The sequence below is a fragment of the Scardinius erythrophthalmus genome (assembly GCF_964197995.2).
Source record: "Scardinius erythrophthalmus genome assembly, chromosome: 19".
Classification (NCBI taxonomy): domain Eukaryota; kingdom Metazoa; phylum Chordata; class Actinopteri; order Cypriniformes; family Leuciscidae; genus Scardinius; species Scardinius erythrophthalmus.
Genome location: NC_138239.1, coordinates 6746200 through 6818288, shown reverse-complemented (window position 1 = coordinate 6818288; position 72089 = coordinate 6746200). Strand labels below are relative to the sequence as shown.

The 72089-nt window shown below is 38.9% G+C and overlaps 1 protein-coding gene across 2 annotated transcripts; it reads left to right on the top strand.

Moving 5' to 3' along the window:
* Positions 1 to 32819: 32819 nt before the first annotated feature.
* On the top strand, positions 32820 to 70370 carry slc35f4 (solute carrier family 35 member F4). 2 transcript variants are annotated; one of them, XM_081347368.1, is made up of 7 exons: positions 32820 to 33197; positions 58789 to 59089; positions 60711 to 60930; positions 64605 to 64730; positions 64851 to 65043; positions 66499 to 66588; positions 69549 to 70370. In XM_081347368.1, exons 1-7 carry the CDS (start codon positions 32927 to 32929, stop codon positions 69788 to 69790), a joined length of 1443 nt encoding a protein of 480 aa, XP_081203494.1. In that variant the 5' UTR covers positions 32820 to 32926; the 3' UTR covers positions 69791 to 70370. The 2 variants fall into 2 exon arrangements, with proteins under 2 accessions (XP_081203494.1, XP_081203493.1); XM_081347367.1 differs by having other exon boundaries at positions 32858 to 33197; positions 64605 to 65043.
* Positions 70371 to 72089: the final 1719 nt, after the last annotated feature.

The following is a 72089-nucleotide window of genomic DNA, read 5'->3' as shown; positions in this document are numbered from 1 at the left end:
AGATTTCTGTGTTTAACCCTAGCCAATTATTTTTCTGTAACTATTGTTGTGTTTGGAGGTGAACTGTGACATTCTTAAAAGGGGGGTTTGAAAATTTATGTTGGGGGATCTGGTATGTACTGTAGCGTGTGGGCTATCCCATCTAATGGCCTCTCCAGTTCTCCAAGTATCACCACTTCAGCAAGTACATTCCTCCACTACCTCAAATTATGTGTGGACTCTTATGGACAGTAGCTCTGTGGTTCTGTTTGTTAAGGTCTTTGGGCTAATACTCTTGCCAATGTCCTTAGCATAAACTCTTCTTTTTTTTCTGTGGGTTCGCTCTTTCAGAGTGGTCACAGGGCTGCTGGACAAGATGTCTGTAAACAAGGGTTTGGTAGAGGGAACAGGAACTCCCTATGGAGTACTATAACAAAGATGGAGGGAAGTTTTCAGTTTGTGTATGTTTGTGTATAAAGGGATGAGATATCGGTCACAACAGAGAAGCATTATATGGGTGTTTTGTGCTACTTATGTAGCACTTTTTGCTGTCAAAAAAAATCTCTTGATAAGAGAAACACATATTTATGATTGGGGAAAGAAATGTAACACTGTAAATTAGGAATATACTATTAAAAAACCCATGGTGGTTAACCTCTAATCTGATAAATGGGGAAGTAACATGTCCAACATGATTTGGTCTCATATTTTGTTATCCATACAATAAAGTTCATTTTTATATGTATGCCTTTGTGTTTGGGAAAAATAATCAGATTTATAAAGCTTTCAGCTAATAATAGAGATGTACATTAGGATGACTTGAACAAACAAACTGTTAAGCTTAGATTCTGTTTGCAGTTCGAATCCCATGAGTTCACACAGTGGCAAAGATTGGTTGATACAGGGCAAACCAAAGGATATTTCAGTTGGACCTTGAAACCACATCAGTCCCTTGCAATGAGCTGAGGGACTGGGATTCTAAAGTAATACTTGGATGCATTGGGAAACTTCTTGGCAAAACATCTGGCTCACATCTGCGTCAGAAAAAGCAAGAGAGCATGGACTTGTTCCATGGTAAAACTGCAGTCAGGACAGGTTCACCTACTTTTTAGATAACAATTACTCACTGGAAATTGTAGTTTTAGGTAAGGTCATTCAGAAGGTTTCCTACATGCAATATTTGATGTGGTTATCTTAAGTAGAACAACACCAGATCTTACTGAGATTACTAATAAGGGCTTTAGCTTAACTGCTTTTTAATGAAGCAGGATGCATTGGCAAAGATAAATAGTAAATTTGTAGTGTTCCGTCATTACATAAATCTAAACCCTGTCAGCCGTTTTCTCACTGGCTCAGATGAAGGCACTGAAAAAGCTGTCCAAAGCAAACACTCAGTGCTACACTTCTGAACCAGTATTACTGGTACCCTTTAAATGGCACAGTTCCTCTCCTAATAGCATGGTTGTCAGATATGGGAAGGAGAGGCTGCATAAAGTGAATGGCACATCAGAGGCGACTGATCTGGAAAGAGCGACACTTCCAAGGATGAGGGAAGCTCTTTGAAATGAAGTGAACTTCAGTGGCTGCCTGCAGATTATTAAAAAGAAAACCATATACAGTATCATGTTACTGCTACTTTGTAGACTTTGCTTTGTAGCAATTTTTTTAGGCATTTCCAGCTCTGCAAGGAAAATAAATGAGTTTTTTTTTTATCACAAATGTTTTCCGAGAAATTTCAGAATCTGATGTTGTAGAAAAAGTTATAAAGTGAATAACTTCCGATCAAAAGAAAAGATAATTTTCTTGGTAGCAAAACAACAAAGCTTTGTGTAGCAAACATCACCACATATCTTTACCATCAGAGGTTAAGCCTGCCATAAAATATTGCAAACAGTTAATCATTTCACAATTTTAGATAAGTTGGCTCAGTTACGTATGTTTTGTAGCAACAAGACATGCACAATTTGGCACTTAAATGTGTGTGTGAATGTAAAGTGAGGAAGAGAAATAATGAACAAGCGATACAAATCTAAGAATGATAACAGTGTGCGTCAAACACGAAACAGGCATCTGTAAGCTGCTAACAATCTTTACTAGCATTCAACAAACAAGGGCTGCATTTGTTTTGGGAATGGGATATTATAGATTATTTTACTGCGCAATCACAATCGTTATTAATTATACTTCTCAAAACCCCTGACTAAAGTATAACTTGGGCATGTAACTCCTCAGTGAATGATCTTGCAATGTGATTGTAAAGTTTTCATTCAGGTGTATTAAAATAGATGAAAAAAAAAAGTTTTCAAACACTTGCGCAGAGACCTGGAGGGTAAAACATTCATAGAACTGCAGCAGTAAATTTTCTGTTTTATGCCAAAAAATATTTAATCACCTTTCAAAAGAAGAAACACAAAGTAAACTAGTTGCAAGTCCATTCTAACACTCTAAAATGCTTAAAATGCCTTAATGTACTAAGACAGTGATCAGTGATATTAAAATATCAAATTCAGTATAAACCTTATTGATGATGCATACTATATACAGGCAAGCAGATGAGCCCAGAATATGAACGCAGTGTGCTAAATTGCACATTAAGCATTTTCTTTAAGATGGTTTTCGAAAGGGTAAAAGCTTATCATAAAACTTCATGCATTGCGTTCATATTCTGTGCGGCTCTGCGTGCCTGTATATATTGCCTGTATATGCATCATCAGCAGGGCTTGACATTAACATCCACCAAATGCGGGTTGATTTCAGCAGTGGCACCACTTTGGAGGGTTGTAGTCTTTTAGACGGCATCTGAAATATTAAACTACATGCAATGCAGTGTTGTTAAAAATATTACTTTTGATACATATCGATACTGAAGTATCTAAACTGGGAACTATATTCTCAGAAGGCGAAGCACTGCTACTTCTGCGGAGTGATTTACTCCAACTCTGAACGAACTCTCTGCTCCTCACCACAGGGTTTCTCAAGTGCTGCGAGCAAATCACTCCACAGAAGTAGCAGTGCTTCGCCTTCTGAGAATATAGTCCAGTATGTATACGGTTAGAAGATGGTTGTGTCTCAAGTGCACCTTGTTATTTGTACACGCTGTGACTATACAAATCACAAAATGTTGGCGTTATTTTGTCACTTATTGGGAGCAGTATGCTAGCTGGAGCCGTTTACCTCCAGTCTTTGTGCTAAGCTAGGCTAGCGGTGGGTGCGTCAGACAGAGTTACGGCACGCACGGAGATGAAAAGGGTATGTATGGACTTATCTAACTCTGGGGGATACGGTGAATAAGCTAAAGTCCCAAAAAGTCGGCGTGTTCCTTTAAGAAACGTAACACTCACATTTCCTTAAGAAACTGCATCTAGTCTAATACACTGTACCACACTGTCAAGAATGTGGTTGCCATCAATATCATTGGCACTTTGCCTTATCATGTCCCTTGCAGTCATATCACCCTCTATTTTACTTCCACACCTGCAACCTTAATTACTCAAGGTATTGTTACTCAGCTGTAGTTTTAACCTGGGCCTGGAGTAATAGGCAACAGCACTTCACACCTGGAAAGCACAGAGAAGCTTTACATCTCTGGAAGCAATGAACATTGTTGATGTGGGTGAGATAATGATGTATGAACTGAGGAGATGAGCTGGTCACAACACCACAACTACAAAGATGTCTCATGTCTGCTCCTCTTGTCATGCACATTTACAGCCACGGCTGCTCTTCCCACACTAGCAGCCTGGTGCTAGGATCTGGTGTCGTGACTGCCTGCATTTCCAGTTCAGAGATAACCCAATAGGTCCCAACAGGCTCACAATCCCCCTTCATGGCCCTCAAATCCAACTAAGCCATCTTAAGACATTAGTAGTGACAAATGGGACTTCAGTTGGAGTGCTGGCTGCACGCTGGTGGAACTTTGCTCTTCCTTTGCTGTTATCTTTGTGGGATAAACAGTTGGGAGCCGAAGAGTGTGCAGGCACTCAAGGAAATGCCTCCTTAACAAGAACACCGATGTTTGTACATTGTCGCTCTCCTTTTACTCTCTCCCCCACTGATCCAGCTGCTTTTGCTATCCTCTATCTCTTCATTTCCATTACTCTTCCAGTGCACTCAGTAGTTTACACACTGTTCAATTCCACATTAAATTCTCTCTCTCGTTCTCTCACTCTTTCTCCTCACAAAGGATAAAAGGGATACGGGTGGCAATTACATTCTTGCAATCATTAGCTTGATTCTCCCAGCCTGAGGCTAAATTGTGCCTGTGTAGCGGACGTCAGCTGATCGTCACAGGAAATCGACTGCATGAGAGTAATAAAGCAGTTGCAGAAGCACAGGAGCTGTTCGCTTACTGTCTAACATGCAAACTCATGAGAAACATGTGGACAGATTGGCCTGTTGAACGGACAGATCAGCAGATGTACAATGAACAGCTGGAAAATGTCTTGAACTGTTGCCATGGGAAATTCAGTTATATACAATGAGAAATGTCAAAAGCGTTGCTCAAGGGAGTTTAGCACTGCATATGACATTAATAAGTATTAGTCAGAACAAGCAGGTTCTTACCACATAAAACATTTGTTCTGCTTTTAAATGTTGCCTATTCCATGAAATGCCAAAATCAACCAACAGCAGTGGATATCTTGAAAAAATACAAGATATTGAAAAATATTCACCTAGTGCAGTACTGTAGTTCTCAACTAAAGGACCTCGGCAAACTTCCTAGGGGACTCAATACATTTTAAAATCAATTACATTTAGTTATAATAACAAAAATATGTATATCGTGGCCACGAATGAACACTTCATTCCCACGACTAACTAATACGTCAGTTGTTTTAAGTAAATTGTGTGCACAATATAAATCGTTCCCTCGTTTTACCAAATCATGGCCACGTTGTAATAATTTGTTTCGTTGTTTTAGTTAAATCAATAGGAGGGAACAAATTAGTTAAACGTGGCCCTAAATATGGTTTAAGTCCCTCAATTCAAGTGTGTAGGATGTTTATCCGTCTTTAATATTATCCACTAGGTTAATTCTCAACCTTTTTGACTCCAAAGTTCCCCTTTTTTTCAAGACTATATTCAAAGGCCTTCCTGTCTAAGCTAATAGTAAGTACCTCTGATAAACTCTTAAGCATATGATGTCAGATTAATGTTGTTCATTTTTTTTTTGTGTGTTTTTGTTTAGTATTGTACAAAACCCCACACATGACATGTGGACAAAAATATGAATATTGTGGCCACAAATTAAGAATTCGTTCCCTAGTTTTAATCAATCGTGGAGGCTTGGGTCTGGGCTCATTTGACTTGGGCCAGTAAGCAACAACCTAGTAGCAACCACCCAAAATACCCTAGCAATCACCAATCACCGCATATTAATGTGGAAGAACACCCAGAACACTTTAGCAACTTAGCAAAATTATGGTCCACTTTACTGGGTAATGAGCAGCAGGTCTTTTGGTTGAATTGTTACCTAATCCAAATGATAACCCAATAACTGAGATGATGTCTGAGCATGTGAAATGAGACTATTTTTCAAAGAAAAACATTCACTTGTTTTGACTGCCGGAGTTTTGTTTGCATGCAAACTTGTTTCTGGCAAAGCAAAGCAGAAAATCAATCCAGACTGTTTATGGAAACTTCAAACAGATCTTTTCATCTATCAGAGGTCAAGAACCGGAGGATCCAGAAGATGTTGACACTTCTCACTCTTATGAATATTTTAGATCTATTTGGACCATAAAGCCATGTTTAACTTTACAGTCATCAATGACTTCCTATCTGGGTTTGGGTCTACTACACTTATGCAAGTTAGTCAGATTGTGAACTATACTGGAGTCCAGAAGAACTGCACCTTAAATCACATTCAAGTGGACTCAAGTGGATGAGTTCAGATAAGAGCCAAACAATCCCAACTCTGACGTCAAACTCAAGTCTGTACCAAAAGGTCCAATTTGAAAGCACCCTTAAAGAGGCATCCACCAGAACTCAAACAGCTTGCTAACAAGTCCACCACATTGTTAGTGACAGCTGAATTGGTCACGTTTGTCTTAGAAGGCCACTTTCCTCTGTATAATTTTACAGCTTTACCTTTTCATTATTAGGAATAGAGGAAGTAAAGGCGTGCTTGGAAATGTCAGCACAGATGCGACTATTCACAAGACACATTATTTCAAAGCACTCATCCAAACCAGATGTTTGCTCATCATAAACAGGACATGGGCAGAGAAGAATATCCAATATTGTCTAATACCGGTTGAATTCTTCTCAGAACTGCGGTCAAATTTGCACTGTCTTTGTTTACAATGAATGATCCTCTGCCCAGCTCAGTGCTTGGCCCTTTGTAACACATGACTATCGGTTCATTCATTTGAAAGGTTTACCAGACATTACAGCTTTCATTCTTCCTGCAAGGAAACCATGCGACCATCTTGTACTTGCTTAAAAGGTATGCATTTGTGACCAGCCTATGATAGTGACAAATGGGCCCATGCTTACTAAAGCAAATCAATGTTGATGAAATGGCAGCATTGTCTCATTTTGTGAAGAGTGGTTGTCCAAGCTTCAAAATGACAAAATATTTCAAATATAGAGCTTCAGAAAATTTGAAAAGTTGAATGATCTACTTTTATTATATGTTTATAGTGCCTTACGCACCTATTAAAACTTGACAAATCTTGTCCTTATACTGAAAAAAAAAGGTAAATTATGAGAAAAATATAAAGATTAAGAACAACTTAGGGCAAATTTTCACATTTTTGTATCAACTATTCAATTCAAATCTTAAATTTACTTGAGAAGCAAGTATCTTATCTTGTTTCAAGGCCTGGTTTCACATACAGCGTTTAGATTAAGCCAGGTCTTAGTTAAATTAGGACATTTAAGTAGTTTTTTTTTTTTAAACATGTCTTTTTTTAAAACATTACTGGTGAGCATCTTGAAACAAACAATGGCACAAAATGTATTTTTTAAAGGAACTGTCGTCAAAATGCAACCTAGGGTCTTTTTGTTAATCTACCTGAGGCAAACTTTTAAGTTTGACCATATTTTCATTTTCGGTCAAATAGCCTTTTGAATGGGAGTGCTTGGGGCACTTCTATGATAGCATAAAAAATCGCTATTTTTAAAACACTAAGAAGGCTTGACACAACATGAAACTTTGCTCGAAGTATCACCAGAGGCTCTACACATGAACTTGAGCATTGAGAACATTGTGTACACAGAGTTTAATAAAAAGAAAGATTTTGAATAACTCACTGTAGCTGTGTCCGCTGGCATTTTGAGTCAAAAATAGTCGATTTACTTACGATGGGGAATTGTTTAATTTGGACGATGGGGAATTGTTTAATTTGGACTCTGTGCATGCTCTTTGAAACAGTGACCATAGACCTGCATTAAATGACTGACAGACAAGAACGGTTTGACCTAAAAATATCAAAATTGAAACTACTGCGGAAAAAAAGACACCTACATATTGGATGCCCTTGAGGTAAGCTAAAACATAGCAAAATTTAATTTCAAAGTGAACTATCCCTTTAAAAGTGGCGTTTCCATTCTAATTAATTTTTTAAATGAAAGTTTGCCTCGGGTAGATAAACAAAAAGACCCTAGGTTGCATTTTGGCAACAGTTATCCTTTAAATATGTCAGTGCAAGTTACTTTTTTAAGACAGCTCAAACATGCACTTTAGTCTGAGACTAGACTTAAGCCTTGTCTGTGAAACTAGGCATATATGTTTTAAATATCCTTTATAGCAAAAAAATTATGAGAATTTTTTTTTTCAGCGCTTTTTCCAGATGCACATCTTTTCAATCAAGCTGCATTCCTCACACTTTTCTCACACTCAAGATTAAATTATGGTATTCAAAGTTTGAGAACTGATTTACACACAGAAAATCAAGACATTAAATCAAGGCATGGCTGTTGGGGAGTTTTAGGTTCATCTGTAGTGTATGTCTGAACTTGAGCTGGGAAAATGTATAATAATAAAAACTGAGGCTTTAAAGAGCTGACAGATTGCCAACTCATGTAACTGAGAAACAAATCAACTCATTCCCCAATAACATTGTTCTGGCAACCTGCTGCACATCCTTGGATTTAAATGCACATATTGGCACAGGCATACAATCTGTTAAGATCAAACATAATACTAGTGTTCCTCTCAGAGGAACTAAGTTTAGCAGCGTATTTTAGTCAAAATTCCACATTCAAATATAATTGCATATATTCTTTTTCCCTAAATAACTAGGTGACCATTACAGCAGGAAATTGATGGTCAAAAATGATGGTTTATTGTGCAAACAATTAATTTTGAATAAGCTTGTGATGACAGTAGATTCAAGGTGCATTTAAGTCTGAGATTTTCAACTGAGGGCCATGGACAGATGGGTTGATTAAACTGCCTTCACCCACAAAAACGATGAACTAAGTTACTCAAATTAAAGAAAATACGACCCAGATCAAATGTGGGTCCAATTGCAAAAAGGAAAAACATTGTTTGTGTCAACCACATGTTGAATTATGCCTGCAGAGAGCATCAAATAGTTTTATGCCTGCATGCAGAGAGCATAAAACTATTGAAATTCAAGACACATTTGGAAAACAAGCATAATTTTTAATATAGTTGGGCATGTGCAGTTCATAATGATATTATTACAATTCAACATCTGAAGGACATTTTTTGTTGACTTTTGTAGCATGAACCATTTTGGTGTTCGCCACTTTTCTAAAATTTCAAGTACAAACTGGGTCTTGAAGAAAAACAAGTTGAGAACCATTGGTTAAGGCGAGTTAACACTCAACTAACCTCATTTTCCTGTATCCATGTGTTCGTACAGTATGAAGGCGGTGAGCGTCAGTGATGTGAGCTCCCTGGTGCTCCCGTTTCCTCAGACAGCTGAAGAGAAACTCTGGTGAAGGACTTTCCTAACCTTACGGCTGGTTTTATGGAGCCCCAGGGTTTAAGCTTTGGCTGATGACTTTAACAGGCAACCAGGTGGGGACGAGCAGTGAAGATGGGTAATGATGAAGTTACATAACTCATCTGTCCTGTGGGATCGGAGAAGTGGTGAAAAAGACATCTGTGTCTGTCTACAGTACATGCAATGAAAGTGATATTATATCGCAGTGTAATAGTAGCTTGATTATATTACAGTCAAAGCAATATCCCAGTCACAACATCATACTGTTTAACATGTATAATACTTTAAATGTGAAATGGGGGTTTCCACATCATTATTTTTTTTTTAAATCATGTGACCTTGTAATCTTAAAATCAAAATAGCTTCCCTCTCTCTTGCAGCAACAACTCTTTGATGCGTTTACTGGCGTGAGGGCGGGACAAACCTGTCAATCACATGAGATCCACCAATAGCAAACCACATCCATCCAAACAATTCCCGATGAGTAAAATCAAGTTTTTGATTTGTTCAAGAAGTTTTATAGTTTTATGTTCTTTAAATACAGTCAAAGGTCTGTTTTGTGTATTATAGCTTTTACTAATATATATTATAATATATATTATTAACAGTCACTTTCATCATATAGGTCCATATATAATCAATCCCTCTTGTGAGGAAATGCCTCATTTCATATCTTAGTTCAGTATGAGTAGAATCATTTTAAACTCAGTTAATGTTTTCAACAGAATATGTAGTGCATTCTATACAATGTATTTACAATTTTAAGTTGGGAATGGGATAAGATAATTTCTTGCTGTACTGTACAGACTCCAAAGCTCTCCAAAAAAGCTTTCAACTGAGCCTCAGCTAAAAGAGACAAATGTTATGTGGCTTCCTTCCACCATCAATCTGGGTTAAATATCGGGGAACCTACAATCTAAACAACCTTGAATATACCGGAATGATGTCAGAGAAATTAAAAGTCTAATCAGAATGGATGTGTCTGTAGCATAATTGCTTTGTACATTAGAATGACTGTTAAACATTGAAGCTCTTTATAAAAGGAAACCAATACCAAAGAGACAAGTACTAATTATGGAAATCTAATTAGGAAATTCAACATTTGTTGCTTTATTTATGATCTTCTATCAGCATCAGGCTGAAGTTTAATTTACATTTCAGTGGGTTTATACTGTACTTTGATAAATATCACTCCAGGCTTAGAGTGGGAAATCAATGTTGTTTCAGGACCACCACAAATACCACTGATACCCACTGGAGGGCAGCAGAGTAATGCTTATGGCACAAAATTACTTTTTGGCATGGGCATATCATACTAAGTTCTCAGGCAATATATTATGCGGCACCAGATGTGTTTCTAGCTGATGTTTCTACAGTGAGAAAACAATGAGCTCAAGAGACAGTTTAACTCTCTGAAACTCCCTCATCTGCTGGGGACACTTGAGTAAATAGCCGCTGTCTTCAAAACTAGTCTGACCATCTAGAAATTAGTTGGGGCTTATCAGTCTTATGCTACTTTTTGGATTCAAATTAGACCACTCTACCTTTTTACCTCAACGTTATTTATAGACAACATAATGTGTTGAAGGGACCATCAAAATAAAGTGAATTCAACGTGTCTTGCCTCGTTGCATTCAGTTACGAATTAGGCTTACATGAATCATACAAATATAATAGTATTTTCAATTCAAAACGGTGAAATTTCCTTCAAAAGTTGAGTAGTTTGCATCACTGGATAACACTGTTGGTCGCTGAACATTTCTTTGCTGAAAAAGTTTTCAAATATTAGCCTACTTACATCTTTCCACGCGCTCTTTCAACGACGAAAAGCAGTAGGGCCGCCTTCTTTGATTTGATTGGCCATCTCAATCATTTTGACAGTTTTGACGAGCGCTGTTAAGAGTGCTTAAACAAGCTTAAAAATGTAACTTTTAAAATATTTTGTCACCCTAAATAAAGCAAAGTTTTATGGGTGGTTGTGCCCTGATTTAGCTTCACATTATTTGATCAAATTTCTTAAAGTTTGTTTAGCTTTTTTCCTACTATTGATTAACCACTGAATCTGCCCCAATAAAGAGTCTAGACACCCATATTCTGCACTCAAAGCAAAATTTTATGATCTTATGATTTAGTACAAAATAATATTTATCAGGTTTTATCACAAGGTGTTTTTTCCTAAATCATTGAGGAGACCATGCTGGTTCATGCTCAGCAGAATGATCAGGGACAATTATTACGCAATTATATGAACTTTCATTTCAAAGAAGCACAAGCTATCTTACGAACTAGCATGCGATGACTATTCAAAAAACACACGCCTCACATAACCTGTCACGATCCCTGAACTGTCGGCCCCGCCCTGTCCTGCCCTGTCCTGCCCTGTCCTGCCCCAGTCTCCAGGCCCTCTTCTGTCTTGTGTTTTGTAGGACTTTTATGTTAAAGTGAATTCTTAGTTCCCCATTGTTTCAGGGTTCACTTCCTGTGTTTGGTTCCTGTTTTGCCTTGTACCTTGTTTGTCACCATAGTTACCCTTATTAGTTCCCATGACATCAGTCACCAACACCTGTCCCTCATTAGCCCCAATTGTTAGCCTGTCTATTTAAACCTCTGTGCTTCAGTTGTTGTTTGTCGATTGTTACTGCTGTTTATGTACTCCAGTTGTTGTTCTCCTGCCTTCTCTTTGTGGATTTTACCTTTGTTCCTGGATTATTTTGTATTTATGTTTAAATGTATTAAAACTTGTGCTTGCATCTGGATTCCCTCTCTGCCTCGTCCCTGCTTACATGTTACGTAACCAAAATCTCAAAAATATAAATAGAAAATTACAGAAGTAATTAAAGGTACACTAAAAATTATTTTTAGAAATGCTTTATACATAAATAGTGCTAAAATTAATAGTATACATATGAATATTTTAAAAAAAGAAATAATTTTTTTTTTCAAATCATGCAAACTCTCAGAGGAAGACTCCAGACTCCAGGCGTATTGTAGTTTTCTTTAATCACACATCTTCATGCACAGTTCCTCGATTTTACCACATGTAGGCTAGGCACTCTCGCACATAATGAATGCATTGGACATGTTTAAATTTTTGATTTAACTAATCTTTAAGTGTGTAAATTAATATAATTTCGTTTATTTTTCAGTTCAGTCAAAATTTTTTGGGAAATTTGGCTAAAACAATGCTCAGAGACCCTGAAAACATTCACGTTGGTCATACTTCTCAGGTCAGAAAATACGGATATCCGTAAAATTACATGGAAAATCACATCGCCGTTAACTAAATGTCCATCGGGGAAACAGAAATAGGCTATGACTGTTTCTCAATACTCTGATTGATGAGTTTTCATTTCTTTGCTCCTCTGTTCTCAATTCTGGAATCTGGAAATCGACTGAAGTCCAATAACATGAAGGACACATCAATTCTCGAAATGCACTGTAAAGATGTGAGGAACGAGGAGAGAGAAGGCTGTCAGAGGAAAAACATGATGTGACTGTGTACTACAAAGTTAAGTTTACACACTACTATTCATTAGTTTGGAATAATTAAGTTTTTTAAATGTTTCTGAAATAAGAAATAAATAAAAAAGTAGTAAAAACAGTAATATTGGGAAATATTATTACAAGTTAAAATAACTGTTCTAATTTAATTTTATAAAGTGTAATTTATTCCTGTGATGGCAAAGGTGAATTTTCAGCATCATTACTCCAGTGTTCAGTGTCACATGATCCTTCAGAAATAATTCTGATATGCTGATTTGGAGCTGAGCAATTATTAGATATTATTGGTGCACAATTATTAATAATGGTTCTTATTTTTATCAGTATTGGAGAACTTTTTTACTGCTAAATATTTGTGCAGATTGTGATACAACATTTGAAATAGAAATATTTTATAGCATTATGTATTTACTTTCCCTTTTGATCAATTTAATGTGTTCATGCTGAATAAAAGTAATAATTATTAATCTTACCCCAAACGTTTGATGTTTGATGATGGTGTATCACAGTTTCCACAAAAATATTAAGCAGCAAAAACTGTTTTCAACATGATATGATAATAAGAATTTTTCCTCGAGGACCAGATCAGCATATTAGAATGATTTCTGAAGGATCATGTGACACTGCAGACTGGAGTAATGATCCCGAAAATTCAGCTTTGCATCACAGGAATAAAGTAGAATGGCAGAACCACATCATAAATCTTAAATAGCAATTCCAGTGAGGCATGGCAGGAATCAATCATCGACAGGTCATCAATCATCATCCATTACAGCATGAACTTTCTGTGAAGGACACGAGCAAAGGTCAATAAGTGTCAATTTCATAACAGGCCACATTTTTGGGACAGATTATTCTGCACATCCGTTCCTCACTATTCCCAGCATGTCTGCTTTGGCAAGCAGCGAGAGAAGGAGGCCGGCCAATGACAAACGAGTTAAATTATCCCCAATGTGAATTGGAGAGATGCTGTGTCTTGCGCTGAGACATGCATTGCTTGTGGGAAGAAGCGATCAATAAGAGAGGCAGCGAGATGGGGTTGTGAATAGTGTGTAGGGGTCCACTGAAATCAGGGTCTTCATTCAAGTCACACTGTGAAGAATGGCGTCGTTTCACTTCATACATGAACATGAGCTCCATGTTAAGAAAAATATATAAGAAATTTACAGTATTTATTTGATTTTAAAAAAGCTGTAGAAGGGTGAGAGAAAAAACAATTAGTGACACTAGGAGATAAGCGAATGAGATGGGAAGATAAAAATCTATTGATATATTTGTTAAGAATAAAGCCAAGAGAATACAGGGTTCAATATTAGATTAACCAGTCTGTCATCAAGCCAAGAAGGTGCATTGATTAGCAAGGGAATTTATAAACCCTGAAGACATTAACAGCAAGTATAGATCAGCTGGAATCTCAGGACTGGTGAAAATGAAATGCAGGAAAAGCAATGAATATAAAACCTCCTGTGCATTCTATGGGTTCCCTGTAAGCTTTTCATTATCCTTTAGATATTAGTGCCAGCGCCGGCTGGATTTATTATATAATATATAATATAGTGGGTAAAGATTGGACAGATGTCACAATAGAAGACGGAGGTTGTTTTGAGAATGCATACAAGCAATCTTGTTCATCTTTCCATAGCAAGGGCAGTTAATGTCTTTCTTCTGCAATTACATTTTGGAAAAACAGACTACCGGGAAGCAGACAGTTGATATGATGGGTTTTGCCCAATGAACATGCATCATTTTGTGAGCATCAAGTCAGATTGCTGCTCGCATGAAACAGGGACGAAGTACAAGGCATATTAGTTGCTGACTCAGGCAGTGGTTTTATGCCCCATATAGTAGAATATTAATTTCACATTTTTAGAAAAAGAAAGTTCAATGGGGTTCTATATAGAATCCTATAGGGTCCTTTATGCCTGGTTCTATAAAAGGAGAAATATATGAAGCACTTGACAGAACCCTTTAAAGTGTTATTCCATCGATTTTCAACCTGCTTTGTATTGTTACAATGTTGTCGGCAGTATATTTATCTATCACCAAAAGAATTTTGACAGCTCCAGGGCTTTCGTGAAAACTATGGATTATAATTCCACATTTTTGTCACCCTGCCCACGGACAGTCGACAGATTGCATCATACATACCTCAGTGGCCATGGCTCCGTGCGTTCGCCGGCTTCTTTGAAAACAAATGCACATGACCAGAGGGAGAAAGGGGGGAGCGTGAGAACGGGGAGCGGGGGAACGGGTGAGCGGGGGAACGGGTGAGCGGGGGAACGGGTGAGCGGGGAACGGGGGAGCGGGAAACGGGGAACGGGGGAGCGGGAAACGGGGAGCGAGGAGCGGAGAACGGGGGAGCGGGGAACGGGGAACGGGGAACGATCTACATTCATCCAATGACATCCAATGACATCCAATGAACGGGGGAGCGGGGGAGCGGGGAACGGGGAACGGGGAACGGGGAACGATCTACATTCATCCAATGACATCCAATGACATCAATTGAACGGGGGAATGGGGGAATGGGGGAACGGGGGAGCGGGGAGTGGGGGAGCGGGGGAACGGGGGAACGGGGGAACGATCTACATTCATCCAATGACATCCAATGAACGGGGGAATGGGGGAGCGGGGGAATGGGGGAGCGGGGGAACGGGGGAGCGGGGGAACGGGGGAGCGGGGGAACGGGGGAGCCGGGGAGCGGGGGAACGGGGGAACGGGAGAGCGGGGGAACGGGGGAGCCGGGGAGCTGGAGAACGTTCGGGGGAGCGGGGGAACGGGGGAACGGGGGAACGGGGGAGCGGGGGAGCCGGGGAACAGGGGAACGGGGGAACGGGGGAGCCGGGGAACGGGGGAACGGGGAACGGGGGAACGGGGAACGGGGGAGCGGGGGAACGAACGGGGAGCCGGGGAACGGGGGAGCGGGGGAACGGGGAGCGGGTGAGCGGGTGAGCGGGGGAACAGGTGAGCGGGGAATGGGGGAGCGGGAAACGGGGAACGGGGGAGCGGGAAACGGGGAGCGAGGAGTGGAGAACGGGGGAGCGGGGAACGGGGAACGGGGAACGATCTACATTCATCCAATGACATCCAATGAACGGGGGAGCGGGGGAGCGGGGAACGGGGAACGATCTACATTCATCCAATGACATCCAATGAACGGGGGAATGGGGGAGCGGGGGAATGGGGGAGCGGGGGAACGGGGGAGCGGGGGAACGGGGGAGCCGGGGAGCGGGGGAACGGGGGAACGGGGGAGCGGGGGAACGGGGGAGCCGGGGAGCTGGAGAACGTTCGGGGGAGCGGGGGAACGGGGGAGCGGGGGAGCCGGGGAACGGGGGAACGGGGGAGCCGGGGAACGGGGAGCCGGGGAACGGGGGAGCGGGGGAACGGGGAGCGGGGAACGGGGAACGGGGGAGCGGGGGAACGAACGGGGAGCGGGGGAACGGGGAGTGGGGGAACGGGGAACGGGGGAACGGGGAGCGGGGGAACGGGGGAACGGGGAACGGGGAGCGGGGGAACGGGGAGCGGGGGAACGGGGGAACGGGGGAACGGGGAGCGGGGGAACGGGGAGCGGGGGAACGGGGGAACGGGGAACGGGGGAGCGGGGAACGAACGGGGAACGGGGGAACGGGGGAACGGGGAACAGGGGAACGGGGAGCGGGGGAACGGGGGAACGGGGAACGGGGAGCGGGGGAGCGGGGGAACGGGGGAACGGGGAGCGGGGGAACGGGGGAACGGGGAACGGGGAACGGGGGAGCGGGGGAACGAACGGGGAACGGGGGAACGGGGGAGCGGGGGAGCGGGGGAACGGGGGAGCGGGGGGGCGGGGGAACGAACGGGGAGCGGGGGAGCGGGGGAACGGGGAGCGGGGGAACGGGGAGCGGGGGAACGGGGGAACGGGGAGCGGGGGAACGGGGGAACGGGGAGCGGGGGAGTGGGGGAATGGGGGAGCGGGGGAGCGGGGGGGCGGGGAGCCGGGGAACGGGGAGCCGGGGAACGGGGGAGCGGGGGAGCCAGGGAACGGGGGAACGGGGGAGCCGGGGAACGCGGAGCCGGGGAACGGGGGAGCGGAGGAGCCGGGGAACGGGGGAGCGGGGGAACGGGGAGCCGGGGAACGGGGGAACGGGGAATGGGGGAGCGGGGGAACAAACGGGGAACGGGGGAACGGGGGAGCGGGGGAACGGGGAACGATCTACATTCATCCAATACTGTATACACACACACACACACGAGGGAAAACAAGCTAACAAGACACACTTGGGAACAATCAGGCTAATCAACAAGGAAAACTACAAAGAACTACAAATATGGCACCAGGAACAGGAAACAGGAACATAGACTTATAGACGTATAGACGACAACATTGTCAAAATGATACCCAGTCACACGGATCCGTGAAAACGATTAAAAACACTGTATTATTCATGCCAGGCCAGTTGTTGGCAATGTCACTTTGTAAAGAAACACTACGCGCCTATAGACTATAAACACTAAAGCCTATAGACTGAACATGTAACTCTCATGCACGATGTCACTGTTTTCACAAATTCGTGTTGAAAACGGAGTTGTGTAAATGACTCCAGAAATGTCTCCCTAATCAAACACATCTTATTCAACTCAACAGCTCATTAGTAAAAACTCAGATGAGTGTGTCAGATAAGAGAGACATTAAAATGTGCAGGACCAGGGTTAGGAACTACAGATTTGGAGGCCTGAGAAATTCACGCATCAAATATGATACAGTAGTCTTTAAAGTGTTCAAAGTCTCATGCAGTGACCCCAACAAAATCGCACTCCACTTGCATCTTTTCACACCAGGCTATGTGAGGACAGTCTCTTTCTCTCTCCCTCTTTTCAATCCTTCTCTTCTGCTTGATGGAACAGACACAAAAGCAGTGCTGAGCAAATGGCGATTACTCTACAAGTGAATCTGACGCTGATCAAAATAGGCACAACAGTCTCAACAGGGCATTCAAGTCCAGACATATTTGACCAAGGGCATGAAGAGAGTCCACCAAGGGTGCAGTGTGTGCTCTACTGATGCAGAAAAAAGCGAGCCCTGCTGACTGTGTGAATATTGCATCAGAGAACATTACGCAAGTATAAATGAAATTAAGAACCACAAAGACACATTTGTTTGCATCAACTGCAAAATAGTCAACACAACTGTAAATGTAAAGATGGTAATAAATGGTTAAAGTCCCCCTAGTTAATAATTGTATCCCTTAAAACTCATCTTTGATCTCTAAAATGTGATCTCCTTTCACGCATTGACTTGATTGGTTACATGGTAGTTTGTGACGACAGAAACACCTGCGATTTCAAATCGCGTTTTTGAGACTGTCTTTGGTTCACTGCATTTTTAAGGAGAAATTACTCAGCAACGGTGTCGACTTATGAATTTGTACATGGTTTGTCTTAAACCATATTAAAAACACCACATAGGCATATAAACAACATTAAAAGCTTGATTTTCACCAAGGGGGGGGGGGGGACTTTAAATATATGTTAAGAAAGACAAAACAATATCAGGATATTCGATAATATCAGGATATATATAAAATCAGGATTTCATGTCGACTCTGAACCCCAACAAATCCAAATAATCAGTATCACTCTCATTATGCAGTCTGACAATAAACTTTACAAAAACAAATTTCTTATTTTTTGTGATTGCAAGATAGTTACAATGGAATAATCAATAATAGATGAATGGTTGTCATGTTTACAACCCCTAATTATATGAGCCTTTGGGCAAAAAGCAAAGTGCAAAACACATATTTTTTGCAGATGCTCTGTTTATGTTGAAAATAACTCTCTTTATGACCTCAGCTCCATTATGTGTTATTGGAAGAAGAGCATTTCATGTAAATGTGATGACATTTAAGCGTGAGGTCTGTGATTAACTCATTATTTCTCATAATGTAATCCTATGAGTGCTGGAGGTGGACATTACTGAAAGAAGCACTCTCACTCATATTATTTGCACCCATTTAGAGCCCACAGTAACAACAGGCTGATAAGATGGTAAATCTCCCAGGAGAGCTGTCATAAAGTATGATTGGAAGGGGAACAGAATGAATTGCCCAACTCCCTGCATCTGGGGTCTGTCTGCCTTTCTGGCACTGAGATAATAAGAGAATTGCCTGACGAATGTCCCTTCTGGCTATGCTGGAGGAAGTGTATACTTGAAAAAGTGGTGTGGTCTAAATCGATGGTCTTGCCTGCATGTTCAATTAGATAATTGACTAATTGTGGAGGTTTTACAGTGATAGTGAGATTTACAGCAAGTGTACACGTCTCAGATTCAAACGGCACGGTGGAACTGTCACTCAGACACAAAGAGGATTTGTTTATGATCCACCACTAAGATTTTGGTAACACTTTATTTTGAAGTTAGGCTACTAAATATAAACCACTAAATATAAGTAACTTTGCAACTATATGCCAAATATTAAGCCTCGTTAGATGATTTTTGTGCATAGCCGATTGGAATCCGATCATATTTAGCAAGTGTGAACAGCAAAAAAGCCATTTACGAAGCCATTTTGAGCTACATTCATATTTCTAGAAATGTGTTTCAGTCTGACTGCTCTAATCAGATGTCAGTTTCTCATGCTATGTAAAATGTAAACAAGTCAGACATTGTTGCAAAAAAAGAGGCTAAAAGTCGATGCTAAACAAGGTTGTGTTGTTGCATCTCGAGCATTGTTTGGGATGTTCGTTAAGTTCTGTTGCAAAATATATATCATTAAAGGAATTTTTTTTTTTTTTTATATCTTCAGGTTTTATGGTTAAAAAAAGTGTAGAAGCAGTGTGAATGTTAAGCGAACCAGGACTAAATGTATAATTTTCTTTATACATCCAGACCAAAAGAACCGAACAACAATTGTGAACACATCCTTAATTTCTTGCTTTCTGATTTCTTTCTTCTTCATGTTGGTTGCGCCGCATGACTGGGAAAGCTCCCAAACTTTGGTGTGTAACTGGCATCTCACTGTTTATGCTACAGATATGAATGATATCTCAAATGATGCGGCTTGTTTAGGAGTGGTGCGCTTTTACTTTTATAAGCGTCATCTACTACATGTGTAATTCAATTTAATACTTTCTGGCTGCCTTTGTGATGCACCATGCATCTACAGGTGCACATGGGCGGAGAGCTGGCAGAGAGAGATTGTGTTGGAGAAGTAATGTGCCTTAACTTACAATCATTCTAAGAAAGGACAGAAGTTCCAGAGCTATAAAAATACCATAGCTGACAGGACTCAAGACAGTATAATGGCCTCATAAGCAGTTATCTTGAAATATGCACACACTTTTCCATTTCCTAACATTTAAAGATGACTAAAAATAGATTTTTCCTCCAAGAAGATGGTAGATTTCAAGGTCATACAAGTTGGGGAAAGAAAATGCTTAAAATGCTTATGAGTAAAACAAGTTTAATTTGAAACTCACAAGAACCTATGTTGAGGCCTGTTCGTAACTACAGGTGAAACTCAAAAAATTTGAATATTGTGCAAAAGTTATAGTACAATTTTGATGATTATGGCTTACAGCTTATGAAAACCCCATATTCAAAATCTCAGAAAATTAGAATATTACATGAAATCAATAAAAAAAAGATTTTAAATACAGAAATGTAAAGTATAATCATGCATATGTATATAGTTATATATGCTAAATATATTAGTTTCACCTTTTAATTTGAATTACTGAAATACACAAACTTTTGCACGATATTCGAATTTTTCGAGTTTCACCTGTACATACAATTGACTGCAGTTTCCAGTTTAAATACACAGAAGTAGCAGTGAAACACCAACTTTTATCCCTTTTCAGACAAATTATGTTTACAGGGGAAGATTATTGATTACCCTAAAGACTTATTTTGCATGGTTCCTTGCACAATACTATGACCTCAAAACACTTTCATCATAGATTGCATTTTGACGTTTGCATTACATAATCATGGCTTTTCTGTTTTCAGATAAAGTACACTTGCTCATAGCTCACCTGGTATATCATTTGCAATTGCGATGCGGAGCAGTTGGTTACCAATCCTGTGAAACACAGTCACGATAACTGAGCTCAAAGACTTAAAAGCAAGCTGAAATGCATGGGCGTAGAATACACTGCACTTTTTGGGGGCAAAATGTGTTCACGTAGAGGTTTTCAAGGGCCAGTATGAATAAATCTAGATTTCAATTCTAAGAGACAAGATTGTTTATGTCTATAGTCTGTTTTATTCTTATCCAAAACGAGGCAAAGTCAACATTATGTAATGGATCGCTAAACAATCTCATGTATGTTTCACTCATACTGGATAATATGTCGGCCCAGGAAATCCCTTATATGGACAAAGCAATTACTTTTTATCTCATGTCTGCTTTTGTTAACACAGTTGGTTAGGTTTAGGGTTTAGTGCAGGTGTTATTTACAAGACAAAGCATTATACATTTAGCGAGACTCACTGGATATTTTATGTCCGGACTGTCACAATACATACAACATAAAACTGAACTCACTTTACCTCCACTCACTGCACAATTCACTTTGAAAGTGTGCAAGAAGCCTTCTCAATATGCCTGGTTGGCTGTTTCACTTATGAATACACATTATGGAAGTAAAATGGCTTGCAAATGCCATTTCATGTTCACTGCAACTCACCATTCCACAGACAATAGCAATTTAGTGGTTACCATTCATCATTACAGACATTAAAATATGAAACTAATTTGAGTTTGCCAACACATTGGCATCGTCTCATCAGATCCAAATCCATCCTTTCTCAAGAGCCCTTACCATCCAAGATGCTCATTTGCTGTTACTAACTGGATTGTCTTTCTCCACCTCCATTACCTTTTCTTCTAGTGCCCCCTCATCCATCATTCCAGTAGTGGGAGAGGCAGGGGGTGTTCGGTTTGACCTTAGAGACTTCTAAATATGTTACCTTGTGTTATAACACCTCATACCTTCCAGCTAAAGGTGTGTTTAACTCAGAAGACAGCAGCCAACAAAAGCATCATGTAACCCTCTTTGTACACAGTCGGATACATGAGATTAAACTTCAGTCTTCCGATCCAGTTCAATGCATGATGTTTGCAGAACACCAACTCTGCATGGTGTCTGTCCTGTTACCTTTCAACAACGTGCATCTATCAACATTTGTGAAGTGAGGCTCATTTTTTGGTCTTAACATGATTGTAATGTATCTTGCAGTATGACCATTGGGCTGTAAAATAAAGAAAAAATAAAGAAACTGCATACAAATTTGTTATCATAAAAAGTAGTCCTACAACGATGCCTACTTTGACCCACTTCTTTTGTCAACTTGTCAAAAAGACACTGTTTCTGAGCTGCGAAAGCAAATTCCCTTTGTATACACTTCCAAAGGATGAGGACGTGAAGAGTCAGTGTTACAACGATACCAGAGCAGCATAACGCTAACCTTTCGTTTTGTTTGACTACTACTCAAATCGTGGCGAGATCAACGTGGGATTTGCGAAACGCTTATCCATTAAACACTGGGCAGTACCCACTTTATTTGGATCCAACTTGCTTTTCTCAATCACAACCTGTAAGTTTGATTAATTAGTGATGTATATATTTTCTACCAAGTGTAGTTTTGTGTAAATACACTTAGTGCACAGCTGTACGTATCTGCTAACCGGCTAACTCTCATTACTGTCTTGAAATAGTTCTGCTAATCATCTGTGTGCCCACTATTACCTACAATTGTGTTGGTTAACGCAGATTGTTCTTACTACCTCGAGTAATGATAAAGAATGAAGCAAGATTTTGGTTTACAAACTGTAATGTTTCATCAGTCATTCGTGTAAGTACTCGGCTAACGTATATACTGTTATTGTTTTGGTAAGTGTTTACTATTTAGCTGTGGGCATGTTCTATTGTACTATTGTACAAGGACTATCTGTACAATAATAGGATGAAAAGATGGAAACACTGTCCACTTTTGTCCTTGCTAACTAGCTCAAGTACTCTCTCTGTAAACACCACCAGAATGTCCAACTTACCATTGATAAACGTCCTGCTCAAGTCGTGCTTGCGATGGAGGTTCGGGTTGATTCAGTAGTTTTTCCAATGTTTCATCATTGGACTCCACTGATATGGTAAAATCATCATCATTACTGTCCTTGAGGCCCTGATACTTCAAGGGAAATCAAAGAACAAACTGATGTGATGATATTTCAAACAAAATCAGGCCGAAACACGAGAACCAATGAGGGTGAGTAACTGTTTGTGTTTAGAAGATGAACAATAGTCTTAAGGGTTTGGAAGGATATGAGGGTGTGTAATTGATGATGGCATTTTCACTTTTGGGTGAACTATCCCTTTAATGTCTATCTAAATATAGAGAGAAATGAACATTTAAGAGAGATGACCCACATCTAACACAATGTCTAAATAAAGTTGCTGTACAAGCCATTTCCTACATTTGCAAGATTTATATTGCTCTTGGAAGAGCTGCGGACACTAAGAAGCAGCGTGCGGTAAAGTGCCTGTAGTTTTGAGGAAAGGAAAGAGCCATTCAGGTCTTTCATTCAAATCCACAGAGGAATTCTTAAAAGGGTTAGAATCACAGCTGTTTCTGCTCTCTATCCTTGTTGTGTCCACCAGATTGCTGACCTGTACACAACAGTAAAAGAAAACCCATCTGAACAACACAATGTCAGTTTAAGAAGTTGGCCAAACATAGCACTTGCATATTGTTGTCCTACTGTTAGTTTAACTGCTTCTATTGTTCTCATTTGTAAGTCGCTTTGGATAAAAGCGTCTGCTAAATGAATAAATGTAAATGTAATGGCCATTTTAGATGTTAGGCCAAAGCTCACTGACACCTACATGCTGATCAGCTAGTTAAAGGCTTAAAGATAAGATACATGTGGTCGCTAACGAGAACATGAAATTAAAATTATACACACCGTGCCTTATTGTGCACGATTCATCAAAATGTAACATCTTGCTCTGCCTCTGAAACAACTTCATCTAAGCCGCACAGGTTATTGGCTAATATTACCTCGTGCCAACAGCTTTAGGCATGCTGGGGTCCCTAGTAATTGTAACAAGCTAAACCAGCAAGACGTTCATGGTCAACCAGCTTTGTTAGTATGTCTATGTAGCAGAGAGATGATCTATGGGTTAATTCCTCAGTCAGGTATTGTCAGATCATTCATGCAGACCTTCACTGAAGAAATGCATCAGTTTTTGATGTCTAGGATGAAGATGATTGGCTAAGCATGTGAATAATGTTTGATTCTGAGACGTGTTTTGCAACGTTCCTTGCAACGTTATTTAAGTGGAGGACCGCATTGGGGCTCTGCATATATATATGGAAGGCAGAGCACTTGTCTTTATGTGCATAATTTAAAGAATCTCGCCCACTATTTGAAAGCTTGTTCAAACATGCATCAAAGCACACTAAAGGGCATGAGAGGGAACTTTGATGCATTAAACAGCATAAAATCAGAATAACTGATGTAAACCAACACCAGCCAGGGATACTGAGGAAGTCTCTCCAATTATTAGAAGTCAATATTTTAATAAATCATTGAACATAATCCTCTGATTGGCCTAAAGTCTGCAGCAATTCATTTTGTAATCGACTTTCACACAGAAATCATTGCGCTATGTATTGTTTACACTGATAGTACGTGTCTTATTTTCTTTTTACACATTTATTTGTGGGTCAGGGAACATGATTCAATTTGTAAAAAATTTAACATTATTTTTATATTGTTATATTTAAATAACAAGGACAACCCTTGTATTAAGAAATGATGACGTTAAATAAAGCAATCAGCCATTATTCCTCTCGTTTCACTGCCCTTTATCAGCAATGCATAACTCTTGTCTGAGTGGATCATTACACCCCAAAATAACACCGTCTGTCTTCTGGAACACCTAAGGCATTATCCCAATGGCTCCTTACAATCACACCACAATGTATTTAATTAAAACCATACATTGCTATTTGTGTGTGCAAGTAGCCACACATATTAAATATTTACCAGCTCAACCATATGTGCAGAAATACTGATGCTGCCTGGAAACCTTCCTGTTCTCTCTATAACAGCTAAGTGTTATCTTTATAGCACACATGGAATATTTATTCCAGCTGGAGGTGGCTGTGAAGACACTGATAGTGAAGGTGACCCATCAGGTCTGGGAAAGAGAAAAGAGACTTCAGGTTACCGCTCTCCTTCAAGTGTCCCTGCACATGAAATGTGTGATAGCCATACTGTATGACAGATATTAAAACCTCATAGTCGATACACATGACGTCAAAGGCATTCTATGTAATGCATACATATGTTTGGGAATTGAATATTTGAATATAATGAAGAGCACAGCACCGCATTCATGAATTGTTTGAATATGTATGTATATTTTCTACATAAATCATGTGAGGTCTGACTGATTAGAAAAGGTCTGCCTGATTAATTTGCCTTAAAAGATTGCTTATCCAATACCATGGCCCTGACAGGTCTAAATATAGAGGCTGAACAGCCATCTGCCTCATTAGCCATGATAGCTCTGACCGAGGAACATGCCATTGGCTCCTGGAATCAATGGAAGTTGAATTTTAATCTCCTCACATTAGCGTTTTGGTCAAGTGCAAAAGAAGGGCGTATAGAGCTGATACTTTGAGAAGAGTCGAGAAATAATGCCAGTACTACCAATCACCGACTCACAGAACAGAAGGGTCAGCAATATTTTGAAAAGAATCACTGTGCCTTTCAAGTACTTTATGCCTTTTTTCTCTTGAAAATGGAGGAAAATGACTTGTGATGCAGTGGACTCATTGGAAAAATGTGCCTGTGGTGACATTTCTACAAAATTATATAACGGCGGCGATAAAAGCGTGTTCGGTTGAACGTGAATCCGGCAATGTTTTATTACATTGGCTGTTGTACGTATCGCAGCAGTTCAGGAATAAATTGATTGTTGAGTGCCGCTTAAAGGTTAATTCTCTGTCTAGTTTGAAAAGAACCAGCTACACTAAACCATACCCTAAACCTTACTGATAGTGTTAACGAAAGCAAACATGAGTTAAAAACACATTTGCTGAAGCAACCATGGCATTTTATCTTCTTTGTGAGTCTTTGTCTTCAAGCTTTTTTATAGTGACTCATGTTTCACGGGACTCGTACCCAAGCGCTCCGCATCGCAAGTGCAATGCTGTCCAAGGTAAGCTACTGTTTAAGATTACCAAGTCAAAAAAGTCATACATATGGAGCTGATTATGTGATGCCAAACTTTATTAGTTTACAAATCATGCACTATGGTAAATTAGTAAATTAGAATTCATAACATAGTATTGTGCAAGAAACCACACAAAATAAGAATTTATTAATCAATAATCTGCTTTGTAATAATAAATTGTGTTAAAAGGAATAAATGTTGTTGGTGTTTTACTGCCACTAGTGTTCATTTCAACTGGAAATGGCAGTGAATTGTATAAATAGATACATTTTTAGAGTTTTGCAAAAATATTGGTAGGCATGCTGCAAAAAGCCTTATGTTAAAGGATGCCAACTAAAGTCCTCTATGGTCCTGGGGGCCCACAGGACTGTACACAGACAATATTAATTAACTAAACTTTATTATTGTAAGACATTAGCTAATTTAGCATTTAATTTCCCTGCCTGACAAACCAAGCATACACTATCTTCCTTTCAAAGATGGCCTATTGACTAGTTTGTCATTTGAAAATTGGTTTCTAGTGTTGCTACTTGCTATGCAGTTGCTGTAGTAGCCCGTATCATCTGTCAGGCAAAAATCATACGTTTGTTTAAAAAAGTAATAACATACCTCTCCTCAATAAGATGTTTAATTTGAGGTATAAGTTATGTCCGTATAACACAAATGGTGCAGGATATTGTGTCAATACTTACAAATCCCTAACTACGATCAACAGTAATGTGCATGCATCAAGGGCAAGGCTATTTACTCAAGATCTGATGGACAAAAAAGCAAAGAGGCTAAATCAAATTGAAAATGTAAGCATAATCTCAGACATTCGTAATTAGTCTCTCTCTTACTAATTTAGTTGGAATCAATGTAGGCCTAATGTCACTTCCGTATCTCATTACAATAGTCTCTCTCTCTCTCTCTCTCTCTCTCTCTCTCTCTCTCTCTCTCTCTCTCTCTCTCTCTCTCTCTCTCTCTCTCTCTCTCTCTCTCTCTCTCTCTCTCTCTCTCTCTCTCTCTCTCTCTCTCTTTTTACAGAAATTCCTTCCTGCGGCAGCTGGACAGACATCTCAGGCTCCAGTCACGCACTGAATGTCTGTCTGGGGTGCATTTCCCGAAAGCATCGTTAGTCCGTTAGTTCCGTCATTATCAGCATAGTTCAACGAGTCTGTTTTTCCCCCGAAACCATATTCCAACCAACAGTTGTGTGGTTGGACGAACTACAGCTCTTGACCTGTGGTTTTGTTTGCATGACATGTGGACTTCCCCCTGTGGTGAAAATCAAGTTTTTAATGTTGTTTATGCCTATGTGGTGTTTTTAATATTGTTTAAGATGAACCATGTGTCACGGTTCATGAATCGGCTGTCTCATTTCTGATGTGTGTGTGTGTGTGTGTGTGTGTGTGTGTGTGTGTGTGTGTCTGTATATGGGTGTAGTGATTAGTGTCGCCAGCTGTGATCAATCCCCGTTCCCTTTATATGTGCAGTAATTCCCATCTCGTGTTGTCAGATCGTTGTGGTTTCCCGGTGTCGTGTCCTGTTCCCGTGTGGCTCTCTGTTTCCCTGCTGTGGATTTCGTCGTGTGGATTCGTTGTGTTTCGTCACTTCGTCTGGATGTTCCACTGGTTCCTGGTTTTCCCGAGCACGCTGATCACTTCACCACCACCGGATGCCATCGAAGTCCCTGTGCCACAACCGTCATCTGAGTGTGTTTTCCCCGACCTGTGTTTGTGCGTTTCTGACCACCTAATAAACGCCTTTTTACTTGCAATTGTATCCGTTCTGATTTCCTCACACCATGTCCAAATTCATAAGTCAACACCATTGCTGAGTATTTTCTCCTTAAAACTGCAGTGAACCAAAGACAGTCTCAAAAACACGGTTTGAAATCGCATGGTGTTTCTGTCGTCACAAACTACCTTGTAACCAATCACGTCAACGTGCGATTATCAACGAGTGGATCTCTGAGCTGGTGTGAGTGAGTGGAGGCAGGGCTAATTTGCATATTCATAGAACCGTATAATAAATGAGGCAAGGGTGTCGAGGTAAATTCAAGCTATTTTAAGGCATGAAGACATTTTTTTCAAGGAAAAAACGTTTAAAAATGTCATGTAGGTGATCAAAGATTAGTTTTAGGGGATAAAATTATTGACTACAGGAGGACTTCAATGAATCCTTATCTTGAGCAAAATAAGCAAGCTGACATTCAGTACAATCTATAGGCTATCTTTTATTTCGAATACGTCTTTTAGCTTGTCAAGAGATTTACAGCCCCATTTTTGGAGAGTGCGCATACACTGCGATTTTTATCCGCTTTATCCGCAGTGTTCGTGCCGACTGGCAATCGGAAGGCGGGATGAATTTCTGGCATGTCCGAAATTTTGGTCGCCCCTCATGAGGTTAAGTTGAAGCAGAGCTAATAACCGATTGACCTAAACTCAGTGTTTTTCCCTCACTGCGAGAAAGAAAATGAAGAGGGAGATCTTTAAGTTCTGTAGCTATCAAAGTAGCTGCAATTTCACAAACTGTTGCTCCAGTTTGTGTTTCAAAATGGATAAACCATATTACCCACATCTTCCAAACCAACTGCGTGTTTATGGTACAGGCCTACTACGGCACCTCTTTCATTAATTTACATTAATTTACTTCTTTCACTTTTCACTTTCACTTTATTTACTCATTTCTTTAATATTTGCTTAATTTTTATTATCACGGGAAATTGTCCATCATCTGGAAATTGGTGCTATAAAAAATATTGGAATTTTTTCCATTTTAAACCATGAAGATGAGTTAGTGGGTATCACACAAACAAAGTGCAAACTTTGCATGAGAGTTGTGCCTGTGAAGAAGTCTCAAACCCCAGTCAATTTTTCACTCTAGGCCTACTGAATTATATTTTGCAAGGCTGTGCGATCGAATGTGTGCATATACTCGCGTACGTGTAAAAAAAACGCACCCCAGGAAGGTAGATCTGCAGGAACAGGATTGGGCACTCCTGATCTAGCATTAGTTCGATCTCAAGCATATTCATTAAAAGAAGTTATTAGTGACATCATTAACCAACATGGTTGAACAACAAATTTGCGCAAATATACCCTACGGTTAGCTGATTTTTTTACCCTGCTAATCCAGAGTTCTCACAAGAGCACAAGTTGAATTTGCTCAGCGAGTTACTCTGGTGTCGAGTAATGATGCTCATTAAATATGCCCTTGTATCCGAGCTGCACCAATCACATCGGGTTATCTGATATAGGCGGGCCAGAGGCGAGCTAAACAGAAGACGACAGCGCTGCGACGTCAAAGTCATTAGTAAACATTGCAAGATGGCTATGGATGAACACCATTTGTTTGAAACGGCTTTGGCCGCTACAATGAAAGATTTAGACTTTTTCTCTTAAAGAGGAACAGAAGACGGCGCTCGAATCGTTCCTTTGCAAGAAGGACGTTTTTGCTGTTTTGCCGACCGGATACGGTAAGAGTCTAATCTACCAGTTAGCTCCGCTGGTAGCTAAGCGATAACTTGTTGTGATTGGTCGTAGTGTTATCCAATTGCGTGCAGTGAGATTTTCAAATGCATGCCAATTTTTGGTGCCGCCCTTCGAGCTTGCCGATTTTCATTAGTCGACGCCAGACCATTAATCTTTCAGATTTAGGTCTGGATTTCCAGGCTATGATTTTTTAACGTGACTAGCTGATTCCTTCAATGATGCATCATATACTGGTAGTTAAGCAGCGAGTTACGTTGTTGTACAGGAAACACACCCCTGCTCTTTTTCTGATGATGAATTTTTGTTGATCCTCTCCCTCAGAGGGCAAATGACAAAAAAAAGTAATAACAGGAAGAAGAAAGAGCAGGCGAACTCTATTGCCCTTGAAAAGATATAGTACGTTCACCTATTGATTTATTGACTAAACTATGTCTCTTCTCTGGGCAGAGAATCCATGGTGAATGAAGAGGACAGTCATTTACGTCCAACCCTTATTATCATGCTGAAGACCTCTTCGCTGAAGCAATCTGCCAGACAGCACTCTTACAAAACAGACAACCACTATTTCTGATTACTGCTCTTACTTTACACCAGTACTCTTTGAAGCATGAATGATAAAAGAGTGGTTACAGTCAGTGAATACTAAGTAGCCTAACATTTATTGTCAAGATCCAGAATGTGTTTGACAAAACCAAAAGGGCTTAAAACATGCTCTTAAAGGTGAAGTGTGTCATTTCTGTACCATCAGCTGCCCTAAATGAATTATAAAAAATAATGCCAAACAGGATACTATAAAGTTAGGGTTTGGTTTACGGTTATAGTTGCTTGTAATTATGCATAATTTACTGTTATTACTATAGTACGTATGTAACGTGTAACTATGTCATGTTAAAAAAAAAACATTACCCTTTTGTGTGCCAAATCAAAGTCATGGAATTTGACCAAAATGCATTAAAATTTTCAGAAATGAAGCATAAAAATACAAATGAAATCAGAGAGGACCCCTGCATGACTGCATGTCAAGGTAAATAATCTATTAAAAATATCAAGTAATTTGACTTTTATTGTATGACAAGGCAAAGTTAGTCCAGATTGTAAAATGCCATGTGGTGTGACACTCCAGAAATGTGGTGATATTTATATATTCATAATTCATGATAGCCTATGTGTCATCTTGAAAATAATGATTAGACAAATAATTCATGAATGATTTTCTATTATAAAATGTTTAAAATAAATGTAATTGTATTATATGTATTATATGTACAAAAACATAAAGGTTACATGCACTTTATTTTAAGTTGTCCTTATTACAGTGTAATTATGCAATTAAGTACTGAGTAATATTAATTAGCAACATGTACATATTGGTAGGGTTAGGATTAGGGTTTGGATAAGGGATAGTTGCTTGTAATTATGCCTAATTTATATACTATAATAAGTATGTGAAACGAGGACACTATAAAATAAAGTGTTACCCAAACTTTCTTTGAACTGTACAGTATATCATTGGCTATGCAAAAAACGAGCTGAAATGGAATAGCCTACATTCTGAACGGTGTAGAAAAGTTCTGGGCTTGAGGGTCATAAGTTGCTGTTCTGGCCACCAAACAACACCAGCAAGTGTGAAGAATGGTACGAGACAGTGATAGCATAACAGGCTGGAAGGAGAACAAAAGGAAACAAAGCAATGTGTAGAGCAGATAGGTTTAGCCAAGAGTGACGGTAGCGTAGCTTAAAGAGTCTGGTGCAGTAATTGGGCCACATATGAAACACAGCATGTGTCCTTCTCTCATAGAAAATCCGAGAGCACCGTGAGAAAATTCTCTCATGTGCCGGAGATCGATTTCACACAGAGTGCTAAGGATTTGCTACAGAACCATATGGAGTGAACTGAAATAGACTTGGCTTGGGATATTGGACTAGGTTTGGCCTGAACCTCAGCACTTTTCTACTGGATGTTCTGTGCAAGAAGCATTGGTTTTGAGCAGGGATGCTCAAAGCTGAGACCAGCAACTCAAAACTTGCATTCAGAGGCATTTTATAGTGCTTTGTTCTAGATTTAAAGTTGTGTTCTTACTTACTGGCATGGGAGAGATTCAAACTGTTGTGGCTTACTGGAAGTGATAACAGTTTACAGCAACTGTGCCTCTGTGGCTTTAGATAAAACATGAATTAACCATTATTGTATCACTCACATTAACAATTAGGAGTGGAGAAATTACACTTGAATGCAGAATAGCTACGTGAAGCGAGCCAAAACTAATTTTGTTGGGCAAAATAGCCTTGTGGCACCATCTCAGAGCTACACTCTCACTCTCAAAGGCAAAGTCTCATAAATATTTGAAGAAAACAATAGGCTATAGAGACACAGCCGCATGCCTCTAAAGTATTAAAGTGTAACATATGTGCACTAAAACAGAGAGAGCAATTAAAGAATGGACAAACACTGTATATTCACTTTTGCTAATCATGTCAAGGCAAAACATCTCTATCTATCTATCTATCTATCTATCTATCTATCTATCTATCTATCTATCTATCTATCTATCTATCTATCTATCTATCTATCTATCTATCTATCTATCTTTGTCTGTCTATCTATCTATCTATCTATCTATCTATCTATCTATCTATCTATCTATCTATCTATCTATCTATCTGTTTGTCTGTCTGTCTGTCTGTCTGTCTGTCTGTCTGTCTGTCTGTCTGTCTGTCTGTCTGTCTGTCTATCTATCCAATATATGCCTGGTCCAAAGCATTTTCCAGAAAATATATATATCACACTTTTCACTATCATATCCCTCTTTCATTCCCACCTTTTCTGTGTTGAATATTTCAGTGACTCCTTTAGACCCAATCCTTTAAGATTGTATTTACCAATTACCACTAGTTAGCATGAAATAGTATGAAGATCGTGTGCTTTGTCCCTGCAGTGCCTTTTACACACACACACACACACACACACACACACACACACACACACACACACACACATGTCTGGTTCACTATCTTTGTGGGGATTCTCCATAGACTTAATGGTTTTTATACAGTACAAACTGTATATTCTGTCTCCTTACACTAACCCTACCTCTAAACCCATCACAGAAAACTTTCTGCATTTTTACATTTAAAAAAAAATACAATTTAGTATGTTTATTTACCCATTCCCCTCATGGGGACCACTGGCTGGTCCCCACAATGGAGGTGATCTCAGGTTTTACTATCCTTGCGGGGACATTTGGTTCCCACAATGTAATATAAATCAAACGCACACACACACACACACACACACACACACACACACACACACACACACACACACACTGTGTCTCCACTTTTGTAGCCTAATAACGACTGCACTCCACTGGTGCACTATAACTTCTCCGTTATATCCGAATTTTTCTTTTGAACAGGTTCGTTTTATTGATTCATTCGAACCGAATCGCACAGCGTTTGTAAATCACATGAGTAAAACAGACAAATTCCGTTACTAAAGTAGTATCTAAAAATGTATTTACCACAATAATAAAACGATGATAAGTTAAACGGTTGGTTTTTATAGAGCTGTTCATTTAAACGAACCGATTTACTAAAATGAATCGGACCTCCAGTGTTTACTATCATCTGTCCGGAGCAGCGTGACGCCCCCTGCTGTCTGATGCACGAAAGTAAACGCGCTGGGCAAGTTTCACACAACAACCCTGAGAGACTCCTCAGAGAAACGTGTGCTGGAATTTGACTCGGGTGATGCTCTCAACAGCGGGTTTCGTATGGTTATCGCTTGTTACATGAAAGCTGCCATTTTGCCCGTTCAGAGGTAAAATGAGCAGCACGGATATCCAGGATTCGGGAGAGGAGCCCTGCTTTCGCCTGGAGACCCTACCGGGCAAGAGCCCACACCTACCGGGCAAGAGCCCGCGCCTACCGGGCAAGAGCCCGCACCTAACGTTACCGGGCAAGGCGTCTCCGCAGGTGAACAGCCGCTGGGATCAAGCGCCTCAAGTGACGGCCAACGGGCTCCATGACATTGAGGATCGGATTTTACGAATTACAGGCTATTATGGCTATAACCCCGGTTACTCCAGCCACAAAAGTAAGTGTTTAAATACACACGCAATAAAAAAATTAACCTTTTGTAATGGTGTCGAGATCAAGTCTGTTCACTGTGGTGGCCTTGGACGATGATGTGAATGTGGAGAAAACACATGCTGTGTGTCTCATCTTGCTTTGTTCACAAGTTATGTGCGTGCTGCATAAATAAATATGATCAACACATGCATTTAGTCGGCAAAACTTTCTGAGTTTTAGAATAGGATGGAATGTAGAATAAAACAGAATATGATGGGGTGAAATTACTGGATATAGCCTACAGTATCGGTCAAAAGTTTGGAAAGATTTCTATTTTTAATGTTTTTGATAGAAGTCTCTTATGCCCATCAAGCCTGCATTTATTTGATCAAAAATACAGAAAAAAACGCAATATTGTGAAATATTATTAACATTTTAAATAATGGTTTTCTTTTTTAATATACTTTAAAATATAATTAATTTATGTGATGCAAAGCTGTATTTTTAGCATCATTACTCCAGTCTTCAGTGTCACATGATCCATCAGAAATCGAAAATGGAACCTGTGGTGTTTTTTTTTCAGAATTCATTGATGAATAAAAAGTTAAAAAGAACAGCATTTATTCAAAATAGAAATATTTTCTAACAGTATAAATCTTTACCATCACTTTTTTTTTCACTTTAACACATTCTTGCTGAATAAAAGTAGGCTATTAATTTGTAACCTTTTGAACGGTAGTGTATTGTTACAAAATATTTAAATTTTAAATAAATGCTGTTCTTTGTGAATCCTGAAAAAGTATCACAGGTTATATAAAAAATATTTAAAGTTTCTAAAATTGATAATGACTGAGTATCAAATCAGCATAGGGATTTCTGATGGATCATGTGACACTGAAGACTGGAGTAATGATGCTGAAAATTAAGCTTTGCATCACAGAAATAAATTATATTTTAAAGTATATTCAAACAGAAAACCATTATTTTAAATTGTTAATAATACAAATACATTAATTTAAATTGTTAATAATATTTCACATTATTACAGTTATTTTTGATCAAATAAATGTATGAGCATAAGAGACTTCTTTCAAAAACATTAAAGATAGCAATGTTTCCAAACTTTTGACTGATACTGCACATAATATGAAGGAATAAAAATATAAAGAATGGGGGAAATTAGATTTGAGAAATCAGATTGAAAAATGTAATAGATATATAACAATAAAATATAATTATAAAATGCCACTTTGCTTTACATAGTTTAGATCCATCAGAGTGAAGTAAATTATGTCAATAAAATATAAATATCTTACAAATTTCTGCAGCCAATTGTGTTGTAGGCTAAATACATTTTTATTGGCTTGTTTTATGAATGAATTTTGTTATAATATAAAATAAAGCAAATCATATAGCATACTCATATATGCAATGATAATAAGCCATTTTGCATACAAGTAAACAAGAATCACAAGCAATATATAAAGCAAGAAGTGTGATCAGACAGAACGCAGCAGTAGTAGACACTGATTTACTGAACACCTTTTAAAATGACAACGTGAATGGAGTAGTGATGATTGGATCCTAATTATAGGTCTCTGTGCCTTTCCTGAATTTCAATACCCTCAGTCTAGTGTAATACAATCGAAAGAGTCTTGACAAGGACAGATTTAAGGTTCCGCTTTTGTTAGCAGCATGCAGGATTTAAATGTAATACATGAGCGGTGGTGTAGTGGCCTGTGTCCCTGGTGTGCCGTTATTACTCTGGTGCAGTAAGTACATGAATCATAATGAATATCAGTATGTATGTGTGGATGCGTTTGTGTGTGATGAAGTCCCTGAGGATGATGGATGGTAATGATAAATCTGTACTGTATTCATCTTTGCCACTCGCACATCACACACAACGGGCTGTGCCAGATATGCCAATTAAAACAATAAAAATCTTATTGAAATGGCTTTTCAAATGAAGACACACACAAAAAAAGTTATTTATATGAGCACTTAGTTAAAAGCTAAAAAATACTGTGATCAGCCAAATATAACCCGAACAGGTTTTTCAGAAGTTTTTTTATGCAAAGGTGTCACATTGAAATGTTTCCTCTGAGACTATGTTTTAAGACCTGACTCAGCACCAAATAAAGTACAATAAAAAAGTACAACCGTTACTTTAAAAAAATAATGTGTTACAATATGTGCGTTACTCCCTGAAAAGTAACTAACTAACTTACTTAGTTACTTTTTATAGAAAGTAAAGTGTTACATTATTTTTGCATTTATTTTATTGTTTTGCTTTTTCTCAACTGGGCTGTGCTTGCTTGTTAGTTTTTATAAAAAATAAAATAAAAAATAAAAAGTTATAATTTTGCCAAATGTAAAGGCCCTTTCACACCAAAAGTGAAAAGGATAAGCCTCAGGCTGCAGGAAATGCAAATTCAATCAATAAACAGGAAAGCAAAGTTACTTGCATTACTCGATCCTTTGTATCATCATTTCACTTTTTCCTCCTCACTTTAGGACTTTTTGACAATGCAAGGTGCTCAAAGGATACAAAAGAGACACTGCACTCCTCCTTCCTACCTTTAGATGTCACTGCTGGACATTGTTATTTTGTTAATTAGGTGTACTAAATGCTCAGTGTATTTCGTTATGTTACATTTGTTTTATTTTTGTTCTATATTATGAAAAATCCATAATCTCTGATGTGTCACTTGTTATCAAAAAGGTAAAGCTTTAAATAAAAAAAATCACACATTTTACCAGGGCTTAATTTGTGCAGGAACATGAACAAACATCTATATCTATATCTATATCTATATCTATATCTATATCTATATCTATATCTTGGGGGAACTTGTGATGTAGCCCATTGCTTTCGGAGAGAGTTATTTGTGTTGTTGGACATCATTTTATTAAATGCTGTGAGGAGACGCAGAAGAACTGATGAAATATGGGGCCTTAAACAGGCGCTATGCTCATACGCCGGTGTTTTGCCTAATTTCGACTCCCTTCCACATTATTACCACCCTAGTTGAGGCCGCTCCCTGATTGGTTATTTCTGACCCCGGGGTAATAATCTGGCAGGGGTAAGAATTTGGCACAACATTTGTAGGTAGCCTCCGCAAAATGACTAGAGTTTAAAATACTGAATTCCATACAAATGTCAAGGGCTATGTTTGTCGAACCTTTTGTTGGGATTAAAGGTGCTGTAGGTTTTTTTTTTTTGACTGTACTAAAATATGTACCATGTTTGCAGAGATTTAGGAAACATGCTACAGTATGTTCACATGCTTCTTTCTCCGAGAAACAATGTTACAGCTAGTTATTCTACTTTGAAATGTGTGTTCCGTGTTGTAATGTCTGTTTTTGTTTTGGTCTGTGTGATTCTGCCCATTGCCAATTTACCCAGTAGTATTTTGACTCCCCGGGTTGCCAGTCGGCAGAAAACACAGCGATGGAAGCCACAGAAGCCAGCAAACGAACTGGATCAGAGATTGCAGATTCTACCGGACCTAAAAAGCCTCAGCGTCCATCTAAAAAGCTTTAGGACCAGAGGCATATTAAAACGCGGATACCTGAACTAATCAACTTACAGTGTAAGGCTTGTCACCTTCCATTGTCCATGGCACTCGTTCCTGTTGCATGTCCTCAATCTGGCAACCCGCGTGAGCATTGAGTCTGAGGAGGATGGGGCGCGAGAAAAAACCCCTCAAATATTTAGAATTTGTACCGCAGTACCCGTTTCAAACACTAGCTGTAAATATTACATATTGCACCTTTAATGCATAATGCTGGCCATGGTGTTTTTACATGTACAACTGGTCACAAGTTCTCACAACAAATCATAAGTATGCGGAAAAAAAAACGGTTTCTTAACGCGCATTTGAACTAACACAAAACACAAGATCATCTGTGTCTAAAGCATTACATTTCTATGTTAATTCTTATATATATTATTATATTATATTATATTATAATATATTTGCATGTCCGTTTCCATCATAGACTGTAAAAAAATATGGACGATGCACCTTCACTCTCTTTCATTTTAGAGAAGTGAAGCTGCCAATGTCCAAATATGGCGCTGACATCTTGTAGCCGGAGTCTGTGCATTAGTGAACATGAGGTAGAGCCGCGATATCAAGGTCCTGTCCACACTCCTGCAGAATCAGTTAGTATGCAGTTTACTGCTGAACAACTCATTATATCGGAGTGAAATAAACAGTCGTGGAAATATAGAAATTAAAGTTAAAGCTCCAATCTCATCCTGAAAATCCTGAAAAAGTCCATTGGTGCCTCATTGACTACTTTGCTCAGAGAAGCTGTCAATCACAGCTGTCAATCATGACACTCCTGTTTTTATAGTATCAAATAGCTAACTAAAATCAAACTTATTTTAAAAGCGAACACTTGAGCTTACAACAGTGTGATAAAAACTACCTAAAATGACAGAAACCATCTTTGGAAAAAAAATGTTGAAGTGTAATTTGATTGTTTAGTTTGTCTCACATCCCTTTAGATTACATGGAGAGGGCGGGGCTTATGACCTATACTGCATTTGCATCTGCGACTTGTGTGGCACACTTCTTATGCGCATTTTCGAAATGCACATCAAAATAGTTGGATGGAAAACCGACTTGAGATACCGCGTGTTCCGTTACCTTTCCCTTTCCCTACCCCACTAACTTGCCCGAAACACTAAAATTTTGCTAATTGCCCCAAAAAACGCTTTAAACCGATTTTGCATTAGAGCACGAAAGAATCATCCGGCATAACTTTGTCAGAAACAGTCTGTTGGTGTCATCTGTTGTCTTCTGACCTCTCATACATGGAGATGCCTGAGTCAGTGATCATCTAAATGTATCTGCACGGTCGCTCAGACTGCAGACCACCTCGCCTAAGAGAGCTATTTTTAGATACAAGTCTAATGGGACTCTTCTCATCTGCTTAGCCAGAGCGGCGCTGTTAACTGTGGGCTCACATGGGAGCTTTACAGACTTCAGAACGGACCGCTGACGCAAGTAATCGTCCTTGAATCACCTTAAAAAATTAAAAATAATGTTCACACTAGTATCTAGGCATGTGCCGGTATCACATTTTCATGCTGCGATTAATTGAGTGATCTTTTATCACGGTATACGGTATTATCACGATATTTTAATTGCACATGAGAAACAGATGGATTGGGGGGGGGATGTAAAAAATTAAATAAAACTTGCATCACAAGGTGTAATTGTGATTGTCAAAACAATACCAAATTTTGGTAACTAAACTGAATTTTATTAAGTTTAGTGACAACATGTTACAATGATTACATGGTACAATGACTGGTAGGCTATACTGTTTGTATTGCTTAACACAAATTTTACGATTTCAATTCAATACTTGGGATTTGATTTAAATCTTGATTCAATATTGACTAATTTTGGATAAATATTAGATAGCCCACATGTTATTTTTTTCTCAAAAAAATATCTCACAATGCTATGAAACCATATAGAGCCCTATATCAGCTGGTATTATTAAAGGTTACAAATAACTAATTAAATCAAATATAATGTGGTTTTCATTATAATAACAATTATGTAATGACACAAGTAAAAATATAATAAATATGTAAAAAAAAAAATTGCAGTGCACATATTCAGCAAAATACTCTTCTTTATCTATTTGTTTTAGTCATCTAACATGCTGCTGGTCATTAAATTGTTTAAATGTAACGTTCTGTGACACAATTGTTCTCCTGTTTCATATCAAAAGTAACCTGCTCTGTCTTGTTTGACGGTCTTCGTGTCCTCTTTGCTCCGCGATTTTTCTCTGCGTGAGAAAACGGATGTGTCGTCGCGTGTGAAGAGTCTCGCGCTGAATGCGTCGAGTTGGCAGCTCTGCTTTTAGAAGCGGGATGGATCCGGTTAGATCGGCGGCGGCCATAGACTGTAGGCGGCGGCGTTCCTCCTTCCACCATGCTGCTTCTTCATGTGACGACTGTTTACATTAGACTAGAAGTGCGCAACGGCCGAATGCTTACACACGTGACGATTGTTTACATCAGAGTGCGCACGTGTTTCGCGCAGCATAAATACGCAGTGTTTGTTTAAGCGGTTGATGGAAAATAAGCTATAAAGCGCGTTCTAAAAATCAAAATTCGGAAGTATTATTTTTCACGGTATTTTGAAGTGCCCGCGATAACAATATCGTGCATATTCATTACCGCGATTTATCGCATTACCGAATACCGGCACATGTCTACTAGTATCTTTAGTGTCAAGTGTCATTTAGTGGCAATTTAGTCTCATTTTGTTTTTCTAAATATGTCTATACAGCATTTTTTTTTTTAAGTTTTTTTTTTTTACTAAAGTTACTATTTGCTAACACTTCACAATAAGCTTCCATTAAATATTAAAAATTTGGAGACTTTAAAATAGCATTATAGGTGCACTTTATTATTTAATGCATTAACTAACATTAACTAATACATTTGTTACATACTAACAGCAATACATTTGTTACAGTATTTATTCGTCTTTGTGAATGTTTCATTGATAGTTCATGTTAGCTCAAGTTCCTTACTAATTATTAAAACTATTTCTAATTAAGGTTAGTACACAGACCAATCAGAACACAGTTTAGAGATGATTCATAAATAGCTCTACTATTGAATTCCTTTTTATTTAATAAAATGTTTGCATAATTTGTGTTATCCCTTGTTCATGCAAAGTCATCACAAAATGATAAGGATTTATGCTGATGTTGTCCAAAACCCCACTTTGCCTGGGGCCTTTCCAAACTTTTTGGACATCTCTGTAAACTTCTCTTACTGGCATTGAGATTTTCAGACATGCTACTAACTTTCCTGGGTTTGTGGAGGTGATCTTAAGCCATTATCATAAAACCTCTTAAAACCATTTTCAGTCTTAGTAAATCACTGATCAGGGATTGTTCATGTGCTGCAAGATCAGCACAAAATTGGCTGAATGCTTTATACTTTGTGCACTCTTGTGCTGCCCCCATCTGGTCATTTAACATAAATCTCTTCACTCGTTCATAGATTCAGGCTGATGTGGTGATGGTCCCACTGACACGGACAAATTCTGAATTATTCTACTTAATATTTTCATATTTTACTTAAGATGTGGCTGATTCTGAGAGAAGCTATCAATACGGATCAAGGCTAGATGGGGCAAATCTTGATCATGTGCACATTTGCTGCTACCAGGGTTCAGTTAGTGGTTAGCATTAGGGTTAGGGAATGACTATTTGGCCATAACATAAGGTTTTAGTTCAGAGAGGAGCTGCAACCCCTTTGCCTGGACACAAGGTGTCACTCCTCTCTTTTTACAGTGGTTGTACAGAGGTATAATATACTGTGCCGGTAGAAAGCTAACAGTTATTCCTATTTGTGCAGCCCTTAAAGAACCAATATAGACATGGCTATTTTTGCTCATGGACACTTATTTACTTTTTTTGTGAGCCAGTCACCTGAGCCATAAATATGATATATTATTTTTATATGGCATAGAAACAGTTTTTGCCTGCATGGGGCTGTAGTTACACCATCTACCAGCAGGGCTTATAGGTAGGGTAGGCAATTTCAGAGAGGCTAGCAATAGCAAGCTAGCTTCGAAAGCATAAGACCCCGGCACCCTCCCTTCAGAGAGTCTTCAAAGACACACATCCACTAAAACAAATGAACACACACGCCAGAGTATGCAGCGTCACGAGAGATGACGTCAAATAAGCCATGTCTCAAAGCACATTGCAATAATAATGAACGTAAAAAACTTACAGAGCTCTTTTATATGGAAGCTTGTTTCCGCCACAGAATAAAACATTTTAAGAGATAATTGCGACTTTTTATCTCACAATTGCGAATTTACATCTCACAATTCTGATTTTATTTCTCAGAATTTCGAGATATAAAGTCAGAATTGCGTGAAATAAAGTTGCAATTGCGTGTTATAAAGTCAGAATTGACTTTTTTTCCTCGCAAATGCAACTTTATATCACGCAATTCTGACTTTATAATACGCAATTGGGAGATAAAAGTCAGAATTGCATGATATAAAGTCGCAATTGCGTGTTATAAAGTCAGAATTGTGAGATAAACTATTCTGAGGTAAAAAAAAAAAAAGTCTGTCTTTTTTTTCCCTTAGAATTGGACTTTATATCTCACAATTGTGAGTTTATATCTTACAATTCTGAGAAAATATGTCAGAATTGCGAGATATAAACTCGCAATTGCGTGTTATAAAGTCAGAATTGCGTGAATTTATATCTCAAAATTCTGACTTTATAACACGCAATTGTGACATTATTTCACGCAATTCTGACTTTATATCTCGCAATTCTGACTTTATAACACGCAATTGTGACATTATTTCACGCAATTCTGACTTTATATCTCGCAATTCTGACTTTATAACACGCAATTGCGACTTTATTTCACACAATTCTGACTTTGTATCTCGCAATTCTGAGAAATAAAGTCAGAATTGACTTTTGTGAGATAAAAAGTCGCAATTATCATTAAATTTTTTTTATTTTGTGGCGGAAACAAGCTTCCATACTTTTACCACCTGACTGCTGCAGATTCATTTCACCATTGATAGCGTTGACATAAAATTGCATAAATCCGAGTCTGAGGACGTGAACAGCTCTGGGTTGATAGTGTTGATAGTGTTGTAGAACGTCACGGGTTGCCTTCTCGTCATGGTGTGAACGCAGCATTATCTTGTTGTTTTGTGCCGCAATATGTTTTGATAGCTTATTATCTGGAAATTTGTGATATATCCAGCTGCAGAACCACAGCGCCAGCGGTTTCAGAACAACAGAATGAAAATGGGGGCGGAGCTTATACAGTCTAAATAGAATTGCGCTACCTATACATTTAATTTCATTTAATTTGACTGTATTATGTGATAATATTATATTTGTGTAATTTATGTGTTGTTACAAATAGTACTTAAAGACACATAATAAGGACATTTATTTAATGTCAAATATACTGTAGTTATTCATATAAAATCCAAAATAAACATTTAATGCAAAGCCTCTATATGAAAACCAGTTAGACATTTGACAACAGAACAAGCATGAAAATTCAGTAAATTAGTTTAATGATCAATGTTAAAATGCCTTGATTATTAGGGCATAAAAAGTCATAATTATGAGATAAACTGTCAAATTATGAAATAAGTCATGATTATAAAAAAATAAAACCGAAATTATGAGATACTAAGTCTTAACTATGAGATAAACAATTATTTCATTAAAAAGTCGAACAATATTTTCGTAGTTATGACTTCGTATCTCATAAATAATTTCTACTTTTTGTCATAATGATCTCATAATGCTTTTTATCTCGTAATTGACTCATAATTTTTACTTTAGCAGATAATTATGACTTAGCATGTCATCATTATGACTTTATATCTCATGATTATGATATGATTTTAGAATCTCGTAAAATCAGTGTTTTATGTCATAATTGACATTCTAATTATTATTATTTTTATGTGGTGGAAATTGGCTTCCATATTTGTTCACATATTTGTTAACAGGAAAGACCAGGTGGGGTCCAAACAAGTCTGACCATTAGAATTTCTTTTGAAATCTTCTGAGTCTGAAGTGATAAAGACAAGAAAGTATATATTTATGGAGATCACGTAGCTCCTCGGCTCTTGAAAGTTTTTTATGGGATTTTGACCGATTGGTTATGAAATGTGTGTAACACTCAGCGCGTGGGTGCACTATTCTACTCTTGTCTCGCACTCGTCTTGTAGAACGCAGCTAATAGACGTGCATAAAGGACGCAGCAGGTCTGTGGACAATGGTGGAGGAACATGGCACTGATCTGAATGACAAAGGTGCTGAATGGGGCCGCGGTGGCAATATCGAAGGTGGAACACAAGGGCCAGGCGTTGCTATGGCAGGGATGAGAGAGGAGGGGGTGTTGGGACGAAACAACAGGCATTTCAAATGGCAGGTGTCCGTTTGAAAAAGACAGGTTGAAAATAAGACTTCTACTGAGTATAGGTCCATGTGCGTGCTTTTTATTTTCCGTACAGGAGTGCATGAATTCTGTCGCATAATGGAAGTAGATTATAGTTTAGTGAGTGGAATATATTAATAATAAATCAGCAAGAGAAAAGTTAAGTCATTAAAAAAGCTGTGGTTTAATTTTCTCCTTGGCATCACAATTCACAAAATATATGCTGTCCTGACACAAAATCCATCATCAAGTATGTGTGAATATGTAATATAATCTTATACTTGAACTGCGGAAATATAATCTGTCTTTTAAGATTTCTCTCTCTATGCACTGCTGGAGTGTCTCTGGCGGTGAAGAGCAGTATGCATGTGCTGCAAACACAGGAAAGATATCGACACACATGATTGACGCTGGGAAGGAGACAAGAGGCTGTTTTTTAATGGATGTCAATGGAGGAGAGGCTTCACTACGCTGAATAAATCGCTTCTGTGAGGAAATAGCTGCATTTAATACATTGACAGCCTGTCCGCTAATGTCTTCATTAGCAACATGTTCAACATCTTCAACATGTTTGCTCTTAAACAGTAGTTTTGGATATATCTATTTTTAGAGTTTACACACAAAAAAAATGCTTTTTGATAAGAGAAGTCATGGACAATTGCGCGACAGGTATTAGTTTATGGAAATTCAAGGCTTTCAAGGATGTAATGTGATTGGTTATCAAGGCACATGCCATTCTCCAATGGTAGAGCCACGAATTCTTGTATCAATATAACCGTCTCTGCTTCATCCAAACCTTTTTCTTTTTACTGTAAAAAGCAGTCTAAACACTTTTATCAGCATTTCTTCTTGCCCGTTGTGCGCCATGTTTGTTTACTTTAAAGTCACGTTTGAGCACGAGAGATTTAGCAAATTTCCCGTGTTCACACTCGGGTCATTTGTGCGAACAAAACTCTGAACAAAACTGTGGTCTGTCACATTTTGAAAATCTGATAAGATTTTTAAAAATCTTTTAGTGTATGCCAGTCTTTAAACACCGAAAATTCATTGCTGAAAAGTCACCTTTGCCATGCATAAATTACATTTTAAATAGATTAAAATAAAAATGCAGCCTTGATGACCATAACAAAAAAAAACAAAAAAACAAAAACTACCAGCTCAAAACTTTAACGGTAGTGTTTAGACATGTTGTGTTTGTCTAACTGGAACATACCCATAATGCCATTACCTACACCTGGGGTTACTCTAATAGGACACCTGTGTGAACTGAAGGGGAGTTGACTTAATCCACCCACTAAAAAACACCTTGGGAGCAGTTATTACAAAAATGAGGAAAGTGAAGATAGGCCCAGTAGAAAGTTTAACATCATCTGTTTGCAGATGCAATGATGCAGATACAGAATGCAATAAAATCCACACATTTTAAATGTGGCTTAACTGTCCAAATACTTCTGGGGGCCACATTGTTTTTTACGATCAACTCAGTTCAGTGTCATTTTGACATAGTGCCAGATCTTTTTGTCACTAATGGAACCATTTGTTTCAAACTGTAGTCAAATGTGTGATCAATTTCCTAGTCAGACTGTAGCAGTATGTTATGTGTACTTGAGTTAACAGTAGTTGAGTGGGTGTATGTGGTTGTTGGTGTATGTTTTTATGTATGTGTGCTATGTTATGTGGACCAGCCAATGGTCTTTTGAATAAAATTTCTTCATAAACATTATTAATTAATATAATAATCTTAATATATAATTACTTAATTAAAATTGTATTTTTATTTATTTTAATTTATATATATATATATATATATATATATATATATATTAATGTATATATATTTCACGAGTTCACATCTACATATAATTAATACAATAAGTTTATGCGTATTTGGCATGCTGTCCGGGGGGAGGACTCCGAGCTCGGAGTTAGGCCCGAACCCAAAGTACTCCCCCCAGTTGGTAAGTGTAGATGGAACTGGAAGTGTAGATGGAACTGGAAGTGAGGAGATGGGGTGGAGGAGGGATGCTGACAAACTTTCAATGAACAGAGATAGGTCTGCTGTGAATTTATACTCTGTCATTGAGTTGATTACTGATTAATCTCCAGCTGTGCATGATTTGGTTAATTATCTGAACCTGCTCCTCCCGAACTTTGTTAAATAAAACCTCATATATATATAAATGTGTATATATTATATATACACTCACCTAAAGGATTATTAGGAACACCATACTAATACTGTGTTTGACCCCCTTTCGCCTTCAGAACTGCCTTAATTCTACGTGGCATTGATTCAACAAGGTGCTGAAAGCATTCTTTAGAAATGTTGGCCCATATTGATAGGATAGCATCTTGCAGTTGATGGAGATTTGTGGGATGCACATCCAGGGCACGAAGCTCCCCTTCCACCACATCCCAAAGATGCTCTATTGGGTTGAGATCTGGTGACTGTGGGGGCCATTTTAGTACAGTGAACTCATTGTCATGTTCAAGAAACCAATTTGAAACATTTTTCCAGTCTTCAACTGTCCAATTTTGGTGAGCTCGTGCAAATTGTAGCCTCTTTTTCCTATTTGTAGTGGAGATGAGTGGTACCCGGTGGGGTCTTCTGCTGTTGTAGCCCATCCGCCTCAAGGTTGTGCGTGTTGTGGCTTCACAAATGCTTTGCTGCATACCTCGGTTGTAACGAGTGGTTATTTCAGTCAAAGTTGCTCTTCTATCAGCTTGAATCAGTCGGCCCATTCTCCTCTGACCTCTAGCATCAACAAGGCATTTTCACCCACAGGACTGCCGCATACTGGATGTTTTTCCCTTTTCACACCATTCTTTGTAAACCCTAGAAATGGTTGTGCGTGAAAATCCCAGTAACTGAGCAGATTGTGAAATACACAGACCGGCCCGTCTGGCACCAACAACCATGCCACGCTCAAAATTGCTTAAATCACCTTTCGTTCCCATTCTGACATTTAGTTTGGAGTTCAGGAGATTGTCTTGACCAGGACCACACCCCTAAATGCATTGAAGCAACTGCCATGTGATTGGTTGATTAGATAATTGCATTAATGAGAAATTTAACAAGTGTTCCTAATAATCCTTTAGGTGAGTGTATATATATATATATATATATATATATTTGTTTTTTAATATGTGTGTATATATATATATATATATATTTGTTTTTATTATTTATTTATTTTTCACACATTTATTTATATAATTTAATACATTCACTGCCACTGGTCAGTTTATTAGGTACACCTAGCTAATACCACGTTGAAACACCCTTTTGTCTTCAGAATGGCCTTAATTCTTCATGGCACAGATTCAACAAGGTGCTGGAAACATTCCTCAGAGATTTGGTCCATATTGACATGAGAGCATCACACAGTTGCTGCAGATTTGTCGGTTGCACATCCATGATGCGAATCTCCTGTTCCACCACATCCTAAATGTGCTCTAGAGGATTGAGATCAGGTGACTGTGGGGGTCATTTGAGTTTAGTGAACTCATTGACATGTTCAAGAAACCAGTTTGAGATGACTTGAGCTTTATACATGGCGTGTTATCCTTCTGGAAGTAGCCATCAGAAGATGATACATAATGGTCATGGGATGGACATGGTCAGAAACAATACTTAGGCAGGCAGGCATTTAAATGATGCTCGTTTGGTATTAAGGGGCCAGAAATGTGGCAAGAAAATATCCCTCACACCATTACAGCACCAGCAGCCTGAACCGCTGATACAAGGCAGGATGCATCCATGCTTTCATGTTGTTTGCGCCAAATTCCGACCCAACCACCTGAATGGTGCAGCAGAAATCGAGATTCATCAGACCAGGCAACGTTTTTCCAACCTTCTATTGTTACATTTTTGTGATCCCGTATAAATTTTAGCCTCAGTTTGTTACCTCTTATCTGACAGAAGTGTCACCGGTGTGTCTTCTGCTGCTAAAGTCCCTCTGCTTCAAGGTTGGACGTGTTGTGTGTTCAGAGATTGTTGTGTGTTCACAGATGCTCTTCTGCAGACCTCAGCTGTAGTGAGTGCTTATTTGAGTTACTGTTGCCTTTCTATCAGCTGATCCAGTCTCGAACCATTCTCCTCTGACCTCTGGCATCAACAACGTTCACTGGATATTTTCTCTTTTTCTGATCATTCTCTGTAAACTCTAGAGATGGTTGTGTGTAAAAAAAAAAAAAAACAGTAGATCAGCAGTTTCTGAAATACTCAGACCAGGCCGTCTGGCACCAACAACCATGCCACGTTTAAATTCACTTAAATCACCTTTCTTCCCCATTCTGATGCTCAGTTTGAACTTCAGCAGATCATCTTAACCATTTCTACATACCTGATATTTATATAGTGATTGGCATTAACAAGCAGTTGAACAGGTGTATCTAATAAAGTGGCGAGTGAGTGTATTATGTAATGCTTTAATGGAATTGCAAAAATGTAAACTTGGCATGGCAATTTTGTAAATGGAGCTTGAGGTAAGTAGTTTTAAGTTTTAGCACCCTGACGCGTTGATCAATATGCCAATTCATGTTGCATTTTTATTGGCTAGTCAGTAGACGTAAGTCATTGCAGCAAATACATTATGAGATGATCATGCTAAATTTCGGACACTGTCAGAAAATTATCGCAGGCTATCTTTGGTTGCAAGACAGTGACAATGGCCGTCGTTGAACCTCTCTCCCTGCACAACTTATGACCGCAGTTTAGGAGCCACAACCACAGAAATCACCACTGTTGGTCATCTTTCATCTGGGACAGCCCAAAATTGTACAGTGTGTACTGGGCATCAAACACAATGGCAGCAAAGCACATTTCCTGGCAGCGTACAACCAGAGCTGCTGTTTGGTGACACACTCTGAGCTTATCCGAGAAATATGACTCTTCAAAACTTGATGCAAATTTGCCAGTATAATGAATGCTGGCTAAGCAAAGACGCTTCATTTGATTTCAGGAGTATGCAGCAGACCTCAATGCATTACTAGAGGCATTGCATGCTTGCGTGTGTGGTGTTAAAGCCAAGATGAATGAATGAATGAATAAGAGGCAGAAAGCTTTTTGTGTGTGTATGCAGTATGTAAGGTTGTGTGACAATGGAAGAAGCAGATATAGGTGTGTGTGGGTGTATCACTAATCGAGTGAATAGCTGGGGCCACAGGAACAAGCATCATCGAGACATATTAAATGCAATGCCATAAAAACCGCAGACAGGGGCAGCGTGTAATGGACACCGACCAGGCAGGCCTGCTAAAGGTCTACTCGATACCCAAATCGCTCTGTGATTTGAAGACTCCCTTTAGTCCGATAAAATCTCAGCACAGCACAGTTCACAGAATGAAACAACTTTTATGGGATAGTTCACAAAAAAAAAAAAACTGTTATCATTTACTCACCATTATAACGTTTCAAACCTTTTTTTTATGGAACACAAAAGGAGATATTTTGTTGAATGTTTAAGCTGCTCTTTTCCATAAAGCAAAAGAATATGGTGACCACGAAGCCAACATGAATGTTTGGCATGGAAATTCGGTCCGATTTTCGCATATATGATGATAATTCACTCTATGACAGTAGGTGGCGCTTCTTCTGGACAAGCAGAAACACCATGGTTACTCCGGTACACAAATCACTGCACACATTTTAGTTTCTGATACCCACTTGTCACAGAGAATAAAGGGATACAAACCATATTTACCTGTTTTCAAACAGAAAATCTTATTGGTTGGCCAACATTTTTTGCTGTGCAGTGGAAAAGAGATTAGAGCAATCCATCACACTGACACATGCAAATTTTCAAGTCTGTTTGAGAAGATACATTTACAGCCATTTATTCTAATTAAAATGTTTATCACATAGAATTTTCACACTTGAAATTCATCTTTGTGTGAACAGGAAAATCTCAAATCTTACTATGCTAACTATATGCTAGTTTTTATTTTAATTTCATTTAGAAATTTTTTTTTTAGCTTTCAGTTTAGTTCTCATAACCCTGGTCGCTGCTTTTGTTGAATGTAAAAGAGCAGCTCTGACATTCTGCAACATTTTTCCTTTTGTATTCCACAGAAAAAAGAATGTTGGATTAGTTATGGTCAGTGTATCCTTGCATAATACGGAAAAGAATCTTCAAAAATCTTTTTTTTGTGTTTCACAAGCTTTCCCAAAATCAGAAATTAACAGCACCGATCCCAGACTCCCACTTCCTGTCACTTTGTGTGATTAAAAGGAGAGATCGGATTCATCCAGGAACGCAGAAATCAGAGACAATACTTTTCATGGAGTCCCACAAGGCTCCGTACTCGGTTTTATTAGCATAACGCTATGAGACTCAGACAGCAAGACAAGACCTCTGCTAAAGCGAGCAGTGAAGGGCCTTCAAGTGGAGCACAAATGCTGATGAAGAAAGGAAAGGGCGTGATTGTGCAAGGAGAGAGAGCAAGAAAAAGACAAAAGCTACTTTTTTACTCTACTAAATCATCTTCATCATACTGCCTTTATTATGCCGCTGGATGCTGTAAATATAGAACTGACTTGAAAAAAGGCAGATTGTAAAATCAGAAAGAAGGAACGATGGGTTGAAAGAGAAAAAGGGGAGAGGGACCAATGCAGCATAATTAGCCCGAGCTGCTTGGTTACCTTCCAAACAGAGCAAAGGATACTCTGAGCAGGAGAAGAGGCGGGGACAGAGAGAGAGAGAGAGAGAGAGAGAGAGAGAGATATGAAGGGGATGATTGCATTCCACACACACTTGAAGCCCAGTCTCCCTAGGAGACGCAGGATAGCAGCATGACACTGCAGCATCTACACTAGAGCGAAACTGTGCGATTTTATGTGTCACGTTGAGAGTGTGTGAGAGCCAGAGAGAAAGAGAAGTTCAGTTAGCAGAAAGAGCAAAGTAACAGCAGGAGAGCAGCAAAGTAAAAGATATCAAGAGGAACAAGAAAGAGACTGTGGGAGTGACAGGAGAGATGCGCGTGGGGATGAAGTGGGTTTGTCGGAGGAGTTGAGCCGTGCCGCTCACACGAACGCACACACACACACACACACACACACACACACACACATTTCCAAAAGCTCAGGAAAGAGGAGAGAATGAAGAAACACTCGGCCCGAGTGGCCCCTCTCAGCTCCTATAGCGCCCAGGTGCTCACCTGCCCCATCTCTGAAGGTAAAACGCAATGTTTGTGTGTTTCTGAATACAAAATCGTCCCCCGAAATTAGCTAAATCTGAGAAAACCTTCCTTTGGAGATGTTCAGGGACAACCTTAAAGGTAAAACATTTTAAAAAATGTTTTTATTTTAAACCTTTTTTAAAAAAGTTTAAGTTTAGGACTAGTGTTAGAGTTTGGGTAATGGTTTAAGCTAGTAATTATAATTGTTTATAATTAAGTCTGTGTGTATTCTCATTTAGGTGTTTGAGTAAGGAAAGATTGTGTACGTAAGAAAGGGAAAAAATAGACATGTACAAAATTGCAAGTTAGCATGTTGTGAAATGTGTCGAGTGTGTGTTTGTGTGTGTGTGTGTTCGGTTTCAGAGCTTTGTGTGTTTGCAACTAAGCAGAAAAGGAGCCACCTCAGCAGTTTATATCACATTTTCAGTATTAAATTACCTTTTATTTAATGATGTACGGTTTGTCTATTTAAGCATGATACAGGTTTCATGATGCTGTGGGGTTTTCAGAGTAACACTTTACAATAAGGTCTCATTTGTTAACATTAGTTATGCATTAACCAACTTTAACAGTGAGCTTTTTTTTACAACATTTTAAAATCTTTGTCAATGTTATTTAATAAAAATACAATTGTTCACGTTAGTTCATGTTGCATTTAGTGTTATCTCTTCATAAATACCTTTAGGCTAAAGGGACAAACAGGAGGCATTAGCCAGCAGTGATAATTTACTTTCAGAGTTCGTTTTCATTGTTATTCTACGTTTATGCTGTACAGAATGTCTGTAAATTTATGTGTTTCATTGAAAATGTGTTTGTGCTTCAGATTGTGTGAATCATGCTGTTTCTTGCCTGTGTGCTTGTGTTTGGTTAAGCGTTAAATAAACAGTCAAATCCTCAGGGATACTGTTCTAAAGATGTGGTTTTACCACAGAAGAGTCCATTAGGATGTCTAATGACTTTTCAGTTGTGTTTTGGTGTTGACTGTGGTTGTGGCCACATATAGCATGCATCGCAGTTGCATTATGGGATTGAGATGTTGCAGTTTTTAAAACTTCCTGGTTGTGCCGTTATGCAAATACGAAGTAGTAGCTCAATTTACAATAATAACTGATGGTTTAAAGATTTTTTTATCCAAATTTTGGTACATACTGGATTGGTCTCAGACAAGCTAATTGCTAATTGATATTTATTCATTTCAATAAATGCCAATAAATTAAAGCTTCTGACTAATCCTACTACTTCTACAGGTTCAGATTTAAATAGATAGTTCACCCAAAAATGAAAATTCTGTCATTAATTATTCACCCTCTTGTCATTCCAAACCATCTTTTTGATGAAATATGATGAATAGATTTAATTTAGGCTTTTATTCACATATAAATGCACAGATACCACATTTTTTCAGTCCAAGGACTTACATTTGGGTACTTGCCGATACCAAGTACCGATATGAGTACTTAATAATATCATACAGTTCTTCTAACAATGTTTTATTTTCATCAGATGTTTTTCACTTTCTGACTGTAACAAAGTAAATATACAACTTGTATAATCAAATTGCTTGTGTTAAAGGAGCTATTTCTCACCTGTCACCCGTCCTCTTGACAATTTAGCAGAGCATAGTTTGCAGTCTTCTCTACTTTTATTATCATCGCTTATCTTAAAATATCTCCAAACGGCTGACATTACTCCTCCTCCTCCTACTACGACTACCTGACTATATTTCAAATGTAGGCAAGCGGTAAGCGCGCTCATAATAGATGAATATCAGATGATGTCACCAACGTCTCCTCACTGACGTCACTCACTTCTAAAACTTGTCTGCCGCCATCTTGAGTACCTGATTCACGTCAGTCGCAAAGGAACTAGCTAGCTATGCCTTCAATATGGTGTGCGGTGGGGTGCAACAACAAAAAAGGAGACCCCAAAATATCCTTTTACAGACTACCTCAGGACGGAAAAAGACGCCGTAATTTGCGGGTGGGACATGTCCCCACCACTTTTGAAACATCTCGCGGCACGAATGTACCAATACAAATAAACAAAACATCTCCAGTTAACTAGCAGAGCATGCATTTTGTTTGTTTGTTAAATAAGAGGCGATCTAGCGCTGAAATGTGTTGTATCTGAAATCAAGTGATCAAAGTGCTTGTTGCCCCTGCGATCAGTGGCGTGGATACTCAGACAGTACTCGGTAGGTACTCAAGATGGCGGCAGTCAACTGGAAAAAGAGCAGATGACGTAAGAGGTCACGTGATTGATATTCATGTATAGAAGCAGAGCCCGTCTACGGAGAGCCTGCCCACTCCCGATTAAGTCCTATTGTACCGAATTTTGGTTGTAGTTCCACCAGAGCTCCACTGGGGGCGATCGCCCATGAGTGCAAAATGAATGGGAGTCTATGGGGCTAGATGCTAAATTTGTCTCTTTCACCCGATTGCCGTTGAGAAATCTCAGATTTGATTGTAGGTTTTGCAAATTCAACATGGGTTATAGGTCGAAAGTTGAATGAACGAGTACTTATGTCCTTTCGATTTCTTACAGGTTGAGTTGTTGTTGCCCATAACACGCTAGCATTCTGCTAATGAACGCTGATTGGTCATTGAAGGACTGATTACGTCCAGAGATAGCGCTTGATGGCATCGTGACTCTAAAAAATCTAACACCCAGCCATGTGTAATTTCTTTGCATCTCCTTTCGAATACAACATTCAAATTACTAGACAAAAAATTATATCCTGAGAAAAGTGGATTTTGATGAGTATAGCGCCATGGACCTCCATTCATTCTGCACTCGTCCTGTGAGCGCCCTCATAAGGAATCAGAGTGGAACTGCAACCAGTTCAGAAGCCGGAAGTGTACTGAGAGTGAAACTTCTCCCCTTATTAGACATTCTCTGATAGAAGCAACGCGGTGTGGACGCTCGTTTTTCCAGGTGCGCCTCTGTTCATGGTTGCATAGCAACGACAGACGCCACGGGAGTGCAAACGCTTGTGGAAAGAAGGAGAAAGCGGCGCGGTCGCCGTTTTTAGACGCGATATGTGAACGGCTCTTTAAAGTTTTATCGGGTGCGGTTGTATCGGGTTAGTTTTACAAATACGAGTACATGAGCACAGTATCAGACCGACACCCGAGTAGTGGTATCGGTGCATCCCTACATATAAACATTCATCAACTCACACATCAGTTGTGGTAAATGGAAGCTCAAGCATGTTTGCTTGACATGTGAGAACCAATGAGGTTCATTCTCATGTTACGCAGCACTTGAGCTTCTGCAAGAACCAATGAGGGTTGTTCTCAATGTTTATATGTGAATAGAAGCCTAACTTCAATCTGTTCGTCATATATAGCGATTGAGTCTCTTCAGAAAATTTTGGACTAAACCACTTGAAACATATGGATTCATTTTACGATCACTTTATGAACTTTTTGAAGCATCAAAGTGGTAGTTGCGTAGCTGTCAATGGAGGGACAGAAAGCTCTCATATTTCATCAAAAAGATCTTAATTTGTCGAAAGTCTTAACGAAAGTCTTACAGGTTTAAAAACGACATGAGGGTGAGTAATTAATGACAGAATTGTCCTTTTTGGGTAAACTATCCCTTTTATTGTGGTTAATTTTTTTGTACTGACGTGGGTGAAAAAATCAAGTCAAAATTTTAATTATTTGGGTGTAAACGATTCCTGTTCCTTTTAAAGTATGAACTAATAAAGTAATAATTAAAAAAAATACAGTGTATTAGTTTTAGAGTCACTGCTTGAGATATGTCAACAGCTAAACTGCTCATCATAAGTCAGTGTATATTAGCGATCCCTCCACCAAATGCCTTGTTGTAAAATTATGCTTTTGAATCTTTAAAATAGCTGTAAAATAACAATAGCATTTTGTGCAGTGCTGTGTAAATATGTAGGGCGGTAAACCAGGGATTTGCCATTGATGTGACATTTCTGTGCCTCCGCATCTTGGACCTGCGGTTCCCTGGTATTGTTGGTTTCTGCAGGTTGTTAAGCCATCCAGTCAAGCTATCCGCAGGATATAAAAAGTCTGTCAGTGTGGGTGCACACTGTGGGAGCCCTTTTTTCAGCCCAAAATATGCCTAGGAAAGTTGACAGGTATGGGTTTTTTTCTCTTTAAAAATGACATAATTTGAGTTGAGTTGTTGTTTAGATGCAACTATGTCAGCAAACATCTGGAATCGCTCATCATCAGACAGGACAAAGGTGCTCTTATCTGAAGTACATCTTTCTAATATATTAATGCAGTTGTGTGGCTTCTCCCTGAACAGAATGTTGGCGTGTTGCAGGATTTCATAGGCTTTTTAAACACGGTTGAATTTACATCCCTTTATGTCTGGAAGGTTGAGGCATATGACAATCAATAATGCAAAATGGGGTCAGTGTCTTGTTTACGTTCATGGAAGTATCCAAGGACTTGAGCTAGTGCCTTTTCCCTAATGCTGTTGATCAGAATACTTCGATTTTCAAAAGCCAACAGAACGACCACATGGAAGTACTTTATACCATCAGTTCAAGTATGTCCAGTCGTTTTAGAGTTAGAACACAAATTTGAACTAATGTTTACAAATTTGAAATCTTTATGTATATTATAGTCTTTATATGTATTTTTCTAAAACTTTTATATGAAAAAAAAAACTCTTTTCAATGTTTTTTTTTTATTTCATGAAATTTCATGAAATGTTATTCAAAGAATGTCATTACATTTTAGAGAGTCACATCACATGATATGTTGATAGGCTGAACTAACTTTGCCTTGTCATAAAAGGTCAAATTATCAGATATTTTAAGAGACTGTCACAAGCACCCTTCTGAAACCTAAAATGATAAATGGGACCCCCTATGATCTAATGGACTTAAAGGACATGCGCACACAGCAGCCATTGTAAGTGCATATGAAGTGTGCCATTTGTGACAGGGCCATAGAGCACACAATCATGAGGGTCATGATGGCATTTCCTGTTTTGTTCTTTTTTTTTTTTGCATGCCTCTGCATGTTGCGCCACATGACGGTGATTTGGTGGACTAATGTTGCAAGTCATCTGTGAACGCCATTTTTTATTTCTTTTTGAACATGTTATGCCAATGACATAAACACATTAATCTAATACTTGCAAAAGATCAGTAATAAATGCTTTTCCCCTGTATTTCAATCAGGGTGAGATCCATGGCTTGATAGCACGATCACAACAACAAAGTGGCTTTGTGTGTGTGTGTGTGTATGTGTGTGTGTGTAGACATTCTTGCTGACCCAGCACACTGCAAGCTAGTGACCATGGGCCAGCGCATGTCATCTTTTATTCCTGGTCTGGTGTAAATTGATCACTCTGAGTCTACAGCAGATTTTGGCTGTGTGATACTAGCGCTCTTCCCCTCTATTCAATATCCCATCACCTCCCATTCACCACTACTCTCTCTCTCTCTCTCTCTCTCTCTCTCTCTCCCCATCCATCCATCCATCCATCCATCCATCCATCTATCCATCTATCTATCTATCTATCTATCTATCTATCTATCTATCTATCTATCTATCTATCTATCTATCTATCTATCTATCTATCTATCCATTAGGGGTGTAACGGTACACTGAAGTCACGGTTCAAAGAACATTCAAAAGCAACATTAATGTTTGCAAAATAGTATCTATGTGTCTGTTTAGTGACAAAAATCCTTCAGCATGAGTTGTAATGTTGTCAGTACAGCTTCTATCAAGGAGGTCATGACTGATGACAGACGGGATGTTTTCTGATTGGCCGATGTTTTTGTGGGCGCCCTGTGGTGTTGAGTTTCTATGTATATCCCACTATATGTGAATGGTCTCTGTGCTTCTCCATGACCCTGTGAAGCTATTTTTGACAGAGCTTGACTGTGCGACGTAGGCAGATTTTAAACGCTGTCCGGCATTAGTGCTTCACCTGCAGGTAACTGACACTGACAGCGTCTGATCAATACATCCGTACGAACCACAGAGAAACATCAGGGGCAGCTGCACGAGGAAGTGTTGGTGAATTTCTCATGAATAAATCACGTCAACAAAGCACATAATTAGCATTCCCTAACCCCGTCTAAAAATAGCCTGTCCTGTGTTCCAAAATTTGACCAAGTAAAAGACAGGAACAGAACACTGTCGCTCTAATGCAGGCAAGACCAGAAAGAAGAAAGAAAGTACAACAAACTTTAAGTATATTTGCATTTCCTGCCGTAAATACCAGTGTTTGCAGAGTAACAAAGGAATAGTTTTCAGGTTTTGGGCAAAGCATTGTTAGAAACAAAGTAACTCGAACATATAGTCGATCAAGGGAGAGATGAAGAAAAGTCAGTATTAGAGAGATGATTTTGAATACTGAATGGGAGATTTTCAGACTCTAAAAGTGTGCAATTACAGGTTTAAGTAAAGTTTTACACCTAAAGAAATGTTTACAGAGTTTTTTTTAACAATCATTTAGGACCCATTTCTCATTTCTTAGGTTACTTTTTCAAAACTCTTCACACAGTGATCACAACAGCAGTGAATGTCAGCAAAACTGTGGATAATTTATCATTGCTTTGGCACAAAATGCATTCAATGACATCTGTCAAATTGAAATTACATTAATTTTCTCACTCAAACACAAACATGCACCAAAACTGTGTACCTACAGGCCAATTTGCACACATTTACGAAACATAATACAAAATAATCCAGAAATTTGCTACATTTCTGCTGGGATTCCATATACAAGTATGTTCTAAATCTAAAAAATCAAACACTGTCAGAACGATTAGATTTAGCTGAACACCTGCACAGGTGTTAGTCTTTCAATTTCATTACCATTTATACAAAAGGGGAAAACTTAGGAATAATTTTGTACTGTAATTAATGGATCATGCGAAATATTCTGCAGTGAATTATAAGCAGCAGAGAGTGTCATTCTTGTTTCGTGAAGAAATTTTACAAAAGAAAACATTGTATAATGCTACCTATTGTTAGTGTTTTTAACTCAAAAAATGTTTTATGAGTGACAAAATGTGTTTGTTGGTTGACAAACTTTGCCAGTGTTACGGAAGAATGACTTGACTTGATTTGAGACATGTCACATGTATGATATGTTTTGGTAGTTTTAGTGCATTTTGAATTAGAAATTTACTGCTGTGCCAAGATGAAAGTTTGTTAGGAGAAATGTGTGAAAATTACCTACTGTAAGTATTGAGAAATGTTTGTTAGGGATTGTAAACAATTGTAATATGATGTAGACTTGCATGAGGACTCACATTAGTAGCCTACTTCTTTTTATATGTGTAAAGGTGCGGTCACATTAGCAAAATTTTGTGGAAAGAATGGTCCAGCGTGTATTGTTAATAGTGTACGATGTATGAAGCCCATCTCACATTGTGCAAAAGGACCAGGGTTCAGATCTCACGTAACAAAATTACGACTAAGCTTTTCATAATAATGCATTCTAAGGTAATGAATTTAGCTAGCATGCTAACATTCTTATGTCAATGCAAACAAGGGGGTCTGTTGAATGTAGGCACAATTTTATGATCTTAGGTCCTCGAACCCTGATTTACATCACGCTCCAAAGTCTTCTTATCACCAGCCAAGTACATTCTTGAGACACACAAAACATTTAATGGTAGCGCTTTATTTTACAGTCCTGTTTCCCATGTACATACTATGTACTCATTATAGCTATTAAAATAACTGGGAAATAACTAAGTACTAACCCTGAACCAACCCCTAAACCTAACCTTAAGCCATATTGTTATCTTATATTACCCAGTACTTTTTTAGGTAAGTACACTGTAAGTAAAGGTACTGTAAAATAAAGTGCAACCCATTTAATTTCTTAGTACACTTTTAAATGTTACATTTCTGGGAAAAGTCACCTTTATAAAAACTATAACGCTTAAAACATTTAAAAGCTGACAAATTTATGATCTAAAAACATTCTAGGAACAGTGAATTGCAATGTTTCTAAAATGTTAAAATATCCAGTGTTCTAGTTGTAATTAGAATGTTATTTAAAATGTTATGACAATGTTAGTACAACGTTCTCCTAACTTTTCATTCTCAGAATATAACATTCTTTGAATGTTTATTTGTAATAATGTAAGAACGTTAACGTTAACATTCAGCAAATATTAATATCATAAGGAATGTTGTTCTAAGAATGTTTTCTCTCCGCATCATGAGAACACATATAAAATATTGATGTTATAAGAAGGTTCTATAAATGTTCTTTTAAGAACGTTTTATCTTAATATTTAAATACCCTTCACAAAACACTGGTGGGAATGCTCAGTGAATGGACTATGTTAAGCACAGTTGGAGCTGCAGAGCAAATATAAAACACAAGGGATTTCATAATCCAGATTTATTACCAGGGATATAATGAGGCAAGGACGTATAATGTGTGCTGTAATGGTGCAATACTGATCTCTGTGTTGCAGGAGAGGAGGGCTCAGAATCACACGCAGAGACTCCAGGCAGTGAAACCAGTGGAGAAGCCACCGCATATCAGACCTGCGCCAACACAGTGCTCAAGGTGCTGGGGGGCTTACTGGTGGTGCTGTGCATCTCCTCGTCCTGGGTCGGCACCACACAAGTGGTTCAGCTCACGTTCAAGTCCTTCTCCTGTCCCTTTTTCATCACATGGTTCAGCACCAACTGGAACATTCTCTTCTTCCCGCTCTACTACTCTGGGCACGTGGCCACTACCAGAGAAAAACAGACACCCATTCAGAAATTCAGGTGAAGTCTCAATGAATGAAATCACGTTAGGAAGTACAACAGAAGCTGACAGGCAACTTTACTGTACACCTATTAGAGAGACAGTTCCCCTAGGGCAGGTATGGGGAACTCTGCACTGTCCTGCAGTTTAGCTCTATAGGCCTAGCCTAACACATCGGATTGTAATTTTCTAGTTCTCCTGAAGATTTTGGTTAAACTTTTAGGTATGTATGATTGGGGATGGAGCTAAACTCAGGACAGGGACAGTGTCAGTTACCTGCAGGTGAAGCACTAATGCTGGACATTGCAGGACAGTGACACTCCAGGACCAGAGTTGCCCATCCCTGCCCTAAAGCAAGGCTTAGTAGAAACAATTCAGTCCAGTTCATTGAAAAAAGTCTGCTCAAGAAACAGTTTAGACAAATCTCTACTATATTTGTGTCAAGATTTTCAGTGAATAATTAATGACATTTCTGTTTATTCTTTAAAAGATTTGGAATACAGCAACAAGTGTAACAGTTTAGTTTAGGGTCCAATTCTCACTATTTACTAGTTGTTTATTAGCATGCATATTACTAGGATATTGGCTGTTTATTAGTACTTATAAAGCACATATTAATTCTTTATTCTGCATGACCATATTCTACATCCCTGATCCTACCCAATTCCTAAACCTAACAACCTTACTACCTATTAATAAGCAGTAATTAGGACTTTATTTAGGCAAAAGTCGTAGTTAATAGTGAGAATTAGACCTTAAACTAAAGTGTGACCACAACAAGTTACATGGAGCACTTTATTGATACTTTTATGATCTTTTTGGATCCTTTTTGAAGTTAGAAAATCTCAGTCTGCTTTTGATTGTAATTCCATGTAAAAAGTGACTAGCGCCAAAATGTAATATTTTACAAGTTTTGTAAATATTTACATGCAAGATTTTGTATGAATTGTATGATTTGATTTATACAAAAATGTATGGCTGCAACAACTAATTGATAAAATCGATTATTATCGTCAATGAAAATAATCAACAACGAATTAGCCATATTTGCGTGCTGTTCCCTGGAAACCATCAGCCAGTCACATCGCTTTACAGTAGTGAATACTGAATAACCCATTTTTATGGACAAAACGCATATGGAAAATAGGGGAGGACACAGAGTTTACTGCTACGCTCATGGTACATGATCCAAGTTATCTGAAACATGAGAATGCGTTATTTATAAGTGCTTCAAACAAAAGCATAACGCATCTTGCCCTGTCGTGCTTTGACAGATGCATGTGACGTGTTTTCCTCGGCACATAACTTGCATTTTATGGTTATATCCTTGTCTGTAAATGTTAGAATGTCTCGCGAGTATTTCCATTTAGCATATTCTGACAATAAGCGAGTCTTGTTATCATTTTTAATTTAGTCATTTTAATTTCTGCAAATAATTTCTAACTTAGTTAAAGTAACTCTGCAAATTAGTAAGAAATTAGTTGTTTTTAGGTTTAGAATGTAATGTTTGTATTTTAACTGTATTTTGCTAATATATATATTAGTCTTTATGCCATAGACCTGGAGTTCGGTTCATTTGTACTTGCCATGTGCAGCATTATCAAAGTAAGCTAAACATTTTCCTCTCATTTGATGATGTAGGGAATGCAGTCGGTTGTTTGGAGAGGATGGAATGTCTCTGAAGGTGTTGCTGAAGAGAACGGCGCCTTTCTCCATCTTGTGGACGCTGACTAACTACCTTTACCTGTTAGCACTGAGAAAACTGACCGCCACTGACGTCTCGGCGCTCTACTGCTGCCACAAGGCCTTCGTCTTCCTCTTGTCGTGGATTGTCCTCAAAGATCGTTTCATGGGTGTGCGGGTAGGTGGAATTAGCCTGGTTCTACCAGACTCTCGTACATTTCATTTGTACAGAGAGTCTGGCCTCGCTCCATTGAGAAGCGTTTACTTCCTTGTAGGCGGGTTCTCTGTTAAAGTTCAAAACTATTGGATCTGCCCAGAGTCACTCAGGATCTGCCATAGCCAATCGCTAACGTGTGGTCGTCCGAATGATCAGAGGATTATGTTTAGAATAAGATGTCTATCTTTTATAAAGTTCATAAAGCGACGAGAATACTTTTTGTGCGCAAAAACAAACAAAAAAATGACTTTATTCCACTATTCATTTCCTTCTCTCTGTTCCTCGAGTCTTGATAAAGCAGCGCGTCTGTTTGTTGTACGTCACACGTAGGCTCACTATTGGCCGACGCTAGTCATGTGTGTGATCACATCAACGTCATCGTTCTCAGCCACTCCCTCTATTCGCTGATTGGTCCTACAAAAAATTTGTTTCTGGAAACCTAAGAATATACAGCAGTCCCAGACGTAGTACTGAAGGAAAATGAAATTGAGCGGAAGTACGTAGGAGGGCGGAGCCAGGCTAAGGTGGAATAAACCTGACTATTACTCAGCTAGTTGCAGAATTTCATGTCTGTTTACTAATTAGCGGTCTAAGCATCAACACAGTTTTTACCTCAGCAACCTTTCTACCTCAGCAATCAAGGAAGTTGAAATTTGGCAAGAAATGTGTTTGGTTAAAATGCTTCACGAAATCAGTAAAAAAAAATCTTCCAAAAAGCCAATCAAAATTCAGCAGACTATTTTTTCAATGGGAATGCGAATCATCATGATATTTTGTATACAAGTAGAGGGTGCCCACAAGAACTTCTATACCAAAATTGATGAGAATTGGCCATAGAGGACGCTATAATGTTTACATAGACATTTTTATTTGTATTTCAGGAACTGAATGGGATAACCTCTAAATTCTTGCCTTTTAATCCTTCAATTTGCCTGAATAAAGTCATTTTGGATTTCATTCTTATTTCAATAAATAAATAGGGTAAATAAATGGGGTTAAAGGCACACCGGGGTAAAAGGCGCATTTGACTTTATTCTATTTTAAACCACTAGATGGCACAAATTCAGCTCAGCTCTTTTCTTAACTGCTTTTAAAGGGGATGTCTAATGCTATTTCATGCATTCGGACTTATTTACACTGTTAAAGAGTTGGATTCCCTTGCTAAACATGGCCAAAGTTTCAAAAAACAAGTTGGACGTATGATGAGGTATTTCTGTGCCAAATACACTCCTTCAAGATTCAGAACGTTTTTTTCGAGTATGGCCCTGTATGACGTCATAAAGGGCGGAAGTGCTTGAATGGGCACTTCTCCTGGAAAAGTGCGTGCACACACACATTAACCAGAGCGAGAGCAAGAGCAACGTCCATCAACATGCTAGTTTGGGTTACGGAAGCCGTCGGTACCGCTGTTTTCGGAAAGACTTGGTACAGCGTATCTGTCTTTTATAAATCTGACAAAACTAAAGACTCTTCAGAGATATGAAGGATTCTACTCTATAGGTACTCAAGATTAACATGAGATTGGCAGAAACTGCTATGTACTTTATTTGGTGAGTAGCCATTTAATTGGCAGGATCGGCTTTATCACAAAATAAACCCTTTTGGGCAGAGCCGGTTCTAGACATTAGGAGGCCCTAGGCAAAATTCATGTTGGAGGCCCCCCACCCCCAATAAAAAAAACACTTGAAACAAATATGATTCCTAACCTTTTTATTTATACAACATTTAATTTTAAAAGCAGTATATTTTTACTTACACAGTACATAAGTTTGGACACATTACTATTTTTAATGTTTTTGAAAGAAGTCTCTTATGCTCATCAAGCCTGGATTTATTTGATAAAAAAAAAACAGAAAAATAATAAAGTGAAATATTATTAAAATTTAAAATAATGGTTTTCTATTTTACTATACTTTATATTTCTGTGATGCAAAGCTGAATTTAGTGCCACGTGATCATTCTGATTTATTATCAAATGTTAGAAATGGTGCTTAATATTTATTTTATAACCTGTGATACTTTTTTTCAGGATTTTTGATTATTAAAGAGTTGTTTTAAAAAAGTCTTCACTATCACTTTTTATATATTTAACACATATATATTTTTTTCTGTATTTTTGATCAAATAAATGCAGGCTTGTAGAGCATAATAATAAACTTCTTTCAAAAACATTAAAAATAGTAATGGGTCCAGACTTTTACCGGTACTGTACATATTAATCAAACTTTATCTACGGTAATCTCTTTTTTGTTTAATGAAGATGTTATTGTTGTTGTTGTTATTTTGCTGTTTTATTCAATTTATTCACAGTTCCAGAATCCCACTTCAGTAGATGAGCATAAGTGCTTTTATATTGCATTGCTACCTTAAATATGCTATACACAAATCAAGTGGAAGAGAAAGACACGATCGCTATACTGAGCAGAAAAAAATATATAAAGTGAAATTATTGGCGTAATGTCAGGAATCTAATCATCAGCAGAATTTAGAAGATAGACCCATAGATATGAGATCCTTTAGACTATTTGAAACATTTAAAAATGTTGTAGTGTGTTGGCTTTTTAACTTAGAATACAGACGTCTTGTCTTTTAATTTTGTAGCTTTTTTACTAGTCAGCTCCCGACGCGATGTTATTCATTGTACGCGCAAATTCAAAGCGTCGCGTCTGGGCACGTTAATGACGCTCGCGCTCTTTTAAACTCGTAATAAAGCGGTGAATGATTTTTCCAGAAATGACGCTGATCTACAGTACAAGTTTATATTTAGAATACATTGCAATCACTCCAAAATAGATGACGACAACTCTCACACCTGCATTATGAGCTGTGCTTCTTTGTGTGCTTATTAGGCTTTAGCCTCGCAGCATCTGATGGATGCGTTCGTTACACATACTTTCAGAAGCCGGCACACATTAATTGGTTTAACTGCAGTAATGTAACAGTCTATGGTTAAGATAAACATCGTCACTATTTATAGTGAATTAATAAATATTGAAATAAATTGTAGATAGGACATTTGTACTTTTTTTTTTTTTTTTTTTGTCCCTCTGTCTGGGCCCCATCCCGCCAATCGGGCCCTAGGCACGTGCCTAGTTTGCCTTTGCGTTAATCCGGCTCTGCTTTTGGGTCACGTGTGCTTTGCATTGGGGTCCTGACTGATCACCCGGTCAGGGTTTATTTTGTGACAGTGACTGGCTCATTTTACATTATCCTTTACATATACTCACAATAATTTGGATCTATGAATAAATTGCCATTATTTCAGTGAGTGAGCTGAAATTAGTTGCATTAGAAGCACTACCTGTTGATAAATTAAATGATTCATGAAATTGGAGCTTGACAATTATAGAGAAGGGATAAGTGATTTTTTAACAGAAAACAGATACAAATGGTGAGTCAATCAGAATTTATTCTCGTTCAAGTATAAAAAAGCTTTGATGTTTTAGATCTGGATTTCAGGCTAATTACTCCCAGAAAACATTTGGATATTTTTAGCTATCCAACTCAAATATGAAACTGGCAAGTGCAAATCAAAATCGTACCCTGGAGTGCACTGATGTTTATTTTAGTAAAAACCTCAATTGTTTTTCGAAGGCTTTATTGATTAATAATATCTTTGTAATCTTTCCTTTTAGATTGTGGCTGCCATTATGGCTATCACAGGCATCGTGATGATGGCGTATGCTGATGGTTTCCATGGGGATTCCTTTATGGGTGTGGCCTTGGCAGTCGGCTCCGCCTCCACTTCTGCTCTCTACAAGGTCAGTCCAGATAGTTTTCCTGCTCAGCTGAAAATACTGATTCCCAGAAGACCCTTGACGAGCATTAAGACTCCTTTAGTATTGATAGCTTTTACTGCAAAACCTCTTTGTATCACCCAGGTGCTGTTTAAGATGTTCCTCGGCAGTGCCAATTTGGGAGAGGCTGCTCATTTCTTCTCCACGATGGGCTTTTTCAATCTTATCTTCATCTCCTGTGTTCCGCTTATCCTGTACTTCACCAAAGTGGAGCACTGGGGTTCCCTCTCGTCTTTGCCCTGGGGTTACCTCTGTGGCGTGGCCAGCCTTTGGCTAGGTAACATGAATTATGGAAATAACTGATTCTTCACTAAGCCCCAACTAAAAAAACATCACTGACCAATCTTATCTTAGCAACATTTAACCTGCAATAATACATTGTCCATTGTACAATACATATGTAATCTACAATAATCCAATGAAATATTTGTGGTTATTATTTGTCAATACAAGATCTTGACCAAAAATCGATGCACCTCTTGATGGAAATAACATCACAACATTTATTTCCATCAAGAGGTGCATCATTTTTGGTTAAGATCTTGTATTGACAATGCAAGAGTCCAGCACTCTGTAAAGTGTCCAGCACATCCCAAAGACTCTTCATGCTCCTCACAACCATTCTTTCACAATTTGAGCCTGATTTGACCAGATTGAGCCAATCTTGACATTGTCATCCTGGAATATGGCCATGATGTGTCTTACTAGATGGTTGTTTAAGAAATGAAAAGCTACACACTCCATCAATTAGGGTTAGAAGAACTGTTGCCAAACATAACATGCGAGTTTACGGAAAACGTTTTATGCATTTTGGCCGTTTAAATGGGTTTCAAAGTGCAAGTCTTTGAAAACTATACCATTATCGTCTCCGTGTAAACTACAAAAACGCAAATTTGTGAAACCGGTGACATCATGCACATGCATATTGCGTGTTTAGTCTATAGAAGCACAGTGTTTCTTTACAAAGTGACATCGCCATCTACTGGCCTGGCTGCATAAGATGGTGTTTTTAGTCATTTTCACGGATCTGTGTGAATGGGATCATTTTGACAACATGATGGCGGGACAACCTGTCAATCACATGAGATCCACCAATAGCAAACCCAAACCAATCAATTCCTGATGGACAAAATCAAGTCCCATCCTGCACTTTTTTTGTTCGAGAAGCTGTTTATCTCGGATATATGTAGGGATTTACATAAGGCAGAAAAGGCTATCGCAACTTCCATTTCATGCCAACTTTTAGTTTTGTATACAAGTTTGTATACATATATTGGCGTTAAATCCTGCTGATGGTTTACCACTTGATCACTGCATGTTCAGATGTGAGTTAGTGTTGTAGTAGATCAAATACAACCCTTACGTACCCTTCCAAGAGTGCTTTAAGTGCATAGTAAGCAAGATAAATCAGGATAGAATCATCAGTTTACACCTCGAAGTAGCATTTCTTTGATATCCAATATGTGCTGCATCAGATGTGTAAAGCTTGATAGTAACAGATCCACTTATATTTACTGTATATTTGAGCTGAACCGGAGCTCTGTGGCTCTAGGGTGTTTTAAGGATAATATGATATCCATTAACTTTTGTCACTCGTTCAAATCACGTGATGTTCTCTGTGTATTTAGCCACTTGGAGAGGACTGAATGACAAAAAATTCTATATGACCAAACAATCGATTACATAAAGTTCCTGTTTCTTATTTCTCTCTCACTCTCTCTCTCTGTTGTAGTATTTAACATCCTGGTCAATGTAGGAGTGGTACTCACATATCCTATTCTCATATCCATCGGGACGTTACTCAGTGTTCCAGGCAATGCAGGTGCGTGAGTCTTTGCTGTACACCACACACATATACATACGAATCCAGATATGAAAATCCCGTCATCATTTACTCACTCTCATGTTGTTACTCTCAGTAAGACTTTCGTTCATCTTCAGAACACAAATGAAGGTCCATTGACAGCTACGCAACTACCACTTTGACGCTTCAAAAAGTTCATAAAAAGATCGTAAAAACTAATCCATAAGAATTGAGCAGTTTAATCCAACATTTTCTCGAGAGACTCGATCACTTTATATGATGAAATGTAAACTGATATTTCCTACTGACACAGCTGTCTTAGAACCCTTTTTTTTCTGGGTGAAAATACTAATGTGCCGAAGACTTTTGCACAGTACTGTTTTTATGACAGGTGTAACGAGGTTTGTTGGTACGGGAAGAAGGAGGCGGGAACCGGCGAACATTCAACATATTTTAATAAATAAATCCACAAATACAAAAATGAAAGTAAAAGCCAGCAGCCCCTCACGGACGACTGCTGGCAACACAAACAGAAACAAAACATGAACTAAAACACAGGCCTGTCCTCTCTCGCTCTTCACTGTCGTCGCTCCTCCTTTATGCCTCCGCTCCTCCGTGAGAGATGCGAGACCGGTGCGTCTCACAGGTGTAGCTCATCACAATTACGCCACCGATCTCGCGCCGTCCTCCCACGGCCCTCGACCTCGTCCTGCTCGCCACATACCCCCATCGCCCCTCGCAGGCCGGGGGGTACCACCGAGGCTGCGCCTACTCCCCCTCCCCCCCTCCCCGGGGGGACCGATCACGGCGGCTGCGGTACCTGGGGGTATGGACAGACGAGGCGAGAGTACAGGAGACGGAAGCATGAGGAGCGACAGAGACGAGAGAGGGGAGAGAGGAAAAAAAAAAATTCTTGATCCGGTTCCCGGACACACTGCCGCTCGGTCCTCAACCAGCTGAGAGTCACTCGCGGTGCCATGCGATGGTACTGGACATTCGTTGGGGGACGGCTCGACGCCCTTCCGCCTCCTGGCGGCCGGCGGTGACTCCTCTCGAGGGCAGCCGGCAGCGAGTTTCCCGTTCCCTGCTCCGCCCCCATCATGGCCGACGGCAACAGGCTCCGGCCCACGGCGAACGGGAGCGACTCCTCCGCTCCCTCTTGACGGCAGCCACCCCTCCTCGATCCAGGAGCACGGTGTCGAGCTCTCTGTCCCACCAGATCTTCCATCGCTCCAGCACCATCGCCTCGGGCAGCAATCGGCGGCCGACGCTCCCTCGTGCTGCCCGACCTCCTCAGCACCGCGATTCCTCCCAGCAGCGAGGGCTCTCCGACAGCGTGTCCCTCCCTCTTCCCGGGTTTCGGCACCAGTGTAACGAGGTTTGTTGGTACGGGAAGAAGGAGGCGGGAACCGGCGAACATTCAACATATTTTAATAAATAAATCCACAAATACAAAAATGAAAGTAAAAGCCAGCAGCCCCTCACGGACGACTGCTGGCAACACAAACAGAAACAAAACATGAACTAAAACACAGGCCTGTCCTCTCTCGCTCTTCACTGTCGTCGCTCCTCCTTTATGCCTCCGCTCCTCCGTGAGAGATGCGAGACCAGTGCGTCTCACAGGTGTAGCTCATCACAATTACGCCACCGATCTCGCGCCGTCCTCCCACGGCCCTCGACCTCGTCCTGCTCGCCACAACAGGTTTTTGTGAGAATCGCCCTTGAAATACAGAAGAGCAAATCTCTCACCCTCCCCTAAAACAAAATATGAAACTCTATTATAACTGAGTGTCTTGACTCAGAGCAAACACCTGCACCATGACAAATGGGTGGTGAGGTTGCCATGGCGACAGTAAATGCTTTAAGATGATGCTTGTCTTTAAAAACAGTCTTTCGAGGTCAGTGTGTTTAATCGTGTGTGGCTTTTGTTCAGAATGATTCACTTGCATAAAATAGTATGATTCATTTGTTATGTATGCTACATTCCTTATGATTGACTGTGTGCTAAATGTGAATGTATAGATACATTTTATTGTTATAAACCATTTCACATTTTCATAGCTGAGGCTGTAAATTTGATTTAATTTTTGCCTTCATTAGCACAAATTGTAAAAGTTCACATGCATTTTGAAGTCAGCAAACTGGCACTGGATGGCAATTGCTATTCATCTAAAGAGAAATCGCCCTAAAATATCAGCAACTAATGCTGAAAATGTCTTTATTAACGGTAATGAATTTTATTTCACTGGAGTTAATTGGTTGCGTGGCAGAGAGGACTTTGCTAGTGTCATTAAGTTTCACACACTGTTTAGACAGTGTGGGCACAAGTTCACATTTTAATTGTAGAAACTCACTCTTATGTAGTCAAGTAATTAATAGGAGTTGCTAACAAAACACTGTACAATAAAAAGCCAGTAGGATTTCCAGAAATTTAATTTGAAAACATTTAGTCCACCTAATCAAATGTAGTGCAACCAATATGCATAAACATCCAGGGGGTAAAAAAGCATAAAATAGGAAATTATATCATAGAGAGAACTTTGTTGAGGTCAATACGTTTCTATAAATGTAAAAAAAATGTCAGTTCATATATCATATACACTATAAAACCTCAAAAGACACGATATTTAACAAAAATAAAGGTAATTGACAAATATAGATAAAATCGTTTTTTAAAGGTGTACGTTCACATGTATTCAAATTGTAAAGAAAATATGTTATTGTTTGTTTGTGTTGTATTGTATTCTTTGTTTGTGGTGTGTATGCAGACTTCTACTGTTTATACATCTTTACAAATCATTTATTATTTGTTCATGCTTTTGCTGTACCCGATCTAAAGTTGAAACTATTCATCATTTTACATTAGATTTAAGATTAAATTTAAATGCTATTAAAAAGTTGATCAAAACCATATGAAACTGACAAGAATTCAAAGAGTAGATTTTTGCAGATGGCTGTTTTTGTTCCTCTGTGTTCAGCCATCGACGTGCTGAAGCATGAGGTGATCTTCAGCGTGGTGCGTCTGGCTGCCACCTGCATCATCTGCCTGGGCTTCCTTCTGCTGCTGCTCCCCGAGGAGTGGGACACCGTCACCCTGCGCTTCCTCACCACCCTGGCCGACAAGAAGACGGAGGAGCACGGCGAGGAGCTCACCGAATCCAGCGTCCACACGCGCAGCCGGAGCAGAGCCAACGGGGCCGTATCCATCCCCATGGCATGACCTTTGACCTGTGAATGAGTAGCCAGACATCAGCATTGATCCAACACGTGACAGCCTTAGAGAAAAAAGAAAGAACGGTTTGATTGTGTTTTAAGGGTTAGTTCACCCAAAAAATTAAAATTAGCCCATGATTTACTCATCCTCAAGCCATCCTAGGAGTCAATCAATCAATCAATCAATCAATCAATCACATTTATTTATATAGCACATTTAAAAACAACACACGTTGGCCAAAGTGCTTTACACACAGCCCAGCACATATAATCTAAGATTATAAAACAAAGTATAAAACAATTACAAAAATTTGTATTTCAATCCAATGCAAGAGAGAAGAGTTGAGCCTTTAAATGAGTTTTAAATGCATCAAGGGTGGCACAAGATCTAACATGAGGGGTAAACTGTTCCATAAACAAGGAGTTTATGACTTTCTTCTTTCAGCCAAACACAATCGGAGATATATTATTAGTTTATTTATATAGCACATTTCGTACAGAATTGTAATTCAAAGTGCTTTATAGAAGTAATTAAAATAATCAAAATAACTTCCAACAGATGCATAGGAATTTAAAATAGCATGCATAACAAATGAAAATAACAATAAAAATTTATATCAAATATATTAAAACAGACTACCTGAATCACTGAGCTCGGGGATCCCCTGTCTGGAATGGAAGAGATTAAAAAATATTTAATAATACCCTGGCTCTTCCCAGCTTTATAATGTGAGTGAATGGTACCTTAGATTTTGAAGCCCAAAAAAGCAAATCCATCCATCATAAAAGTAATCTATACGGCTCCAGTGGGTTAATAAAGACCTTCTGAAGCAAAGAAAAAATATCCATATTTAAAACTTAATAAACTATAATCATTGGCTTCCAGTAACAGCCATACACAGGTCGATTTCCGGCGGAAGAGTGACCTCTGACCCGACGGATGACGTTTTGGCGAACGCTGAAGCGCAGAGGATTGAGCAAAGCAAAACACCTGTCATGAATTAGAAGTCTAAAACGAGAATTTTTTAAGAGAAATGTCGAAGGAGCTTGAGTTTGTTGCCCAGCCTTGTTTGTTTGAACTGCGAGAAGCGTCTAAATTTCCGCTACTCCTACATCCTACGTCACGCGTCGGGTCAGAGGTCACTCTTCCGCATGATCTCGACTCACATACGGCCATTACCGGAAGCCAGTGATTATAGTTTATAAAGTTATAAATATGGATATTTTTCTCACAAAAACGCATCGCTTTGCTTCAGAAGGTCTTTATTAACCCCCTGCCGTATGGATTACTTTTACGATGGATGGATGTGCTTTTTTGGGCTTCAAAATCTACAGTACCATTCACTCCCATTATAAAGCTTGGAAAAGCTAGGATATTTTTTTTATATATAACACTGATGGTGTTTGGAATAAAGAATAATAAAGTCATATATACTTAGGATGGCTTGAGGGTGAGTAAATTTTAATTTTTGGGTGAACTGACCCTTCAATGTTTTGGAAAGAAGACAAAAGAGAAAGTGAAGAGGAAGGAAGGCATTTTCTTAAAAAAAGAACCACAACAGAAAGATTATAGCATGCTGTCCTGCTCTTTAATAGAGATGACAGTGGAGGCTTGAGCGTCTTGAGAATATTGTCCCGCTAAAACTGGGATATTTACTGACAGTGTTTTTTTTTCATTTGACCGAAGGGATATATTATTCTCTTCCCTGCGTTTCTATGGGAAGATACGCATCCATTCCATAGAAATGGACTTTCAGACTTGGTTTCCCGCTGCACGCCGTCCCTGCACCCCTGCACCCCTCCGCTAGCCCTCCCCATGGAATGTATTCTATGAATATAGACTCTGTCAGGGCCAGTTTGGCTCACTGTACACATGAATGCATTCAGAGATCAGATATATATGTATATGAAATATGAAGATTATTTGCATTGTATGTAGTAGTGTAATATACGTAGGAGACAACTATTATGCTTTAATGAATAAGCCTTTCTTTTCCTTTTATAATAAAACGCAAAAATAAAGATCTGCTTTGAAAACTGCCTGTCATGGTATTATTTTGGACACATGAGCCCCATTCACACAGCGCTTTGAACCCGGCAAATTGCCGGCAAATTGCCGGAACGCCTTCTGTGTGAACGCAAACACGACCCGGGTTTAATGCCGGGATCGATGCCGGGTTGGGGACCTAGTAACATTGCCGTGTTCAGTCCCGGAACGCGCGCTGTGTGAACAAAAGCCGTAATAATGCCGTGTCGTAGTGATGACGCTGAAGCCGGGATCGTTCGCCAGCTGTGAAACGGTACGA

Coding starts and splice junctions, on each gene's coding strand:
- slc35f4 (XM_081347367.1), top strand. CDS start 32,927: ATGAGCAGCACGGATATCCAGGATTCGGGAGAGGAGCCCTGCTTTCGC. Junction 59,090..60,710: donor ACACCCATTCAGAAATTCAG/GTGAAGTCTCAA, acceptor TTGATGATGTAG/GGAATGCAGTCGGTTGTTTG. Junction 66,589..69,548: donor CAGTGTTCCAGGCAATGCAG/GTGCGTGAGTCT, acceptor CTCTGTGTTCAG/CCATCGACGTGCTGAAGCAT.